The sequence below is a fragment of the Pelobates fuscus genome, chromosome 9, assembly GCF_036172605.1.
Source record: "Pelobates fuscus isolate aPelFus1 chromosome 9, aPelFus1.pri, whole genome shotgun sequence".
NCBI classification, from domain to species: Eukaryota; Metazoa; Chordata; class Amphibia; order Anura; family Pelobatidae; genus Pelobates; species Pelobates fuscus.
This window is the reverse complement of record NC_086325.1, coordinates 101547212-101619300: the sequence shown is the minus strand read 5'-3', so window position 1 is coordinate 101619300 and position 72089 is coordinate 101547212. Positions and strand designations below refer to the sequence as shown.

General features: G+C 42.2%; 2 protein-coding genes across 3 annotated transcripts; one reads left to right on the top strand and one right to left on the bottom strand.

Annotated features, from left to right (window-relative positions):
• Positions 1–26937: 26937 nt before the first annotated feature.
• Positions 26938–44805, bottom strand: TRMT12 (tRNA methyltransferase 12 homolog). The gene is made up of 8 exons (XM_063432229.1): positions 44786–44805; positions 43421–43532; positions 33228–33396; positions 31707–31905; positions 31207–31357; positions 31015–31124; positions 28295–28452; positions 26938–27347 (listed from the first exon to the last, which is right to left on the bottom strand). Exons 2-8 carry the CDS (start codon positions 43498–43500, stop codon positions 26973–26975), a joined length of 1242 nt encoding a protein of 413 aa, XP_063288299.1. The 5' UTR covers positions 43501–43532; positions 44786–44805; the 3' UTR covers positions 26938–26972.
• Positions 44806–45001: 196 nt separating this feature from the next.
• On the top strand, positions 45002–69953 carry CSTF2 (cleavage stimulation factor subunit 2). 2 transcript variants are annotated; one of them, XM_063432226.1, is made up of 14 exons: positions 45002–45151; positions 45542–45620; positions 46241–46410; positions 48675–48811; positions 49093–49212; positions 56274–56393; positions 56496–56604; positions 61169–61228; positions 64198–64339; positions 65701–65870; positions 66219–66349; positions 66509–66574; positions 67052–67176; positions 69805–69953. In XM_063432226.1, the coding sequence occupies exons 1-13, from the start codon at positions 45094–45096 to the stop codon at positions 67172–67174; spliced, it is 1485 nt and encodes a 494-aa protein (XP_063288296.1). In that variant the 5' UTR covers positions 45002–45093; the 3' UTR covers positions 67175–67176; positions 69805–69953. The 2 variants fall into 2 exon arrangements, with proteins under 2 accessions (XP_063288296.1, XP_063288297.1); XM_063432227.1 differs by lacking the exon at positions 61169–61228 and having other exon boundaries at positions 45003–45151.
• Positions 69954–72089: the final 2136 nt, after the last annotated feature.

Below are 72089 nucleotides of genomic sequence, written 5' to 3'. Positions count from 1 at the left end.
AACGATTTTAACTTGTTGATAAGGGGCACGCACTTTGGTTTACTCTCTCTACCATCAAAACACCCCCCCCCCCCCCCCGGTACGAACCGGCAGACCACTCTAGCCCCCTATATACAGGGGTAGGACGTTAGTGGACTGTACGTTTTCGGTACCGCGGTGTGGAACACTGTCCTGATATTGGACCACTGTGTGGAACACTGTTCGGATTTACACCATATAGATTAACAACCATACGGTGCCGGACACAGTTCCCACGCTTGGGTATACCGCAGTGATAAGCGGACGATAATGATTCAGTGAACAATCGTGCCACATTTGCGACTAGCGGGTGCCAGATTAAGTTACTTAAACTATTACTAACACGGCTAACTGACGACTAGTTACAGTGCTACCCTTTTTTATTAATGCCATTTTTGGCTATTAGTGGATTCTGTCCACAGTGTACTGGACCAAGGTATTTAAACTCATGATTGACACAGTCTAATTGACCATTAAGTTACTGTGTGATTCCTGGTCCATACACAGCATACAGTGCACATAGCACCCCCGCGTAAGGACGTATCCAGATACCTTTAACAGTATCAACTTCCTACAGACCTTTGTGATCATCACAAACTATACAGATCACCGTCCTGACGCTCTGCTGTGCCACTGATTAAACCAGTAACCTTATATACTCTGTATACATACCAGCTACTCTAGCTAGTATTTTAGCTTTCTATATTTCTATATTACTAGGTGTACTACACATATTTAGACCAAGAGGGTTGGATCATTACTAATACGAATAACTGACTATTAGCTACTCTATTACCTCCAGGTTTAGACTTACCGGCTTAGTACACCTTGTTTACTGGTTTAGGGACTTATCCACTTCACCGTTATTCGGTGACTGGTGCCCTAAATCGTTTGTCTTATGTACATATACCCTTTGTTTTCCTCACTCCCCGTCTGTATATATTCCTCACTTGAGTATTGTTAAGGTTTAGTCATCTGTTTCTGCCTCAGTTATCCAGCACTGGGGTAGCGATGACCACTGATTGTGTTATTTTCAGTGCGTGTGTTTAGTATTCAATTAATAAAAGACCATTTTCTTTTACTATTTCTGAGATTTTCTCCAATACTATATAGGGACAGAACTGTTCTCCTATTCCCTCCCCTAATGGGTCTTACCCGCCTCCCCTCTCCCCTAATGGTCCTTCCTGCCTATGTAGCGTGGCCGAGCGGCGCGGAACGCGGGATAGGAACTTCTGTTTCCTGTACCCGGCCGCCGGCGGACTGAAGGGAAGTGCCACACTACATTGAGAGACCGGCAGGAGGGAGCGCTCTGCGCTTCCCTCGTGCCGGTCACTCAAACCCGGCCGCCCTCCATACAGCAGTGCTGCGCCGCCTGGGGCTTGCTAAAGCGCTCAGGCGGTGCAGCATGAGGAGCCGCAGCGGGGACTCCGGGCACAGGGATCCGGCGCCCCCTGCTAAGGTGCGCCCTAGGCAGCTGCCTAGGTCGCCTTACAGGTAGCACCGGCCCTTCACACTCATCCCTAACTTCCTGGTGCCTTATTATGACATCATATATAACGGGACCCCTCCCATTAGTCTCCTTTTATAGTGTCAGCCCATGTGTTGCTTTTTGATGATGTTTACAGGCTTGTGACATCATGGTCCTCTGTGACCAATCAATACACAGTATAGGGTATATATACTTCCTGGTTGTCCTTGTTTCCTTGCCCTGTCGTGGTTCTTGTTTACTGTGTATTAGATTTCCTGTTATCTGACCTTGGCTTGTTTGACTATTCTTACACTCTGTTATACTGATCTTGGCCTGGCTATCGATTCCGTGTATTTCTGTAATCCTGACCCCTGCTTGTTTCTCGTTTATTCTCTGTCTGCTTGCAGACAATTTATATATCTGTTTCAGGCACTAACCCAGCCACTCTAAGGACCGGTACATGTACCTTTACTGTTACTTTTAGGTTTGCTTGTTAGGATAACTCTATTCCTGACATTACGATAGGGCCATGGACTCTGCAAACCTAGGGCAACAGATTGCTTCCAGCGAGGATGGATGAGAAATATGGTTCACAGGATGGATCAGTTTACACAAGCGTTGCAAACCATTCCCACTAGAACTGTCTGTCTCCAGCCTGAGAATCAGTCTGCTCAAGTGGCAACTCAGGTCCCTTCCCACCCTATTTTCCTTTCTGCTCCTTACTCCTCCTTACTCCTCCTACACGATACAATGGGGATCCAGCTCTGTGCAGGGGATTCCTTAATCAAGTAGGGGTGCATTTTGAGATGGTTCCCCAGGCATTTTCTTATGACAGAGCCAAGATTGGCTTTATCATGAATTTACTAGAAGGGAAGGCTCTGGCATGGATCCACCCCTTTTGGGAAAAGGATGATCTACTTATGTTTAATTATCCCAGCTTCTTGGAGGATAAAACAAGGCTCCAGAACAGTATCTGAGTATGCCATAGAATTCCGTATCCATGCTTCTGAAACTTATAGGGACAACAGTGCCTTGGTCTGTGCATTTGAGCAGGATTTATATGAAATCCTGCAGGATGAGGTCGCTGTTTGTGATCCTGACCCTTTTGTGCTCCTTTAATGGTGTTACTTTAGATATGCCAGTAAAACTGAAACTGGCAATCCTGAAAGACACAAAGTATTAATAGAGTAAATATAACCACTTAATCGAAACTATAGTTTTGTATACAATTGTTTCAGTTTCCCTTGAAGGGAACTATCAGTATTACTGTGCTTAGGTTATAGACTCTAAGCAAAAAGGGGGACTCAACCTGAAAATCTCTAGTACCAGATAAAAAGATCAGATCACTAAATGCGTGACTTGTAACCTAAATAGTGCTATTACCAATTGTCCTGTGAATTACTAAGCTGTGCCTTCAAGGGCACCTATTCTGTATGAGAAACTATCTGCTAGTTTAAGGTAAACACTAATTTAGGAAAAACTAAGTCATACACATGCCCTGCCTATACCTCTTCCAAAGGACATGATGTCCTAGATCTAATTACAAAAAAAAAAAAAAAAAAACATTTAAAGTAATTGTTGTAGAGGATAGTGCAGAGCAGAGCCCCGACGTCCGTTTCGCCGGTAAGCCGGCTCTTCAAGGGGGATGAGACCAATGTAACAGGTTAGGTATATATCGGGAAATTCTAACCGAAATGTGTCCATTTAATCCAATGAGGTAAATTAAATTTGATTGGCTGTTGATTCGTCCAATATGAGAGCAGTGGGAATGGAGAAACGTGATAGGATCATTTGAATATTTAATCTGCATGAACATCCAATAGGAGAGCATTATCTCTAAAAAATTGTTAACCCGTGTTTGGTATAAATTTAATATTAAATTATTTGGAAGACCAAGTCTTTATTTGTACAATGATAATTGTTCACAGGTTCAATTACCAAATTTGAACAACTGGTTGAACATCTAAATTAGAATGTTATCAACCTTAAATTGACTCATGTAGTTGAAATATTGATGATTTTCTTAGATCTTAAGATTTTACTAGAAGAAGATGGTACAATCCATACCCATCTTTTCAGGAAATCTACATCTACAAACAGCCTATTACACTGGACCAGTCATCACCCATACCAATTAGAGTCTCCAATACCCTAAGGACAATATTTACGAGCTCGAGGAAACTGTTCAGATAATAAAGGTTTCCAACAAGAATGTACAGACTTACGTTCTAGATTTAAAGCTCTAGGCTATCCCAACAGGGTGGTAAAACAAGCATACCAACAAACATGCCTTAAAGACAGGTCAGAAATTCTGAGAAATTCCAGACAAACAGAAACCTCATCCCATACCAAATGCATCACAACTTTGGATGTAGGCTGGCCTGTCATGTCAAAAATCATTACCAAAAATTGGATATTACTCACTCATAACCGTGTCTTAAAAGAATCTCTTCCAGTACATCCAAGTATGACTGCACAGAGATCTAAAATTCTGATGGACACACTGGCTCACAGCCATTTGAGTACAAAAAAACATCACCACACTTGGCTAAATGACACTAAAGGCACTTATTTTTGCGGGCTATCCTATTGGATGTTCATGCAGATTAAATATTCAAATGATCCTATCACGTTTCTCCATTCCCACTGCTCTCATATTGGACGAATCAACAGCCAATCAAATTTAATTTACCTCATTGGATTAAATGGACACATTTCGTTTAGAATTTCCCGATATATACCTAACCTGTAACATTGGTCTCATCCCCCTTGAAGAGCCAGCTTACCGGCAAAACGCGCGTCGGGGCTCTGCTCTGCACTATCCTCTACAACAATTACTTGAAATATATATATATATTTTTTTGTTCGTAATTAGATCTAGGACATCATGTCATTTGGAAGAGGTATAGGCAGGGCATGTGTATGACTTAGTTTTTCCTAAATGAGTGCTTACCTTAAACTAGCAGATAGTTTCTCATACAGAATAGGTGCCCTTGAAGGCACAGCTTAGTAATTCACAGGACGATTCGTAATAGCACTATTTAGGTTACAAGTCACGCATTTAGTGATCTGATCTTTTTATCTGGTACTAGAGATTTTCAGGTTGAGACCCCCTTTTTGCTTAGAGTCTATAACCTAAGCACAGTAATACTGATTGTTTGAAACAATTGTATACAAAACTATAGTTTCGATTAAGTGCTTATATTTACTCTATTGATACTTTGTGTCTTTCAGGATTGCCAGTGTCAGCTTTACTGGCAACTCTAAAGTAACACCATTAATTTCTTATACTTGGGCTCATCCTGCAATTCCAGAAACAACAAATAGACTATTAATTTATTCACATACACTTTTCTTCTTGTATTGGATAATTTGATATAAGTCTCTTTCCTTTAAAAATATATATATTTTTAAATTTTCTATATACATTCGTTTTTTTTGGTTTATACAATGATAGTCTTAAAATTAAGAAATATCTTCTAAGCTTATCTGTTGATTTTCAGCAGCAATATTTAAATGAATATAATAAACGTTATGTTTTAATTAAATTGACACTAGTAGGCAAGTACCTTTCTATTCAATGATAAAGGTTTTTACAAATGTAAATGCTGTATAGTCTGCAAAAGCACTGATCAGTTTGTACCGTCTAAAAATACACACTTTACATCTAATAGGACAAAAAAAAACGTACAATATCAAAGACTTTATTAGCTGTAGTACAACATTTTTTTATTTATCTGTTTGATTGCCCATGTGGCCTCCAATATGTTGGGATAACTGCAAGAAGTTTAAAAATAAGATTAAGCGAACATTGTAGAAACATTGTTAAAGGATACACCAATCACTCAGTATCAAAACACTTTACCATACATAATAATGATTCCAAATTACTAAAATGTATTGACATAAAAAAATGTAACATCTCATGGAGAGGAGGAAACATAAAAAATAGAAATGGAATGGGTGTTTAATTTACAGACACGCTCTGTCTGAGCTCCCGCTTAGGGGCCGAGAAAACGGCGCAAACTGGAGGCAGAATCCCCCCATCCACCCTCAACGACACTCACAACGATCCCCAGATCCTGGGGTACGAGGGGATACCCGTCAAGATGCCAACAGTAACCCGATGAAGGCCCGAGGCGTGAGGAGCTTGAGCCGGGACGAGACGGCCGCTCTCCCGGGTCTCCGGCCGGCGTCTGGCTTCCCCCCCCCCTCTGGACCGGGGGGGTTATCCCGGTCTGCACACACGCAGCAACTCCTGTCATGGCATGACAAGCGGGGCCAGAAACTACCACCCTGCTCATGGAAACTCCTCGGCGGTATTCCAAAAAATGGCCGCCGCACGACAGCCACATGGGCGCCTACCACAGGAGAAACCATGCGATACCACCGGATCAAAGCAGCAACCTGCCCTGGGGATCACATTGCCAACTGCCAACAACACAGGTATCGGGTGGGAGAAGGAAATAACCTAAAAACCTTCGAGCCAGTGAAGGACGCCACCACTCTCTTGGAGCCCATTTTCTCTGCCTGAAGGACGACTTCTATGGCCGCACCTGCAACCATGTCGTGTCTACGAGGCGCAATGCAACAGTTCTTTCACTGCCTGATATACATCCTTCAGAGCACACAGCCTGCCAGCACTGTGTATGGCCTGAATGAACCCAAGCAGGTCCACTAACGCGCAGACCAATCGGAATATCGGGACTTTACAAGAGCTAAATACCACAGAGATACCACCAGTGCACCTCAGGTACCAACATGCCCTTACTCCATCGGCTGATTTGCACCAACCCTGGCATGAACCGTTCGAGCCATATCTCGAAGTTTTTTAAGCATTATGCTCAAGGCTGGACTTGGACTATAACCCCCATAACTACCATCCGGGGACCAATACACATGGAACCTGCTTACTCTCCAGTTTCCCTCAGGGGCATCTCCTGCAGAAGTAATCCGTGATTATATATGTCATGTCACTATATATGTCTCTACATGTTCCTAGCCTAATAATTGCTGGCACTCTAACAGCCTCCCTTCCTAGCCTGTTTACCTAACACTAACTGACCCTGGGCCCTAGTGCAGATCTTGTGATGTCTCATGCATTGTTGTCATAGCTAAACGTGTACCTCACCTGCTCACAAGAGCTAAACAGGAGAAAATACTTCAAAAGCGACATTAATGTATATATATGTATGTATTAACCAAGCTTCACATAACCTGGAATGCCGGCAAGCAGCTAGATATAATGTGAATATTGCCTAAGTCCTAGTGAATATATGTTCAACCAATTTTCAGTTAACTTAGTTTAATTTTGTTACTAATAGTGCAACTCTCGATCACTTAACAAAATGTGTGCAATTATACTACTATGTCTAATGTGTAAACCTTCACTAGTCAGGCAATGTTTATTTGTACCTAATCACCACTGAGCATGATGGAATCATAGTGAGATTATCGACCCACTCGTGCCCAACACAATAGACGTGCAAAGCAAGCATGTATTTACTACGTTTAAAAGCTCAACACTGTTTCTAGCGTGTCTTATCTATCTACAAAAAATGTGCAGTTTCTCTTTGCCATGACCATGTATGCTGTTGAAATGCCTGTAACCGCTGTTGTGGCGCTACAGACTACTCTGTAATGTAATCTAATGCACAAGAAAAATAAAGAATTAAAAAAAAAATTTACAGACAGAGTATTTAATGTTATGATTTATTGTTAAGATTTATTGCTTAAATTGACGGATCAAATCCGACCAGTGAGAAAAGACCGCGTGCGGCCTACACAAGATGGCGAGATGTTTGGCCAACTGCCGAAGTAAGCGGTCGCATGGAGTAAGAGCTCCGTGCTTTGGATGACTTGAAAGCTCACCACTCTCATCACACACAGCCCCACCAGCGACTATCAAGCTTAGGAACTCAGTTCCCACAATGGCACCCGCCAAGCAAACTAAATTGACTGATCAAATCCGACTTGCGAGAAAAGACCGCGTGCGGCCTACACAAGATGGCGATGACGGGCAAGCCTGCTCGCAGCTCGCTGAAGGCATGCTCGAGCCAGAAGGGGACTCCTGCCCATACACTGACGCTCCAGTAACGGAGAAACGACTGTACCTTATGCTACAGGACTTTAGGGCCACTCTTCAAGCTGACCTCAAAAGGGCAACTAGTGAAATCAAAAGAGAGATCTCTGACCTGGGTGAACGCCCAAATCAGCTAGAAGCCCACACAGAAGACATCTGCACTGAGCAGCATGGCACAGTACAGCACTTAGCAGAAGAACAACAACAGCTCAAACGCAAGCTGGCTGATTTGGAGGATCAGTCCCGAAGGAACAATGTCAGATTCCGCGGGATACCTGAAAATGTTGGCACAAGATACACCTCGCGATGTGGTTGTTAGATTTCATTATTTCACCTCCAAAAATGCTCTGTTAACAGCGTCACGCAAACTTGACAAACTACCTGGACCGTACGCTAACATCAATATTTACGCTGACTTATCAGCTCTGACAATTTCCCGGAGAAGGAAGTTCATTACAGTGACGAAAGCGCTGAGGAACCACAACACTCAATACAGATGGGGATACCCGACGAAAATACTCATATGGAGAAACGGCAAGAACCACACGGTAACTGAACCGGAAGAAGGCATGCGCCTAATACAAGAATGGGGACTGACGGCGCCTGCCAACCCGAATTAGATTACATGAGCCCGCCACGATGTATAACGCTTAGAGACCAGTGAAACCGCACTGAACGCCAACACTGACAGCTACCAAACCAGGGAACGATAAACAACGTGAGGCATAACACGAAAAAGACAGGCAAACACGCAATAAGCCCCAAAGCCCACCTAATTAAGCCAACAAAGGGCATTGTTCCGATAATTCCATGGAGATATACACGCTGGTCGGCCCCATAATGATGACCATGTGAGACTAAAGCAAGCTGTGTGACACCCCCCCGGGCCCTCACAGAATAACCGATATCCCTCTACTCCCCCTGATAAAGGAATGTTTTAGGCAAACCAATAAGTTTGAATGACTATCTGTTCCTGACCAAATTAGAGATGTTTAAATTGCGTATAAGCAGAAGTAAATTCACACTGACACACGGAGTTCAGGTTAAAAGCACTTCAGGAAATTTATTGGCATCTGTTAAAAAGCGGGCTCGCAGGCCCTTTTAAAGGCAAAATTACATCATTGTAAGAAATCAAGATAGAAGCAAGAAAACATTGTCAATTGGCTAAGGTGTAAAGTGGTTAATTAAATGCCCTCCCTGCTGGGTGTTACATCTTATATCATAGTTGACGTCATGACGAGCTCCTACAGGTTTCAGCACCATCTTTGCTGGCACGAGGGAGCTCGCTCGATGGGAGGGGGCTTTGGCAGCTATCCATAATGAGTAGCTGGTCGTTTCAAGGTTAGTATCCTCAAGGCCTTTTTAGAAATTATACATTCTATTAAGACTATCTGTTACAGTGTTTCACTTAACAGGATTCTAGCATTTCCTGCTGACACGTTATTTCTATGAACAAAGGCATTCTATTAAGATTTAAACCATGAGGCCTGAGAACTGAATATAAGAGTATAGTATTAAAGGGGCCCAGTAAGGGTTATAGTTTATAAGGGGCCTAATAATTCTACAACACCCCTATTACATTTTGATTCAACCCATACGTTCTACACAATGCTTAATGTCAAAACATAATGTACAAATATGTCTACTACTATGCAAAAGATATGTGAACAGATAAGACCGCTCAATACTTTGCAGCAACCACACAAATGCATTTAAACTCAATGTTATTATGCTTTTACGTTGTAACCAGTTGATCTGTAACACCTATGCATGTTGCAATTTTATAATGTAAAAATAAAGAATGTCAAAAAAAAAAAAAAAGAATGGGGACTGTTCCCAACACAAACTACGGTAGCGGCCGCTACTGCACCACAAGAAAGACTGCAAGGAGAATGGCAGATGGTGGTATCGCCGACTAAAGCATAAAGGACTATGCTCCTGGGACTCTTTCCTTCACCCGATAAATGCTATGCCAACCAACATCACGTAACTATGAGATACGCAATCCGACACACACGACATAGGGGAAAATGCACATGGATCACTTAATACTAGGCCATGTGTTGTAACTGAATAAGTGAAGCAAGGGCGGGAGGAGGGGGGAGATCCTAGGAGTGTTATAATGTATATGTGGGCAAAGCGATGTTAACTATGCAAGGGCTGTGTAATTTCAATTAGCCTGTAAGTCATCCACACCACGCTCCTAACACCGAGCGCACCCCAAGGATGAGCGTAGACACTGGCACGGAATGCTGGTCTGCGTCTCAACCGGAGAAGGCGCCCATCGCAATGAGGGCACTATGTAAATACTTTAGTTATGTTAAGGAAAGGTTACTTATGTTATCCCTATCATTGCTCCTATGTTCCCCTGTCATACTTCCTCCTAGCCGCGATATGCCACCATCAGAACAAACATGCTTCTCACGATTTAGCACGCCACTACCCACACAGTATGGATAACACTTTAAAAATTCTTTCCATGAATGTCAAGGGTCTCAATAGTCCACATAAACGCAGGTTGACAGCCCATGAAATGGCCAAATCCAAGGCGGCAATAGTGCGTCTCCAGGAGACTCACTTTAACATACGCAATCCACCTACCTTCAGGGTCAAACAATTTGCCCAGGCCTACCAGGTTTCAATTTATTTTCACCAAACAATACATCAGCAAAGATGGCTGGCTGCTTATATTAGTGGGCTCATTAAACGGCCTCCAACTGACGGTTGCCTCCCTGTATGCCCCAAATGACACACAGAAGGATTTTCTGAATAAGGCGTCTTGCAAATTAGACCAACACAAAACAGGGCATACTATCGTATGCGGGGACTTTAATTGCACCCCTCACCCGCACATAGCCATACAGAGGGTTCAAAACCGACCCCCTTAGCAATCCTCACTGTCTCTGAGCCGACACTTAACAAACTTACTAAACTCTATTGAATATTACGATGTATGGCGTAATTTATACCCGGGCGTGAGAGACTATACATTTTACTCCCCAGTCCACATGACATACTCCAGGATTGATCTATGCCTCCTTGACAAAAGCACGTTACCACACGCCATAGGCATGCACATTGGTCCTATCACAATTAGCCCCCCACCTCCTACGACTGTTCAATGACATTAAGCAGACTGGAAAAATGCCTTGAGAAATGCTGGAAGCTTGTATTGTCACATTACCAAAACCTAACAAACCTCCTACTCATTACGCCAACCTGAGACCAATATCACTCCTCAACTCTGACACTAAACTATACGCCAAAATGTTAGCTACAAGGGTCAAAGCGCTCTTTCCCACGCTTATCTCCGCTGAACAGGCGGGGTTCGTGCCAGGTAGGCAGGCGGGGGACAACACCCGCCACTTTCTAGACCTCATTGACTGGGCAAACCACTCCTCTCAACAGGGCCTGGTGCTGGCATTGGACGCCGAAAAGGCGTTCGACCGCTTGCACTGGGTATACATGGAACAAACCCTGACTAGAATCGGTATTCAACCGGCCTTCCTAAAAAGCCCTTTACCATCGCCCATCAGCAAAGGTCTTCAGTACCGGCTTTCTGTCAGCACCCTTTACAATACACAATGGCACACGCCAGGGCTGCCCACTGTCACCACTCATCTTTATCCTATGTCTTGAACCCTTTACGCGACTCATCAACGATAACACACTGATTCAAGGATTGCCAACCCCGGGTGGCATACAGAAGTTGGTTTTATTTGCCAACGACATACTCATGTTCATAACACACCCCATTAGTTCCATCCCAGCACTTCTAGAACTTCTCAGAGAGTATGGAGGGGTTTCATACTACAAGAATAACACCACCAAGACACAAGCACTACCGATCAACTTACCACATCAAACGCAAACACAGCTAACCTCCAAACACCTTTGACTGGCGAAAATCATCCCTTACATACCTGGGGATCAAACTGACGAAAACCCACCAGACCATTCTTAAAGAGAACCATTACCCCATAGTGCACAAACTAAAAATGACCCTAGAACAATGGGAGAACCTAGAGATCTCCTGGTTGGGCCGGGTAAATACGATTAAAATGATGGCTCTGCCCCACATCCTATACCTCTTCTGCACGATACCGATAACGCTACCTAACAAACTGATCAAATTAATGCAATCTGTCCTAAATGCGCATGTCTGGAAGCGAAAGCCCCCAAGAGTGGCCCAGCGCAACCTAGGCTTTACCTTCACCAAAGGGGGCCTGGGCCTGCCTGACATCAAAGCATACTACAGGGCCTCAACTATAGCACAGGGAGTACACATACTGAGACTTAAAGACAGTTCCCAAAAGCCACTGTGGCTGACACTTGAAGATGCCTACCTGCACCCACAAAACACGTCTCACACACTGTGGGCCAGAAGGGGCGTACCTCCCACACCGCTCCCGGTTACTGCTGAGCTCATGGCGGACCTGGAGCCACCTGATTCTGGACCCGCACTTGCTCTTCAGAGAAGCACCACTAGAAACCCTGCCCATATTCTGTCAAGACCTGCCCATAGCGCGTTGGATAGCCAGGGGCATACATAAAGTAAAGGACCTACTGGAGGGAAACGAGATCAAAACGTTCCCTGACCTCCAGCAGAAATTTTCTCTACCCCAAAGGGACATGTACCTTTATCTCAGAACAAAAAATATATTACTACCTCACACACGCAGAACAAGAGAAGGGTCCAAAGACCCACCCCTGCTACTCAATCAGGTCCTCACCACTAAACTTGGGAAGCTTATGTCCATGTGCTACAATGCCCTTCTGGAGGGCCAATCGTGTGAGGAAAGATCCTATATGAAACAATGGGAGGGAGAGCTAGGTCACCAACTGACTTTGGCACAATTGTACGAGGCACTGGCAAATACAAAGAGCGCATCCAAGAGCCTCTCGCTATGGGAAGCATACTGCAAAATAGCCATGAGATGGTACCTGGTCCCACATAGACTGGCAAAAATTTACAAGGGTTCATCTGAGCTCTGCTGGCGCTGTGAGGGGGAAGCGGGTACCATGCTACACATGTTTTGGGACTGTCATTTATTAGGAGCATTCTGGACACAGGTACAGGGCCTCATTTCGAGCACTACCGGCCTCCTTATTCAGTTGCGACCAGAATATTACCTGCTACACATGATACCTGGGCTCTCACTGCACCCCCACAAGAAAGTGCTAATAAACATACTTACAGTAGCAAAGATCCTACTAGCCCAAAACTGGAAAAGCAAAACAGTACCCGCCATAGCGACAATCACAGACAGGATGGATGTCATAAGCTCCTATGAGCGGATGGCTAGCAGGGTCCAGGGTCAGGGGAATAACCACGATAAGAAATGGGCAAGTTGGAACCTTAGGCCATGAGCTCCCGCCCCTCGTAGAGTACCCCATGATTCAGACACTACCGACCACAGAGTCGACCCGTCCGACTGTAGAAATAACAAATAAGGGAAGAAAACTGACAATCACAAGAACTCTAGCCTGAACGTAAAGACACTGGGTAGCAAGGCTGGGGATTCTAAGACTCCACTCCCAAGTTATAGTTCCCCCCCCCCCCCCCCCCGTGTTCCTGTTCTCCCCACAAAATGCCAACACATTAGCTAATGCACACAGGTCACATCACAGTGTGAAGCCAACATAGCCCAGGTGTGAATAGCTAGCTTATATTGTATGTAACAAGATACAATAAATGTCTAAAAATGAAAATACTGAATACACTGAAACAAACTAATGGCAGCTGTACCCGTAATGCAATGACATGTATACCTGGCATAAACAACTAAATGTAATGTACGATTTTTCATGCTGTTGGCGAAATAAAGATTATATATGGAAAAAAAATATTTATTGCTGATATTTATGGTACATTTGATGTTTTTAGCTGATACACCACTTATATCAGCACCTCCTTGAGATTATTTTGTTGTTGGCTTAGGCCTGTTCGTCATAGTTGTTTTACTTACGGCATAATGATTGAAGAACGCCCATACCATAACCACTTCCTCTTAGTTTCTCTTACACTTTTAATTGTTTTATTTATATCAAGACCTTTAATGCTCTCTTTGTTAACTATCTAAAAACGTATCCAGCTAGTGTTATGATTTATGGTATATTTGATGTTTTTAGCTGATACACCACTCTTTTCAGCACCTCCTTGAGACTATATCAGTGCTGGCTTGGGGCTGTTCTAATCATAGTTGTTTTACTTACGGCATTGTGATTGATGAACACCCTTACCATAACCACTTCCTCTTACTTTCTCTGACACTTTTAATTGTTTAATCTATATCGAGACTTTTTAATATTCCCTCTGCTAATAACTTATCTAGCTATTTTATCTTACTCATCATTGTGTCTTCCGTAATCTCTCTTTTTTAGAATTAGTCACTATTTTTAACAATACATTAAGGATGTTTCCCCCCAAACATGGGCAATAAGTTTTCTCCCCCTGTAGATGGCATTTGCCATCATCATTTGCCTCAACCAAGATGGCCACCGTGATTAATTTATATTATGTATTCATTTTATAATCAAATTTTGTTTTAACCTTGCCAACCTTGCAAACCCTCTGATAGGACACCTTACACTGGGTGTTCCCTATTACTCTGCATTTCGAGGTGGGCAAATACTTGTTTTTAGATGATATCGAAAATACCATGTCTGAACTACATCTCCCTTCAAACCTAGCGGCCGGGAAACTCAGCCGTGCACATGACACACGTCACGTGCTTCGGCTTCAAAGAGCTGAAACTAGTTATTAAATGCTCATTTTTGATAATAAACATGCTCATATTGGTCTAAAAGTTAATATATACCCATGCAATCCACTGTTTGCTCTATTTATAATGTATACAATAATGATATTTGCTGATTGGAGGACAGCCTATGATGTACTTTTGGCGCCAATTTTAAACTATCTTTCCCCTATATAAACCTCAACTAGCCAGCAGGGCCGGACTGGGAATTAAAAGCAGCCCTGGAAAAAAAATATTTACCAGCCCCATAATGCGTTGCGCCAGCATAGTGTGCAGATACAGTGTTAGAACAGATAACTTTAAATAAAAATTACTCTAATGTAAAAAGCGCACTCATAGGCTTCAAAATAAACAAAAGTGCAGATTTATTTTAAGCAGATGTGAATCCCTGGTGGTCGCAGTGCTGAGAGTGAACTCTAGCCCGTAGCTCCAGGGCTAGAGTTCACCCTCGTGAGAGCTGGAGCGTTGCTGTGGAAGCTGCGGAAACGCTCTGTGCTCACGCGAGAAGGACCCAGGGGGCTGCTAGAGCTCCCCGGGTCCTCTCTTCCTCCCTCCCCTGCCGGCCGCCCGCAGGGAGGGAGATCGGCCGGCAGGGGAAAGTCTCGTGGGGGGGGGGGGGAGGGAATTGCCTCGTTGCCCCCCCATCCACCAGTGATATATACAGCACCTATGTGCTATGTGTGTCTCTTTTTATCTCCAGCCCCTCTGTGTGCCTTTTTGTCTCCCCCCAGTCACTCTGTATGTTTCTTTCTCCCCTCACTGCTCCACTGTGTCAATGTCTCCCCTCTCCTTCCCAGTCTCTCTCTCCCCCTTCTGCCTCTTTCTCCCCCTCCCTTGTGTGTCTCCTTCATTTCTCCCTCTTTGTCTCTCCCTCCTCCACACCTCTCTTCCTCCCCACTTTCCCAGTGTCTCTCCCTCCTCCCTTCCTCCCCACTTTCCCAGTGTCTCTCCCTCCTCCCTTCCTCCCCACTTTCCCAGTGTCTCTCCCTCCTCCCTTCCTCTCCACTTTCCCAGTGTCTCTCCCTCCTCTCTTCCTCCCCACTTTCCCAGTGTATCTCCCTCCTCCCTTCCTCCCCACTTTCCCAGTGTCTCTCCCTCCTCTCTTCCTCCCCACTTTCCCAGTGTCTCTCCCTCCTCCCTTCCTCCCCACTTTCCCAGTGTCTCTTCCTCCTCCCTTCCTCCCCACTTTCCCAGTGCCTCTCCCTCCTCTCTTCCTCCCCACTTTCCCAGTGTCTCTCCCTCCTCCCTTCCTCTCCACTTTCCCAGTGTCTCTCCCTCCTCTCTTCCTCCCCACTTTCCCAGTGTATCTCCCTCCTCCCTTCCTCCCCACTTTCCCAGTGTCTCTCCCTCCTCCCTTCCTCCCCACTTTCCCAGTGTCTCTCCCTCCTCCCTTCCTCCCCACTTTCCCAGTGTCTCTTCCTCCTCCCTTCCTCCCCACTTTCCCAGTGCCTCTCCCTCCTCTCTTCCTCCCCACTTTCCCAGTGTCTCTCCCTCCTCCCTTCCTCCCCACTTTCCCAGTGTCTCTCCCTCCTCTCTTCCTCCCCACTTTCCCAGTGTCTCTCCCTCCTCCCTTCCTCCCCACTTTCCCAGTGTCTCTCCCTCCTCCCCACTTTCCCAGTGTCTCTCCCTCCCCACTTTCCCAGTGTCTCTCCCTCCTCTCTTCCTCCCCACTTTCCCAGTGTCTCTCCCTCCTCTCTTCCTCCCCACTTTCCCAGTCTCTTCCTCCTCCCTTCCTCCCCACTTTCCCAGTGTCTCTCCCTCCTCCCCACTTTACCAGTGTCTCTCCCTCCTCCCTTCCTCCCCACTTTCCCAGTGCCTCTCCCTCCACCATCTCTCTATTCCCCATCCCCATTTACCTAGAGAAGTCAGAGGGGGCCGGCCGCGTTTCAGGCTGGAGCCGCCGGGCCGGGTGGCAGCCTTGCCGGTCCGGCGGCACTTCTGTCATTGATGATGCTGAGGGGGGAGGAGCATGTCTACCATGCTCCCTCGCGGTACCCACAATTCCCAGCACATTATGCTGTATCAGTATGATGCTGTGCTGGGGATTGTGGGTACCGCGAGGGAGCATGGTAGACATGCTCCTCCCCCCTCAGCATCATCAATGACAGAAGTGCCGCCGGACCGGCGAGGCTGCCACCCGTCGGCTCCAGCCTGAAACGCGGCCAGCCCCCTATGAGTGTGCCACCGGACCGGCCACCCGGTGGCACATATATGCGCAGCCCCCAGGTGCCACGGCCCACCGGGAAATTTCCCGGTATCCCGGTGGGCCAATCCGGCCCTGCTAGCCAGGTTGTTTGTTTTTATTCCATTTGAGAAAGCCTACATGGTGAAACGCGTTATGGACATTGCTTTTTATTTGATTGAATAAAGGAATTTGGGTTTACAATAATTTATTGTACCATCATCTTTTTATTTCAACAACTTATTTATACTTCCTGCCATTTTATCTCTCTTTTATTCTTTTTTATCATCTTTATCATCCCTACTCTCAAGAATATCCCAGGTGGGGATCATACCACCAACGCTTTCATCATAGAGCAGTGAGTACAATTCTGATTAATTTTATACAACTTTTATTGTCTTACTGAGAATGTAACCGCAAAGTTTGGTGGAGGAGGGATAATGTTTTTTCAGGGGTTAGGCTTGGCCCCTTAGTTCAAGTTAAAAGAAGATGACTTGATGCTTTGGCATACCAATACATTTTGGGCAATGCTATGCTTCCAATTATGGAACAGTTTGGGGAAGGCCCATTTCTGTTCCAGCATGACTGTGACACAGTGCACAAAGCAAGGTCTATAACGACATGGTTAGATGAGTTTGGTTTGGAAGAACTTGACTAGCCCACATAGAGCTCTGACCTCAACCTCATCGAACACCTTTGGGATAAACTGGAACTGAGATACAAGCCAGGCCTTCTTGTCTGCCTGACTTCACAAATACTCTACTGGATAAACGGGCAAAAACTCACAAAGAAACACTCCAAAATCTTGTGGGTAAAGCCTCCCAGAACAGTGAAAGCTGTTATAGTCGCAAAGGGGGGAACGACTACATATTAATGTCTATGTATTTAGAATGCGATGTCATAAAAGTCTCTGTTGGTGTAATGGTCAGGTGTCCCAAATTAAAGAAGTTAGTGAACTTACAGGAAAGAGAATAAGAATCAAACATCAGCTTTGTCAATTCGCACATATAAAGTAGCTTTTTAGGTATGCAGAACCTTTTAATGCCATTATCTTAATCCACAAAAATGGTAGATATATCGGGGCGTGGCCTGGCACCGCTACAGCCAAGACGCCATTACAGACAGCTCCGCTAAGAATTGCCTAAAAACGGCGAAATTAACTTCAAGCCGCCGACTACAAACACTTACAGTGGGAAGGGGAACCCCTGCTGCATCGACCCATGCCATTCCGGTTCGGATCCGCCTCAGCTCCACCCCGCAAGACCCGGCAGAAGCTCCGGTCTGAAAGCCTGAAGGCCGCAACTTACCACGCCGAGCTCCTCGCGGACTGGAGTGAGTATTTACACCCCTACCAAAACGACCCTGACACTCCAATTCATGGGTCGAAAAACACAGAAACAGACAGGGGCACCCATTCCAGAGGCGAGAGATATAGGGACGCTCCTCAAATGCTCCAGGCCCAAAACAACAGAACTCTCACCACCCCCAGCCGTCCCAGACACCATAGAGCCTCAGGAGCCTGAAGGGGGGAACGGGAAAGACAGCAAGAACCCAGACACAGCGACAGCCGTCGTAATAGAGTCCCCAAGCCCAGCACACGCTACTAAAAAGGACATTGCAGACCTTTATGATAGAATCAAGCTACTATTTGACACAGACATCGCCCTAGTCAAAACTGAAGTACAAGCGGTCACTGACCGTGTACAAGCCACGGAGGAAGACGTGATCGATCTCAAGCAGAGCCTGGCAGCCCTAGGGGACACTGTGCAACAAATGAGAACTCTGCACTCCTCTCTGACGCACAGAGTGGACACCCTGGATGACAGGAGTAGGCGCAAACACATACAAATCCGCGGAGTCTCCGATGCGGTGTCCGCGGAGGAACTGCCGCACTTCCTTAGGCGGCTGATGGCCTCATCCCTACCCGCCAAACAAGCTAAACAAATCCCGCTGGACGGAGCTTACAGGGTCAATAGACCACAACGCGCCCCAACGAGCCTGCCCAGGGATATTATTCTCAAATGCCAAACCGTTACAGACAAACAAAAGCTCATGAAGGCGTTCCAAGAACGGGCCCCCATGGACTTTGAATCACACCAGCTGACATTTTACCAGGATGTCACCAGGGCAACACTTCACTGGAGAAAAACCATGCAACCTATTACAACTAAGTTGCGAGAGGCTGGCGTGGCCTACCGCTGGTCGGCGTCCCGAACCCTTACGGTCATCAAAGACGGAAAGGTGCACACAGCGTCTTCTCCAACGGATGCCCCCACCTTTTTCACAGCCCTGGACCTGATGAGAGGCGCTGGAACTCCACCGAGACCGGCAACACATCACCAATGGGACATACCCAATGTGACACCCTTTGTTCCAGCTCGGAATCGCAACCCATCTCAGGATCAAGACTCAGTGACTTAATCGCAGCTTGAACGGCACTACTTCAGTGCACCTCCCCAATGTTGGCGGCAAAGAAAGAATTATCTACCACCGAGCCACAATATAGTGGCACCCTGCAAAGCGGACTGTAGCAATTGAATATTCCATGTTCTTCTCTCTTTTCTAATGTACCTAGTTTTGGTTTAATTTCATGTTTTAACTTTGTGTTTTATGTTTCATGGCGCATACCGCCAGATATTCCACTAATGCTGACACACGAACAGACGAACCCCCCGCCGTCTCCCCATAGGTTAGGGGAACACAAGAACGACAGGGGCCTCTGCCACTGCCCCTCACCAACTACCTACCTAAGAGGCACACGCCTACAAACACACTGCACCACTGACTTACCCACCCTTCAACCCCTCATGGGTGGCCAGACGATACGACCCACGAAGGCAGCCGACCCCTGATAAGGCACCACCAGGAACCCACTCATCATACCTTGACTGCCACGGAAGCCCTTTACACATACACCACATAACAAGACCTCTGCTTAAAACCACTAGCCTAATTGGGTTACTTCTTGTTAAATATTAACGTCGACGCTCCAACACTAAATTGTCACTCAACAGTTTAATACACTACTTTCTGACATCATGCTTTACGTTGATTTATACTGTTTGAATAACGTTCCTGTTCATATTGAATGCCATATAAAAAGAAAAATGAGGCACTTACTACCTGGAAATGTAATTAATGATAATATCTCTGTACTAATCCATAAATGTGGAACACCCCTGCATTTCCCTTTTCTTCATTTTGTACCCTTTATATATGCCTTAACAAAATAAAGAATTAAAAAAAAAAAAAATGGTAGATATTATGACATTTACATAACAACGCTTTCCAAAAGTTTGTTCTGTTTAATTGTATCTGTTAAAAAGAGGTCTTCACAAACAATTTAAAATGCACACTTAAAAAGATTTCTCATAGTAATGGCTAAAGTAGCGTTGACAATTAGATTTTTTTTTTTTTTTAGCTTTTTAATACAGCAGACTAAGGTTTATACATCTGAAGAACCTTGCATGTTCCCAACTTCTATGCTGTGCAAAATGTTTCCATGGCAACCTACAACAGGAGGGCCACTGTTCGCCATGGTAACTGTAATAGCACCTACGGATGTAAAAAGGAGAGAAATGCACAACAGTAATAATAACGGCATATTCTTATAATATAAATCAGGGTTATTCAACCAGTAAGTCTACCCAAATCTGGCCCACAAGAGCTTTTTTTTTTTGCATTTATAATATTAATAGCAAAATAAAGCATTCTTAATGAACACTTCAGAGTGAATAAATAAATATATATAATCGCCATTTAGCACATATAACCACGATGAATACATGCATGCATTCATTTATTTAGTATGGAGGAGGAATGGGGAGAAGTTATATCTGCCACTTCAATTAACCCAGTGGAACTAAGAGGAGGAGGAAGGAAATGGAGGCATTTCTAATTTTAGTGATAAGATTGCCAAGAAAACTGCAATGTAATAGCTACAAAGGTTTGAAGTGATCATGGTGGTAGGAGTGATTATGTGCAGTGTTTCACATTGCACATACTGAGATATTTTTTTATTGTGTGCTGGGGGCTAGTTGGACCCACAGCACATGTGACATTGTCAATTCTGTGAAAATGTTCTGTTGTCAGCACACACTGCACGCTGACAGATGTAGAAATCATCTCATTGCAGGCAATACTACAATAGTTGAATACAAATAGAAAAGTCCTGCACTCACTCCCATCACTCCTGGGCGGCAGCCATGACCACAGTACACATCAGCTCCAATACATATAGTAAAAACCAAAGAAAAGAAAAAAAGTTACCTGCGCTCTCTCCGTAATCCCTATGTATATTTAAATAAATTGAGGTCATTTAGTTACTCCAATGGCCACTGGAGGGAATGCCCGCCTGCCAACGTCAAGGCAGACCTCCCCTAGACAGGTCCTACTCTGACCCTTCACCTTGCTTCCTTGAACTTCTGGCAAAAAAATCTCTCTAATGAGACAGAATTGTTTTTTTTTTTATATACACCCCTATATACTTATTAACCCTTTAATAGGGGACAGAAAGGGGTATTTTTTAATATACACCCCTATATACTTATATTTGTTTAAAGAGAGAGCGCAAATACTACAATAGGTGCCTAATAACTTATCTCACTAGTTGAACCCAGCAAATATTACAGCATTTATTCCTCAACGGCTTACAACTGATCAAGCTGGTCTCCTGATTGATCTTTGATATCTCAATATTTCTGTTAATTATTTTTATATTTAGTTTTTTTATTCCTTTTTATTCTCTTTCTGGCTCGTCATTGTACCTCCTTGCTTGTAGCCACTCACCTCATTTTTAATAAGTATTGATACATCAGATGTCGTATGTAGTGTCTCGAGGTGTATTGTACACTTTTTTTTGCCTTACACTTAACTATGTCATTATGCTCTCTCACAGTATATTATAATAATCTGTTTGAGGTGCTCTTTAGAGTTCTGCGATTTTATTATTATATGTACACCAGTATGTCTTTCTTACGATGATTTTTGCATAATGTTTGCTGCAATCATTCTATATTTATATATTTTATGTGAATACAACATTTCAAAATAAATGTAAAAATGTTTCCAAAAGAAATTGAATACCTGTGATGAAAATGTTCATGCTTATGCAAACAAGTGCTTTTGAATTTCTTATGGAGTGGGCTCAATCCTGCTAAGGGTATGACAAAGTAAGTGTTAGGAAAATAAATATTTTTACTTTCTTAACAATCCAATGTATTTCAATTCTGCTGAAAGTTGTAGATTAATTGGAAACATTTGTAATCTTGTGCAGGTTACCTTTTAGGTAAATGTGAAATATCACTATGTGAAACCTATTTCTTGTGCCTTTGCTCCATCTAGTGGTTATCGGAAGTTGAAGCAATCACATTGGACAGCTTAAAGGGACACTCCAGGCACCCAGACCACTTTTGCCCATTAGAGTGGTCTGGGTGCCAACTCCCACCACCCTTAACCCTGCAAGTGTAATTATTGCAGTTTTTGTAAACTGCAATAATTACCTTGCAGGGTTAAGTCCTCCTCTAGTGACTGTCTGTTCTTAGAACACAAAAAGTGCTTTAAACAACGCTGGACGTCATCACGCTATGCATGAAGACCTCCAGCGTCACCAAAATCACCTATAGGAAAGTATTGAATATGGGAACGTCAAATGAGCGCGTGCGGCAAGCACATTAGGTCTCCCCCACCGGCTGATGTAGATGGGGGAGGAGCGTGGGTGGAGCCTTACCCAGCACCGAAGGACATCGGCACTGGATGCAGGTAAGTCACTGAAGGGGTTTCAACTCCTTCAGCAACATGGGATGGGGGTGGGAGGGAGAGGGGCACTGCAAGAGAGTGCCTTTAATATTAGCTAATCTGTCAGTTTTATGTTTTACGGTGAAACAAATTAAATTCCCCTCAATACAAATAAAAATACTACTGTGCACATTTTTGCTTTGCCCTAAAAAAGTTGCTTGGACATTACGCGTTGGCCCTGGGGAAGGCCCTTTTTTTTTTTTTCTTTCTTTTTTTTTAGAACATCAGCTCTTCAAACTACTTATGTGAATGCCCACTGACTGACCAGTGAAACCACTCACCAACTAAAAACTGCACCAGTACTTCATATCTCCATCTACTGAATGCTAGATTAACAGCGATTACTCTTGGCCCAATTGTGCATTTCACTGGAATTGTCTCTTACTGCTTCCTCTTGTAATTTTCGCTCTGGTGCACTCTTTGCTCTGTTTTGTTTTTTGTCCTTTGGAATAATAGCCAGTGGTTTGGTTTTCAAAACAATACTGCGTTTAACACAGTGTCCGTTGTGAAGGGTACCTGCAGAAATGCAGTATAAAGTCTGAAACACAATGCCTGGCTGTGCTCATTTGCATGTCAAACTGGGAACTCTAGGATATCTGTGGAAAAATTATTTCTCGAGTTTCTGTGCCAAGGAGGACGTCTCATGGTCTAGCTTGAGATATGTAAGTAATGCATAACAGTGTTTTTCAGTTTTATAGGTAGAAAGACCATAATAAGGCAAAAGAATGTTTATATAGAAAGGATATGCACATGGTAATACAAAACAAACATAAGGCGAGCGGGGCCGTGCCTCCAGGCCGACTGGATGCTACCCGCATGGGCTCCAGCAGAAATCCTCCTTAGACAGCACCAAACACAACCCAAACCCCCTCAACAAAGCGAAACCTGCCGCATCTGAAAGGGGGACAGCTCCGACACTCACCCGATACCCGCACGCAGCTGACCGCGGGGCGGGCAGAGAGGACTGGGTCTGGCCTACACATGGCCTCTGAGCACCGGCCGCCATTGCATGCAGCATGGCGCCGTAAACTGGCACAACGCAGAGCCAACCCGCCGCGAGGCAAGCATCCCTGGCGTGGGGAGACCCTTGGCCCGGGGCACGGCCCGTCTCCCCCCCTTGGCCGGCGGGGGATATCCCGGCCACATGGTGGCGACAGGTACCACAGCGGGAGCCCCCGCATGGACACCATGCCGACTACCTAAACTGGCAATGGCAAAGAGACGGCCAGCCAGCTGTAATGGACATCTGCACTGAGGAGGAATATACTAACACTAATACTAAACTGAGAAAACATCTAAGCAGGGACCGAGGACCGGCTAAAATGCACCCTTAAACGACCGAAGATGGAGTAAAAAAGAGAAATACTCACCATGAGGAGCGGATCAGGACAGCTTGTGCGGACTTCGGCACTGCTGAGCGCCAGGTGGATCCTCCGCGCTGATTACCTGCCAGCTGGAGAAGTGAGTGCCCCGGCTTCTGGGTTGGGGGTCCCTGGAAAGCCCTGTCCCTGATGCTGAGAGCCCTGTGGGGCGGGTCTGCGCAGTCCCTCCGGCGGACCGGTGGCCGGGAGGGGTGTGCGCCGGCCTCAAGTATGTGGCCGGCACCGGGAGAGACATTGGGACACGCGTTTCACTGAGTCTTGAGTGGTGATGGGGAGGTGCAGGGAGTGGACGGCCTACGGACTCTAGGTGTGGGGGTCAAGTGGACAGTTTCTACTCCTGAGTGCCCACAGCGCCACGGCGACCTCGGACAGTGGGCGGGAGTCGGTATGGGGAAGACGGCTGGAGGCTTGGCTGCCTAAGAGACGTATTGCAGCTGTGCCGGGAGAGGCCCTCATCAGACATCTTCTCCTACGTCCAGCGCTACTCCCTTACTGATATCATTTTTATATTGTATATTATTTGTGCCTATCGTTATTGCATTCATATTTTATAATTTACTAGACGCTGAAACAATGCTACAAGCTACGACCGTTCACTGCCTAGCACTGCCGGACCAAAATATAATTTCTGCTATGAGTGCTTCAAACAACAATACGTAGCTATGGAAATGCGTTATAGAACAGCACCACTATTTGCCTTACGTTAGTTTGCTATGTTACACAGGTTTAGGCCTAACTAGACGCAGTTGAATTACACCCATGTGGGGAGTACTAATGGCAAAATATTTAAGGATTGAGCCCGTGAAAAATTGTAGTACGGAACTAACCTGCCTAGACCTATACTTAAGGACCAAGGGCCTTAGCCTGCACGAAAAAAATAAATAAATAAATAAATAAATAAAAAAAAAATATAGCAGTTCTGTCAGAAACGCACCGCTCCATTATTATTTAGTCAGATAATGTATGCTTAATTCAAAAAATTACCATGTTATTTACATCTCAGAGCCCTCTAAGGCAACCGTTAAATGCCATTTATTATTGTTGACTTGATAGCCAGACGAATGTAATATATAACGTATGTTAACATGCTTACACTTTACCTTAGAAAGACGCACATTATACATGTAGATACTAGTCATTATTACTGTAGTCACCACTGCTAACCTAAGGATTTTCATAAACGCCCAGATTATACGACGCCACAGCAAGCCGCGCACACTAGGAATGAGCCCAACCATACTATAGGCCTATATGGCTTCCATACTAGACACAGCCTTAAGATACGCATCCTGGTATAGAAAATAAATGCCTAGCTACCAGCAGCAATTGCACAAATTGTTTTGCTTAGACATGCTACAATGCTTCGACAGGGGCTAAAGTTTACTGTTAATTGCCTACACAATACGCTTGTTACGTCATTGCTTAATGTTAATAGATAGGACTTTTCATCGCACCGAGATGCCTGCCCCTTATAATCCCAATACCATATATGAGCACTGTACCATATATACTAAAATGAATATACTAAAATGCTTGTTTATCCTGACCTATATGCCTCTGCGCAGGCAACCATATACTACATTCATTACCCTGTACTATGCCTGCTCATGCTTTTTTGCGACACTAATAAAAATATTAAAAACAAAACAAACATAAGAAAACAGTAAAAGCAATATTTTCGATATAACAAAGCAAAATTAAAAAACTCAGACAATATCAATAAAGGCACAAATACAAACATACAGGAAAAGGGCAAAGAATATTAAGGTTAGGGGCAGATGGATAACTACCCATCACATTTAATTCATTGCTTACTGGTAACTATTTTGCATCAACAGCAGGCCAAAGTGGCGCATATCGAGAGCGGTTATTGCCTTTTGAAATTGGCTAACGCCCTGGCAGAAGTTTCTCGTGATGTATTAATCCACTTCCCATCACTTAAGGATAAGAAGACGGCGATGGAAGCACTGAAACTGCAAATACCCCATTCACTTGGAGTCTTCACATTTTTGCAGGACCTATGGAATTCAACTTTGGACTGGCAACAATCTTTTCAGTCTGGCACAAAGAAGCTCTGGGAGGCTAACAGTTGTTGCTGGGGGTCAACTCTCTCTCTCTCTCAGCCACTAAAGATGGCAGCCTGGATAAACTCACCACCACAACCAAATTCAGCTTTATTCCTGCAGTCACTAAATCTGACTCCCAACGCTCGGCACTACTTTGGAGATCACAAGAACATGGTACGTTTCAATAATGGCTTAGTTTATCACCTGCCCCATCACAGATATGGTATGAGATTTGCCATTATTTCTATTTTCTCTTTTGTGTTCTAAATATTTATAGATATTTTAGCTGAAATTAAATGATGTTGCCACCAGAAAGGCCACCTAATATATTCTAGCACCCCCAACTCCCCAAAATCCGGGTCATGGAGAATTATCAACAGTCATTTCTAGTAGGTTAAGCTTGTTAGATGGTTCATATCCTAAGAATGACTTATTAACAATAAATGTAACTGCTTCTCTTTTACTTATGTTCATATTTTCTAACTCAAAAAGGATACTATCTGTCGTATATGATACTCTTATATTTCTGTCATATTGTTAGCATATATATTGTTACTTGTGGACCACTCTTTTGTCCATAAAAGAATGCAAAAATAAAGTAGTATTGTGTTTGTTTATTTTTTTTTTTTTTACATATATTAATATTTTTATATTCAGTGTCTCCTAAGCAAACATTTTCTATATAAAATGATGGTATGATTATTCATAGTTGGAAATGTTATGGACTAATAATGCCATAAACATACTCATTATATAAAGAAAGCAATGTAGGGTTCTAAAAGAAAAGCCATCAAGAATGTAATTTTGTTATTCTACATGAAGATTGCCCTACGTTTAATTTTACTCCACAAACAATCTATCTAAGAAAACCTGCAATAATATACAATATATTTTCTTTTGGCTTAGCTGCACAACTCCTAGATACTGAAGAAGTCACAAAAATGTCCATCAAAATAGAGAGAGAGAGAGATAAAACGTAGAAGCAGTGGAAAAGTAAACACAAAGTTTTACATCTAATAGTAAAAGGAACATTGTCACTGCAGCCAAATTATATTTTTTTATTCTGTGCTTGAAGGAATTGTAAACCTAACTGCTGATCCACTCAGCAAATAAAAAAACATCCAAATTAGAATGAAATTGGTATTGCTAATGTAGAGAAGGAACTGCTTAAACACCATTGGGTTGTTTTCTCAAATTTATTTAAATATAGTTACCGTTCACATTTCATGCAATGGTCGACAATCAAGATCTAAAACAACATGGTCTATATATGGCGCATAGGACTTCACTTTCTCCAAATGTAAAATTTGTGTGTGCCATGGGCTCCCGCTGACTTTCATTAGAATAGCACGAATCTGAGATTCAGTTGCCTCTGCCCATTCCTTCCAAGCCATATTCTTCCATTTAATAACATCCTCTTTCGTACCATTCATATTAAGTCCTGCATGTCTAATAAAGCTGTTCACATTGTGGTGGATGTGCAGTATTCCTCCAGTATCCTTCTTCAAAACTCTACAGGCCACTTCATAACCAGGTTCCGATGAGGGGATAAGGCCCAAATTTACTCTGTCAGCCACATCTTGTAGTTTCAACTATAGAGATATAAAATAATAGTTATAAATAGTTTAGGCTTGAACTTTAAAATCATGTTTTCACTAAATAAAGATGTGGGTATCAAAGTGAACAATCATGCCATTAATTAAATTTACTAATAATGTATAACCTCCCACATAAATACTCAGAATTGTCTACTAAAGACCAAACATACAGCCTTCAATTTCCAGAGCAAGATTGGTGGCCAACCATGTTGAAACTGTACAGTCCCATGGTTGGTTTCTGGTCACTGGTGTCTTTGAATCACAATCCATTTTTTTTTTTTTTTTTATCTAAAATGGTATCTATTGTTAAAGGTACCTGCAGAAATGCAGGATGAAGTCTGAAACACAATGCCTGTCTGTGCTCATTTGCATGTCAAGCTGGGATCTGTGGAACATGATTTCTCAAGTTTCTGGGCCGAAGAAGAACTTGAGATATGGAGGTGATGCACAACAGTATTGACTCGCTATATATACAAACAAATACAAAACAAACACACACACAATATATAGATTAAACTAGAAATGGCGAAGGAATTCCAGTAAGCGCCCAAGTGCTACAATAGACTACCAAGACACAAAGATAACCATCCACAAATATAATTTGAGCTTAATTTGCAAACAAAGCAGAACATTCACATTTCTGACCCAACAAAGGAAAATAATCAAAACAATGCAAACATGATATAAGTATTGGAGTAGCTGTGCTAGTCAAGTTATTCAGATGACAAAATAAAAAGAAATTACAAATAAATTAGGACAACATAATTTATTTACATCAAATTACAACAAATTTCCAGCCGTGACATATATAACCCAAACCCATGCCATTACTACCCCTGAGATATGCAGATCATGAATTGAGAAACAGATGTTTGTGTAATAGCCAATTCCTTGGAACCAGAACACTGTATAGCAAGCTTAGGCAGATTTTTAATTCTTACCTGCCTGTTATCACCCTCATGAATCAGGCATTTCTCAGAAACTCTGTTGAGTTCCAGGTTTTGTTTTAATGCTTTCACAGCGTGGGGATTCCACTCACAAGCGTGGACAAAAGCAGCACCAGCGTGGACCAGGTACGGCAATGTGAAGTATCCAATGCCTGAGGCAAAGCATAATAAAATATTATACCTGAATGTTTTTATTTCCTACCACAGGTATACACAAAATTATAACAAACTAAAAACAATATCCAAGTTATTTTACTGTGTCACTCAAAAACATGTTTTCGTCTAAGGCAAAGGAAAGGTTTTTTTAATGTAAGAACAAGAAGGATTTGGAATTCTCTGCCTGAAGAAGTGGTTTTATCAGAATCCGTACAGATGTTTAAACGGCAATTAGATGCTTACTTGCAAAAACAAGTAGGGTAGGGTAACTGTAGGGTAATAGCTTCTTGATCCAGGGATAAATCTTGACTGCCATTCTGGGGTCAAGAGGGAATTTGTTTCCTAGTTTGTTGCAAAATTAGAAGTGCTTCAAACTGGGTTTATTGCCTTCTTTTGGATAAACAGCAATAAACAAACGTGAGGAAGGCTGAAATTGATGGACACGTGTCTCTTTTCAGCCTATATTACTATTAAAGTTTCCTTTCCATAATTCTTGTTTGTTGATATCACTTTCCAATGTCTGTGACTGTGATCTGCAAAAGGATTCTCTATTCAATCTCTTTACTGTAAAATGTGTATTATGACCCATCATATTTCCAAATAACTAGTCTTGGATATTCTATGACATAAAGAAACAATCCAAGCATCATAAGCACTACAGTTTGTTATTATGGTTATGGTGCCAGGAGTACCCTAGCATCCTCTGCAAGTAAGTTATCAAACTGTTTTAGAACAATTTGATAATTTACCTGGGCCCAGCTGGCGCCTGTAAATCACAGCCCGGCATCAGGATTCTTCTTATGGAAAAATCCAGTTAACTCCCCTGAGCTAAGCAGGGACATGCATGGGCCGCACTTATTTTCCAATATCTTCTCACACAATGGGGGCCATTCTATATCGAGCCTGCTTAGCCATGGGGACACAGGTACATTGTCAAACCATTCTACCATGCTTTGACAAATTACTCTGGGAGGGTCCCAGGGCGACCACAGCCGGCCTGACCTTTTACCTGGTGTCCATTGGGTGACTCTCCCGCCTACACTACCCCAGCCAGATAGCTTCTGGTGTTTTGCTTGATGTAGAGGAAGAGGAAATTGGCATAACCCCAGGTTTAAATTATTATTATTTTAAAATGGTTTGACTCATCAGATTGGGGGTAGGGGTTTTCAAGGGGAGCCCTCCTGGCACCATAACTAGTACAATGTCATGTAGTGAATATAGTGCTTGGATTGTTGCTATAAAATATGCAACTCCTGCAACTACAAAGAAAATCTGGGGACAAGAAAATCAATAATTAAAGTACCACTCCACAGTTAAAATAAAACACCGAAAAAAAAAACAACCGCACACTTTAGTAGATACAGCCCCAATGAATGTATGCATGCATATTTTCATGTATGTATTCATTGGGAGTTGTGGCAAACCTAGCAACTTAAGACTGTCATTGTATGAATATATTGCTATTGCTATCCTGGTAAGACTGTCTGCATATACCTTTATTCCTAGTCTATAGTATCATCAGACTGATAGCATTCGTATGCTTGCGGCACGAAAGCCACAAGCATTCATATGGTAGTTTCACGAACAGTGAATTTAAACGCTGTTTGTGAAACTAATAAACTACTGAATGGGAGACCACACAAAGGGGGGAGCACTAAGGTACAGGGGAAGGAAGGGAAAAGGAACACTGGGGTAGGGAGCAACCACTAAAAAAGAAGGGAGAGGAATGTGGGGCACTAAAGGGCATGGGGGGGCACTAAGAGATAAGTAAGGGGAGGGAGAAGAGGAAAACTAACGAACATGGAGGGGGTGAGAGAGGAACACTAAGGGACATGGAGGAGAGAGTGGCACACAGGGGGGCCTGAGTGGAGAGAAAGACACATGGAAGGACATGATGGGGGGAATAGACACATAGATGGGCCTGGGGGTGACAATGTACACAGAGGGGCTGGGGATGAAAGCGACACACAGAAGGGCATGGGTGTGGAAATACAAAGGGGCTGGGGTGAAAGAGACACAGAGGGATTGGAGGAGAGGAAAAAAAAGACACAGAGGGGCTGGGGGGAGATAGATGGGCTGGTGGTGAAGGAGAAACACACAAAGGGGCTGGGTGGAGTTAGAAACAAATGGGGGTTGTAAGAGATACACAAGGCAGGTGTAAGACACACAATGGGGAAAAATAGGGGATAAGATACACTAAAGGGGGTAAGATGTTTTAAAGAGGGGATAAGAAACAAAAGGTGGGTTAAGGGGCCACAGGTGAAGATGCATTTGGGTTGGTGGGTGGGGGTGCCAAAATCGTCTTCACCTGTGTACCCAAAAATCCTTGCACCGGCCCTGACCACAGGGAAGCTGAAGGAAGTAAGAAGAAATCCTCCCTGGTTGTTTGGAACACCCCCTGGCTGTCAATCATAGTTCACTTATCAAAGTGCTGATTACTCACATAAATCAGCACTTTTATAAACTGGGGTTAAACTAAGGTGCTTTTGAGATGTAGAGTGGTCCTTTAATACATAAATACACAAAGATACACTATAAGGGAACAGAAAACACCTCACCTGCATAAAGATCCGCCACTATCTCCCCAGAACAACAGAGGGATGCCACTCTCTGCTTCTCTGATATGTTCCCTGCTGAGAACATGCATTTGGTGACATCAAAAGTGTATCTATAGATGGAGATAAAACTAATTAATGGGAATACAATACAGACATAATTCACTTCTTCATGCAATTCATTACAGGTCTGACCTGATGCCATTGTCAATGTGCTCCACCCATCCACTATCCCCAAGCAGCAGAGTGACGGTAGGGGATCTCACACCATCATCCTGAATGCAGCCTTCCTTCGCTAAGCGTCTAACTCCAAGCGAAGATGCCACATTTATCCAAAGCTCAGGACCTTTAAACAATTATAGATAAAAAATAAATAAATAAAATGGCAAGTTTGATCATTTTTTGTTTTTCTAACCATAAGCATTAATTACTACACTGAGCTTAAGCTCAGGTACAGACTGTCCACCGGACGCTTCACATTTAGCTACCTCCTCTTTCTTCCAGGGTATGATGGGACATTTAAGTAGCAGGAGATGTATGCAGAAACCTAGTCCAGATAAATTACTGCTTCCAAGTGTCCTAATGTACTCTGCAGCTCGTGGTTTTAAATGGAAGAGGTAGATTACTGTGCTTTCCATCTTGACCCAGTCTAGCCGTGCTTATAAACATGTATCACTGTAATAGTAAGCACAAACCTTGTTGTTTCCACAAAGTATCATTGAAGCAGTTCTCACTGAATACAATTAAATCCCCATGCTTCTGCCATGAATGAGGTAAGTCACGTTCAAGGTCACGTGGCCAAGCCACACCGTGGCTTTCTAAAAGCTCACAAAGATCTATACGCAACTTCTGGGCTGGAGACTGAATCCGGGCACGCTTGGACAGCACAGGATTCTGAAAAGCCAATACCAAGACCAATTACTTAATATACCAAAATTACAAGGCTAACTTAATTGTAAATAAGATACACAATTTCATCATATACAGAAAAACAATAATTTGCCATAATACTTTTCGATTATTGAGTCAGTTCAAACAATTGCAAAGTCAGTTGACCCACCCATCAGCCAATGAGAGTGTATCTGCACAGCCCTCACTAGCTTAGTGCAGCAAACTGGATTATCTTGCAAGGAGAATATGGAAAGCTGGTCTGTGGCCACAGTCTCTCCGCAGGACCCAGGTAAGTTGTCGAAACGTTTTTTTTATAAATATTTGTCTAGAAATGCCCTGGCACTGTTCCCCAGTTTAATATCAATCTTTGTAGGAGTAAACTAAAGCTGTTTCCACTGTCTGGAAAAAAACTCCCTCCTCAACTGCATTTATAATGCACTTCTACATTATGAATGTTAGAGGATCACATTAGTGTCAGGAAAACAAAGCGGTTTTCCTGACACTATAGTGCCCTGAGGGTGCCCCCACTCTAAGGGTCCCCCTCCCATGGCGCTGAAGGTTAAAACCCCTTCAGTTACTTACCTTATTCCAGCGCTCGGCTCCCTCGGCGCTGGTGACCTCTCCTCCCCCGCCGACGGTAACGGAGCCGAATGCGCATGCGTGGCAAGTGCTGCGCGCGCATTCAAGCTGTCAATAGGAAAGCATTTGTCAATGCGTTCCTATGGACGCTCTACGCGATGGAGGCATGATATGCCTCCAGCGTCGCAGATGCGCCTCTAGTGGATGTCCAGAAAACAGCCACTAGAGGCTGGCTTAACCCCAAATGTAAACATAGCAGTTTCTCTGAAACTGCTATGTTTGCATCTAAAGGGTTAAAACCTGAGGGACATTGCACCCAGACCACTTCTTTGAGCTGAAGTGGTCTGGGTGACCATGGTGTCCCTTTAATTTAATCAAACTGGAGAGCATGAATAGCCTGGCACTGCAGGGATACACAATACTTGAACTTTAAGAGAATTAATGCTTTCCAAGTTGGATACATTTGACAACTTTAATGTGGAAGTGTATATTTCATATTATCAATGTGGTGTAGGAGGCAGATTCTGAGCACCAGGACTAACTAACTGGTCACACCAATAGGGAACTCTAGAGTCTAGACAATATAAATCATTGCACCTTCTTTACAGGATACATTTTTAGCTTTCAGCTACTAGTTTAGACAGCCAAGTACTCACTAAAAACAATGTTAAAGCAGGTTTTTCTTCCATTAAACAGGTAATAATTGCAGAGTAGCTTTCGAAGTATAATTACAACCTCATTCTCACCATTATCAAAGTTTCCCTGCAGGAACTTCCAGGTGCAACAACTGTTGTTAGTTCTTCCAAGATACATGAACTGAGCTTTTCTTTGAGTACTGGTATGGCTACAGTGCAATCTGAGAGCTTCTGTACCCGGTAACGTCCATCGAAGATGCCCATCTTCTCAAGATGCTCTCTTCAAAATGGAAAAAGAGTAAAAAAAAATCTATAATCTAAAAATAAAAAAATATCTATCTAGCTTCGTGTATAACTAACCAGTTAAAGAAGAATTTGCTCTTTTGACCTATTGGAATATTATAATTGTGTTTACAAATTTTTAAGAGAGCCCTCATTGTTTAACCTCTTTCTTTTCTGAGATTTTGTGCGTTTGCGACCAAGGTTTTTTTGGCACTTTTGCTATTTGTTCTTTCTACCATAATATAAAGGGACACTCTAAGCAAATTTTATATGGCTGAAACATAGCAAATTCTGAAACTGAATTGTGCTCGTAATTTGTGAAATGCAACTGCTAAAAAATAGATTGAAGTTATAGATAAATGATGCACTAGTAAAAAGGAAAATGTATTCCTACTTACTGTAATTTTCTTTTCCTGGTCATAGGCTATGGTAGCACAAGAATGGGTAGATCCTCCCTATCCCTAATTAGACAGGAACCTAATTAAAATAGAAGGTATAAGTAATGCCTCCTACCCCTCCCATCCTTAGTCTTGTTTCCAGCAATATCCCAGGGCGGGATCTTTGTGCTGCCATTGCCTATGACCAGGAAAAGAAAATTATGGTAAGTAGGAATAAATTTTCCTTTTTACTGGCCATATCAATGGCAGCACAACAATGGGTAATACCGCAGTAATAACCATGGAAGGGAAAGAAATACACAAGACTTCCAAATTATGAATGCAAAGTGCAAACACACACACCTCATAAGGACATTGGAACTTAAAAACGGATTGCCCACTATTGACACATTACCAAATTGACCTACTCAAATGTACCAGAGAAAATGTCTGAAAAAAGTATTGGTTGATGACCAAGCAGGCATTTAACCTATAAGTTCCAGGGGAAAATTGGCCACTGTCGCTCAAGAGGGAGGAATGGCTCTAGTGGAGAGCTAACAGACCTTCAGGTACTGTAACCCCTAGGGCCTAGTAGCCTGAACATAACCAAGACTAGCCCCTCTGCTCAGGGCCGAAACGGGAAAAAAATTTGGCCCGGGCATTTTATCATCACAGCGGGCCACTAAGAAGGAGGCGAGACAGAGAGGGTGTGTTTTGTCATCACCAATGACAAGCACACCCCCTCTCAAAGTGAGCATGTTAGTTCAATGCTCTTACAGGGCAGACCATGCGCAGAGCTCTGCTGAAGAGCTCCAGCATGAGAAAAAGGGCCTGTATTTGTTCTGCACAGTGCAAGCAAATTTAATAACATGCTGTGCTGTGTTTCCTTACAACTTGTCTCTGGTGTCTCTATATAAATGGGATACCAGGAGACAAAAGGGCCAGGAAAAAGTATTGTGCATGTGTTTGGAGTCTGGTTGTGCGATTGTGTGTTTGTAATGGGCTGATTGTGGTGTGGTATTTTGTAATAAGGTCAGTTTTAGTCGTGTTGTGTTTGTGGTGTAATGTAATGCATGTGTGGCTAGGGGCTGTAGAGAGGGTGTGTATAGGGGACGCAGTATGTGTGTATATATGTATATATATACATATATATATTTGGAAGTAATTTGTGTGCGGCGCAGTGTGTTGGGGGGTTCTGTGTCTATGTGTGAGGGAGCTGTGTGTGTGCGCGTGTGTGTAATGTGTGTGTGTGAGGGTAATGTGTGAGAGGGTGATGTGTGTGAGGCATGGTGGTGCTAGTGGTGAGTGAACTCTAGCCTGTGGGGCTAGAGTTCACTCTTGCGAGATGGGGGGTGTTGCCATGGCAACACTCCAAATCTCGCAAGAGGAACCAGACGGAGCTGCAAGATAGAACGGAAGAAAGGGATCAGCGGATCTATCTATACAGGGATCTATCTATACAAGATACAACAGAAACAATAAATAAGTAAAAAGTGGCAGCACACCTAAAAAGTAGGGCTCCCTCACAGGCCTTACAACAGAAATGGTACAGAAAAAAGAAAGGAAGGCAGCGCCACTAAAGACTGAAATGCAATATATATAATAGATAATAAGCAAATAGAAGTCCAGAATAAATAGTCTGACTGGTAGATGAATCAAACAACGAGGTATATCTTTGTAGAGGTGAATACAGTCTTTAGTAGTGGGGGAGCTGCAAGATAGAGCTCTGCCAGGGCCTCCTCTTCCTCCCCAGCCGCATGTTTGTGCAAGTGGGCTGGTGAGAGAGCTCAGCTGGGTCCTCTCCTGTCTCCCTCTCTAGCCAGCGGCCACATTATACTTACTGTGGGCCGGTGAAGGAGATCTTTTATCTCCCCACTGGCCCGTCATGGAATACCGCAGGGCCGGTGCTCGGATAGTGTTGGCCCTGTATGGACCGGTAGGGGAGATCCTGTGACCTCTCCTGCCAGTCTGGGTACATGGCCATCGCGGCCCACTGGGCATTTGCCCAAGGTGCCCGATGGCCAGTCCGGGCATGCCTCTGCTGATGGCTTATATAGAGGCATGAAGACCTCTCCTGGTGAATTAGTAAAGATAAATAGTCTATCAGAAGAAAGCTAGATAGTGAATCTATAGAAATAGATCTTAAGACATCTATCTAGGACTAGAGAAAGTTTCATTATGGCGTCTTCATTCCGATCCATAGGCTTTTAGAGCTGGAAGAATAATTTCTGCATTAATATGGAGAGAAGAAGCCACTTAATGACAAAATTCAGGAACATATTGAGGATTATTCTATATTGGGAAAGACAGTAAAGGGTTTTAATGCCAAATAGTGCCTGAAGATCTGGCATCCTTCTGCCCAGTGCTAATGTCACTAATAGAGCTAACTTAACATTAAGTAGTTGTGGAGAGATAGTCTCATGATTAAAAGGGGTGAGAAGTCCACAGGATCAATGGTCAGGGCTGCCACCAGAAATGTTGGGGCCCCTAACTCAGCTCAGGGTCTGGGCCTCCTGGGGCCCACCTCCAAATACCGCTCACAGGGTCCGCCTCCAAATACCGCCCACAGGAATACACACACACACACACAGACACAAAAGGACACAGATACATACTAACAGACACACATACTGAAACAGACATACACGCATACAGGCATTCATACTGACACACACATACTGAGACATACACACATATACAGACACACAGGCATACATAGTGACAGACAGACACACATACATTCATGAGGACATACAGACACCGACATACATACACACATACATTCATAATGGCATACAGACATTCATACATTCAGACTGACATACATGCATATATGCATACAGACATCCATACACACAGACATACGTTCATAATGATATACATCCATACATATATACATACAGACATACATACATAATGACATACAGACATACATATATACATACATAATGACATACAGACATACATATATACATACAGACATACATATATACATACAGACATACATATATATATACATAATGACATACATACATACATAATGACATACAGACATACCATATATACTCGAGTATAAGCCGAGTTTTTCAGCACATTTTTTGTGCTGAAAAAACCCAACTCGGCTTATACTCGAGTCAATAGTCTGTATTATGGCAATTTGCATTGCCATAATACAGACTGGGGCTGCAGAGATGTTACTTACCTCTCCTGCAGCTCCTGTCAGCTCCCTCCTCCTCCACGCCGTCCGTTCAGCACCTCGGTCAGCTCCCAGTGTAAATCTTGCGAGAGCCGCGGCTCTCGCGAGACTTACAGTGTGAGCTGACAGAAGAGCTGAACGGACGGCGCGGAGGAGGAGGGAGCTGACAGGAGCTGCAGGAGAGGTAAGTAACATCTCTGCCAGCCCCCCTCTCCCCTCCCACTGAACTACCAATGCCACTGGACCACCAGGGAAGGAGAGCCCCCCTCCCTGCCATGTATCAAGCAGGGAGGGGGGACGAAAAAAAAAATAATAATAATAAAAAAAAAAAATAATAATTAAATTTAATAATAAGAAATAATAATAAAAAAAAATATTAAAATAATTAAAAATAAAAATAAAATTGCCCATCCCCCACCAAGGCTCTGCAACAAACACTGCACTCATACACACACTGCATTCATACAGACACTGCACTCATATACACACACTGCACTCATACACACGCTGCACTCATACACACACACACTGCATTCATACACACACACTGCATTCATACACACACACACTAAAATACATATTCAATTAATATATATTTTTTTAGGATCTAATTTTATTTAGAAATTTACCAGTAGCTGCTGCATTTCCCACCCTAGTCTTATACTCGAGTCAATAAGTTTTCCCAGTTTTTTGGGGTAAAATGAGGGGCCTCGGCTTATATTCCGGTCGGCTTATACTCGAGTATATACGGGTACATATATACATACATAATGATATACATACATAATGACATACAGACATACATGCATACAGACATAATGACATACATTGATACTGACAGACAGACAGACATACATGCATACAGACATACATGCATACAGACATACATGCATACAGACATACATGCATACAGACATACATGCATACAGACATACATGCATACAGACATACATGCATACAGACAGACATACAGGGCCGCCGGGCCCGTGACAACCGTTATGGTTGTCACCCCTGATAACGGCCCTGTCAATGGTTAACTGAGGGATCATATAAATACAGCCGACAGATATTTAGATACCTCCATATCAAAGCCCCTTCACAAAAAGAGAGCTCAGAGAGTGCTGAGAAATGTATCTCTGAGGTATAGAGGCTAAGTCCGAGATGAGTCCAGGATTGAAGAACTTATGACCTCCTTGGTAGAAAGAATTTAAATAATCACCTTATTAGAAATAGACCAGGAAAAAAGGCATCTCAACTCTGTAAAGGTAGCTGAGGATATACATTTTACCTCAAGGATATACGTTTTCAGAAGGGTATTAATGCTGCACCTGAAAAACCTTTATATTTAAGCCCTTCTTTTCAATATCGAAACCTTCAGAAAGAGGAGAGGAGAACTGGACCTGATGGAAGAGAAACGTTTTGGGAGATCCCATTGAGGTACTGAAGAAGATACACAGAAGTGAAAACCATATTGATATTGGCTCTTGCAATCCATGCAGAAGAGAGGTGTTTGATGTTAGGATGTTCCTTTCATGAACATATCGATTTTGAAGAAATGTTCCTCAATCCCAGTGGATGGTATTGATCATTTTCACTGTCCAAGGAATTTTTATAGTAAAGTTAACGTCCTCCCTTGTGCCATCTTATTAGACCTATCGTAGAGGACATGGATGAGGTAATATGACAGTCAACATCCTTTACTTGATAAGTCGTACTGCACTTTCTGAAGAGAGCTGTACTGTGCCTTAGACTGTGTTGAAACATGTTCCCAGATATACCCTGAACTGGGAGGGATCAAGGTGATTTCATCAGACATTTATCTTTCACCATGAAGATGTAAAAATTAAAGTGTCCTTCCACTGCAATCTGAGAAACCTCCGGTTATGTGGGGCAATGGGTACATGGGAATAAGCATCCTGCAAATCTGTAGAAATCATCCAACGTACTAGGAGTACTGCCTTTATGATGAAGAATGTTCAAGAATCCTGTAAACTTACGTAGATCTAGAATGGATCTCCATCCACCTGTTAGAAACAGAATCTTTGTTCTTGATGCTTTTGAAATTTCTCACAATAGCTCCTTCTAATTAAGGGGAAGCCACAAAATTTACCAGGCGTCTCTTTTTACCTTTTCTCTTCCTCTGGTAGAAGAACTACCACGTCTCAATGTTGAGATCTTCAATACGGTCTTCCAGGTGTGAAATACCTTGATCCTGGAAGGAAGGGAATGAGAGTCCTTGGATCAAAATGGTCTCCTGAAACTTAGGTCTTGCAGTAGACAAGCTTTCCTGCCCTCTGCCGTTCTCTTGATCCATTCATCTCGGAGGAGGCATACACTGACCAGATACTGAGCCAAAGAGCCCGACTAGTAGACAAAGAGAAAGTCATATTTCTGGTTTCTATGGAAGATTCTTAGCTGAAGACTATTTCCGGCTTAATGAGTTGTAATGTCAACAGACAAAAGGAAGATTATCTCTGATATGCCACTCCAAATTATCCATATCAATCTTAGATCCTTAGAGATTGAGGTAAGAGTTGAACTTTTAGTCAAGTACGTCATCGTCCACTTAGGAGCAGAGTCCCAGGTACAGACATTTGATATCTCAATGGATGAAGACGCAAGATACTCCCTTGTGTTGAAAACCTCTCTCAGTGTAGAACCATTCCTCCATAATAAGGATCCTAATAGTACCGGGAACTGAAAAAGATCCTATGTTCCTTCTGACATCCGAAAAGAAAGGCTAGAGGTAGAAGGCTCAATCTTACAAGATTCTTTCAGATATAAAGATATATGGACTCTGGAAATCAAATGGTCCACTTGAGCTGATTCTGGAGGTATGAAATAGGCGGAATATCCTTATCTGAAGATGATACTATATCTCTGAATGGAGATCACCACCAACAGTGGAACAAACTTGGTAAAAGAGGAACTGTTACAAGTTTACAGAATCCTCGGAACAAAAATCTATTTGCGCAAAAGACAGATGTTTACCCAAATCAGAGATATGAATGAAATTGTATGCAAAAGCCTGTAGATTCTCAGTGTATCGATATGCCTAGCAATTTGAGCAAAAATTGTTTTTGCGCAAACAGACTATATATACGGAGCACACTGAAAACTTTTGAACAGTTCCTCCCGTATCTTATGTTTTACTGTTATGGTGGCGATCCACATACCTAACTCAAACATTATACTCAAGGCTAATTTCCAATTGTATCTGTTGGGGTTCACTGTCGACCGTAATTGATCCCCAACATATTTGTACGTGTAAGGCTTTTACCTGGCACCATCTAATGCCAAATAATACGAACTCTGTTAGCATATCGATACACTGTTTACTAAGGGGCTAGTTACAGCTGTGGGCGGATTAGCGATCTCCATGTAGGAGGTCTCAGCCTTTATCACTACCCTGTTACTTTGGTTACGCTGTATCTCTGCACCTTTCATTATAATATACATTAGGAATTGTTTGTGCAGCCTATACCGAATAGCCGTTATGACACATTTATATGATTTATTGTTTGTATTAACCGTAGAGGCATGAGCATACTATTTAACAGATAGTTAACCACCGGGCAAATCCTACCTCTGCACTAACGAGATCTCAGTTTTGAGGATACTGGATACATTCTGTACAGTTCCCCATTTACTAATGATCGTCACCTCTATCACCTCTACGGGGGCTATCCCCACATCATTCTAATACCATACTAGGATCGTACTTAGTACCACTGTATTATAAATGATTAATTGTATTGCTGCCGAGAATCTACAGGCTTTTGCATACAATTTCATTCATATCTCTGATTTGGGTAAACATCTGTCTTTTGCGCAAATAGATTTTTGTTCCGAGGATTCTGTAAACTTGTAACAGTTCCTCTTTTACCAAGTTGTTCCACTGTTGGTGGTGATCTCCACTTTTAAGGGCTCTATTAAAAGTTATATTTTAACTAACTACACTTGGGCACTCATCCTCCTCCTCTCTGTGTATACTACTTTTGTAGTTACTCTAGGGTTAACCCCTTGCCTGTGAGTGCCCTTTCCAGGCTTCCAGGTCTTTTCTGTTTTCTCCTTTATATCTCTGAATGTATCAATCGCCAAGGATTCCTCTAAGTATTTTTTCTAGGAATTGTCCAGAGGATCTGTGCTTTAACAGCTTCTATGTTGTCTTGAGATACCTCCTGCTTGATATTGCATAATATACGCAGAGCAGAGGGATCTGAATCAATAACTGCATAAGATTCCTATTTACCCTTGGCAAAGCAAATCTCTGCTAAAAAAGCAGAGATTGAAAGACACATAAAAAGATGTAATATAACTTTCATATGGGAAAAAACTATAAGAAATTTTTTAACTTTTGGTGCTTAAAAGGGGAAGTCAATACAACACTGCAACCGTACTAACATTACAGAATACACATGCGCAAATCGGATTTTCACGCATGCACATAAACGGCATGGTGCAATTGTTCGATTCCCGCCTGTACATTCGCGGGGATTTTAACACCATGTAAGAGACCCTAAAGCAGAAAACAAAGCAGCAAAGAGCCGTTAAAAACGAAAGGCTGGGATAGAAGAACAGAGGGGCGAATTGCCGAGAATGCCCATTACCTAGTACAGAGGCATAGAAATAAGTTAATAAAGCGGCAAACAGCCGTTAATGTCTAAAACCAAATATATGCTCTGAATGTGCATGCCCAGCCTGCTACCCCTTGGTCACTGCAGGAAATCCATAGACAAGTACAAAATACAGTTGTACGTTAACCCTTTCAGTGATGGAATGCATGTCCATCTCACATTAACTCTTTCAGCGATGGAATGTTAGTCAATGACATTAATCTTTGCAATCCATATGCTCTCTATGTGCATGACCATCCTGCTACTACTTGGGTCACTGCAGGATATAGAATGCTGGCAAATTTCTTGATACCCACCCCTAGGGTCACAGCAAGTAAATCCATATGCTCTCTATGTGCATGCCCAGCCTGCTACCCCTTGGGTCACTGCAGGAATTATGGTGATGGCCTGATTTTGCTACCCCATCGGGTCACAGCAAGTTAGAACCCCCGGTCACTTAAGGAGTTTCTCCAGGGGGTCACCTTTGCGGAGGGCCATGCACTGAAGACTTCCCAAGGGCACAATTTTGCTACCCCATCGGGTCACAGAATGTAAATTTATTTTAAAGCCAACGACAGAGCCTGAATTTTACAGCTGTATTTGTCCTTTAACCCCTTAAGGACACATGACATGTGTGACATGTCATGATTCCCTTTTATTCCAGAAGTTTGGTCCTTAAGGGGTTAAAAGCAATATATGTTATGTGTGGGCACACTAACTGAGAAATAAAGAAAGTGTGTTTATATGAATATATAGCAAAAATGTCAAAGCTGTTCTGTACATCTAAGCCCAGATAATTCAAAACAGGCTATATTCAGAGAAACTGCTGTTTACATTAGGGTTAATCCAGCCTCTAGTGGCTGTTTCCACAATCCTCAATGCGAAAATCACATTGAACTCGCACTGGACATCCACAGTAAAGCATTGATTAATGCTTTCCTATGGGAGGTTTGGCTACGCATGCGCATTCGGAGCTGACGTCGGCAGGGGGAGGAGAGGTCACCAGAGCCGAGGGAGCCCGGCGCTGGATTAAGTAGCTTAAGGGGTTTTAGCCCCTTCAGCCCAGCAGGAGGGGGCTCCGAGGGAGAGACTTAATAACCCTAAAGTGCCAGGAAAATGAGTTTGTTTCCTGGCACTATAGTGTTCCTTTAAATAAATCATGACACAGTGTAATATATTATGTGATCATCTGAGGTTGTATTTATCTAATTTTAAGATAAGGAACAGATTATTGTTATTATGCCATGATATGAAAGGAGGGTGTACTTTCTTTTTCCCATGACTGGACATGAATATATCCACTTTAAATGGGCAAGCATCATTAGTGCAAATAGGGCTCAAAATTTCCAGGTGCTAGTTGCTGGTAGGCCCTGACAAATGCTAATTTACCCCATGCAAGTAGTAATTGTCCCCTGGTAAGCAATGGATGCTTCAGGTTGCAGTGATGAATAACGCTTGGCTAGACATTTTTAGAGGATACTTTCCTACATGATGCTGTGGATTATAAAATCTATCACTCTTTGCCTGCCTGAAAATGATGAGTTACAGGCCAAATTATCTTAAAGATCGGTATCCCCTACCTCTACACTCATTCCCACCTCTCCACTCTAAATGCACAGTGTAAACTGTGAATTTTGAATTCTGAACTATACATAATATAAACGCCTCCCAGGCAGATGTATATGAAATATGACAAGCTGTGCCAGGCTTTCAGCTCACTGCAGCAGTCCTGAGGATTAACAGCAAGTGTAGCAACATTAAATACTACTTCAATAATTATTTATTCATAACATATATTTACAAAATATATAACTATGAAGTTAAACAGCATACCTGTATCTCTGTGAAGATGTGGAATCTGTGAGCAGAGCTGGAATACCAGGTCCTCTGTTTTCTCCAGCCTCTATATTCATGATGTAACAAAACACACGGTTGCCCAGCTGCAGTTATAAGACACAAATATAACATTATTTCATCAAATATGTATTTTTACAACTAGACTGTTAACCTAAGGAATGACTTGTTTAGTTTAAGAATAAGAAAATAAAAAAAAATAAAAAACTATATCAAATGCTCAAATATATTGGTCCCTGCTCTTTGGTTCTTTAAGTTTGTCAAACACCATGTTAAAGCAGAAAGATAAGTCCTGCGCTCACTCCCATCACTGGGCGGCTGCAAATGACTACAGTACACATCAGCCCCAATATATAGTAAAAACCAAAGTTACAAGTTACCTGCGCTCTCTCCTTAATCCCTATGTATTTTTAAACAAATGGAATTTTTTTTTAGTTACCTCCAATGGCCATGAGAGGATGAGCCCACCTGCCAACGTCAAGGCAGACCCCCCTACGTGGGTCCTAACTCTAACCATTCACCTTGCTTCCTTGAGCCTCTGGCAAAAATCTCTACTGAGACAGAAAGGGGTCACTCTAGGCACCATAACAACTTTGCATCAACGCAAACAGTGGCATAGTATGCATAACTAAGACAGACATCTCTCTCTCTCAAGACCAGAGCTTGCCCAATTTGGTTTAAATCTTGCAACCAGCTAAAAAAAGGTTAGGAGCCAGCTTTATTTTCAATGACATATATACAATTCTTAAAGGGACACTACAGCTTAATATAGTTGTTCTGGTGTCTAGAACCAGTCCCTGCAGGATTTTAATGTAAACACTGCCTTTTAAGGTCTGAAAATATAGCAGAGTTGGAAAAACAGGTCAGACCCTGTTTTATTTTGACACAAAGTCAATTGAATTCACTGTATAATCTGGTTTAGATAATTTAGCCTAACTAAACATGAAAATTATATATATATATATATATATATATATATATATTTCCGGGTCATTTACTAAAGAAAGAATAGTCGGGAATTTTACATGAATTCAAACATGAATTTGAAATGTTGGGGTAAAGTAGCTAAAGTGGGAGCACAGGTGACTTTGAGAATGTTTCCAGTTATGTATTTGAGATTCACTCTGCGTTCCCAACAATTCTCACTTTAGTGAATATCCTTGTTTGAATTCCTGGCAGCTCCCCTGTTAGTGGATGACATGTTTAGTCTCCAGGTCACTATAGTCTATTAGAGGCTCCCTGTAGTGACAGCCAACACACATACTGCTGTCACTGTGAGCACCCGGCTTCCTGGCCGGCCATGCTCTGTGCTATCCCTGGGCGGCCAGCACTGAGCAAACTAACCGTGATGTGCACGGTCACACTGTCCTCCCAGCCCGAGTCCCAGCCCGAGTCCCAGCCCGGCTCCCAGCCCGGCTCCCAGCCCGGCTCCCAGCCCGGCTCCCAGCCCGGCTCCCAGCCCGGCTCCCAGCAGCTGCGGCGCCCTGACAGCCCTAATAACGTGTAACCACTCCCACAGAGCCCGGGCCGAGCCACAGTCAGCGGGACACAGAGACACCGGAAGTAGCGCGCGGAACGTAATATGGACGGACCGGAAGTAGTTTAGGGAAGGCACGATTTTTCCAGCCTGTCCCGTTTGGTTGTGTGTTACAATGGCGGGCCTCGGAGTGCGGGACCCTGCGGTGGACAGATCGCTGCGCTCGGTGTTCGGTGGGTGTTTGATGGGTAGATTGGAGGATAGCAGGCAGTCCGGGCTGTTTACACAATAAATATCACCAATCACAGGGGATTATTCGGGCATTATTCGGGGTCTGTGCTGTGCCCAGTGGGCAGTGTAGCGTCTGGGTACAGTCTGATGCAGGAGTAGCCAACATTCTGCACTCCAGTAATTTTGGACTACATCTCCCTTGGTGCTTTGCAGCATTATGGCTGTAAGGGCATTATGGGAGATGTAGTCCACAACATCTGGAGTGCCAAAGGTTGCCCACCCCTTTTGAAGGATAGATGCATTTTGAGTCAATTCTATTCTGAGTTTATGTTAACTTGGAATGTTTCCCGTTTTAAATATATGTGATGTCTTTTTCACTCTTGTGTCTGCAGTGGGCAACATACCATATGAGGCCACAGAGGAACAACTAAAGGATATTTTCTCAGAAGTGGGACCCGTGGTCAGTTTTAGGTAAGAACCTTATTCACCTTATAACAGTTAAATGGACTGTTATAATAATGTCATCTAAATAATAAAGTTATGGTGCCAGGAGGCCCCTGGGTACACGTTTACCTAAAGGAATTAAACTATGAACCACTTCCCCACCCCCAAGCTGTTGTTTGGGTGCCACACATATACATAAAGTACCAGCAAAATGCCATGATCTATTTGACTGCAGTAGGGCTAACAAGAAAAAAAAATGCTCTGTTCTGTGCCCAGTTCTTTATGCGATAAATTCAGACATTGGTGTATAACCCGGTATGTAATAATTATCATAAAGATTCCTTTTTATCCTATAAAGTTTGGGTAGATCAATAAGACCAGAAAGTGTGCAGCACATTTGTCAGGGAACAAAACCTATTTCACAGTACTATATATTATGTAAAAATAACGCTTTTATTTTCATGCCGTAAAAGTGTCCCTGCATTCACTCCACAATAATGACACTAGCAAATTTAGACTGTCTGTGTCTGCAGTGAGCGTAGTAGCAGTATTTAGATTTCAGCTTGAATGTCTCGCTTTGGACATAAAACCCATTGCACATAAAGCACAAGTTGGCATGCAGTTGAATCATGTATATCTTTTGTTAGGCTGGTGTATGACAGAGAAACTGGGAAACCCAAAGGTTATGGCTTCTGTGAATATCAGGACCAGGAGACTGCTCTTAGTGCCATGCGCAATCTGAATGGCCGGGAATTTAGTGGAAGAGCTCTACGTGTGGACAATGCTGCCAGTGAGAAAAACAAAGAAGAACTCAAAAGTAAGTAAAGTATCTGACTTTTAGTCAGTTCTATCACAATTTCACATTGCAGTTAAATTGGTGTCTTGAAGTTGTCTTTTCAGAATCGTGCTATACTTCCCTCTAGCCCACAACTCCTCCTCCCCCTGCACTGTAAGGGTTAAAAAAAAATTACTGTACTTACCCAATTCCAGCACCGATTTCCCTCGGATTTGAGTCAGCGCTCTGCCTCCTTTGATGTCACTCTGATGCAGTTTTAACCCTGCAATATAATTATTGCCGTTTCTCAGGAAACGGCAATAATTAACACTGCAGAGTTAAGTGGACAGGGTCACTGCCTCCAGGCCACTTCAATGAGCTGTAGTGGTCTGTGTGTCTATAGTGTCCCTTTAGTTTCAATTCATCCTTCCATTATTCAGAGAGAGAGTACTATTGAATTAGGTTGTGACACAAGACATACTTTAAAACTATCAAAAGCTGGGGGCGGAGCTTGACTGCTAAAGCATTTGGTCACATGATCCTGGTGCTCCCGCAACTACCAGCTAAAATCGGGCTATTTTGCCATCCCAACTGCACTCATAGTACTTTGGGGGACCCCTCTCTGTACCCAAAACATCATGGGACGCAAAACTAAACAGCCAAGACCGGACAAGCCCAGCACAGGGCTAATGATCGGAGATCTGTGGCGGCAAACACATGGTGCAGCTGGGCCCAAGATGGCCAATCTCTCCAGAGGCTGCGCCAACTTTTCAGATGATCTATTGCTTGGGGCCACAGAGGAGAACCTACCTGCACCCGTGAAAGCCCAGCGGAGGGTCCAGACAAATCTCCAGTGACAAAGTCGGTTCTCCACGAGATGCTGGCTGAACTCCAGAGAAATATCTCGACTGACATAGCGACAATCTGCAGGGACTTGCAGAGCCTTACAGGCCACCTCGGGATACTTGAAGGCACTTCAGCTGAGAGTGCTCAGCATATAGTGTCGCTTTCTTCAATGCCAAAATCAAGCATGAACGTCGGTCTGTTGCCCAGGAGGATACCCGGTGCCTGAACAATCTAAAGGTGCAGGGGATATCGGAGGACGTCCCAGAGGCTGATCTGCCACGGTTTGTGAGACACTTACTGGGGCCTTACTACAACCTCGACAGACCAAAGCAGTGATAATAGAAGGGCAACTTCCTATGCACATACCCCTCAAAGCTCTGAGCACAGTACCAAGGGACTTGGTGGTCCGCTTCAGAAATGGGTCCGACAAAACAGCAGTCCTAACCGCCCTGAAAGGGAACTCGCCTTACTACTTTGAGAATATGCCTCTCACCTTTTTATGCTGACCTCTCTTGGGGCACGTAGCTTGGCGAAGCTCTCTGACCATTCACCGCACTCCTGCAGCAGATAAATATTCGTTATCAATGGTGGCTCTCCCTCTCACTCATTGTCTTTCAAGGGGACCCTCCGCATTCTGTACACGGCTTCCAGGAGGCTAACAAGCTGTTGCAAACTCTGGGACTAACAATAAGTCCAGAATGTGGACTTATTCTGGACTTATTGTTATTTCACATGCTGATAAAGAGGAATTATTTGAATGTTTAGCAGCTGATAAATGAATAAATCTGATACTGTTTTAAATATTACTTTATAATAAGCGCTGGTTCCATTATAACTTAAACTCTGGGACTGCCTCCAGATGCACTCACACAGAATAGACAGGCTGATGCCCTCGCCCTTGTGACCCTGCATGGATCTCGTCTTTTGTCCCACAACCGCATACCCCTGATCAGTACACAGCAGTCACCACTTGAACCCCAGCTGGGGATCAAGAGCAGTTTGTTACTGGGGATTCCCTGAACACCAGTATATTATAACTTCTTGAGTTCTCATTACTTTTATGTTCTACCATACCCTCATTGTTGACAATATGTTTAAATTCCTAATTCAACATATTCGTACACCGATAAATCTTATATCCCCTGCCTCCAGTTCTTTCACATATAGTCACACGTAGAACCACAAGTTAGGCAATTGAGGCCAAATTTCTACTTACACGTCTAGTTAATCTGAGGCACTCTATCACAGCGGTTGAGTTTCTGAAATCATATACATAATCCCTAACTCATTGCTTAGTAAGAAGGAAGGCCCCAATGCATATCCGACATAACTTGAGCTTTAATACAATATATCCGTAGCCTCTAATTTAGGGTAGACCTGTCCAGCTGTGATGTTGCCTCAATAAAATAAAGATTGACAAAAAAAAGTATACAATGTTTACCCATTCTATTGCATTGTAGGTCTTGGAACTGGCGCACCCGTTATAGAGTCCCCTTATGGTGATCCGGTGTCTCCAGAGGATGCTCCTGAATCTATCAGCAGAGCTGTAGCCAGTCTACCTCCAGAACAGATGTTTGAACTTATGAAACAGATGAAGGTGAGTTGTAGCAATCCCACTATTTTGACAATCTTTCTAGTTTTTTTGTTTGGTTTAAGGCACATATGTTAGAGCCATCTGTTTATACCAGTTCCGTGTTTTAAGAGGATTCTGATCGTCTTTTGTTTTACTTACCCGTTGTACAGCACTGCAGAATGTGTTAATTCCTTTAAACCAAATTTTTTTCCCTCCATGTATCTGAATTCTTGTTTGTGCTTTTTTTTTTTTTTTAGTCTTAATTTTCTTCTTGTAACAACATTGTATTTTTTTTGCATACCTAGCTTTGTGTACAGAACAGTCCGCAGGAGGCTCGTAATATGTTATTGCAGAATCCACAGTTGGCCTATGCCCTGCTCCAAGCTCAAGTCGTCATGAGGATTGTGGATCCTGAAATTGCTGTGGTAAGGAATTATATTTTTCAACAAGTTTAGCTTGGAGTTGTCTGGTTATTTCAAGAGTGAGTGTCACACATCCCATTCATTTTAACCCCTTAAGGACACATGACATGTGTGACATGTCATGATTCCCTTTTATTCCAGAAGTTTGGTCCTTAAGGGGTTAAAATGTTAATTTGTACCACCTAATCCAGTCATGACATTTTGCATTTTATTTTTTTGAAAATAAAAAGTATCTTGGATACACCGTGGAAACTATATTAAGTAAACAATTAGCCCTTGTGTGTTGGAGGGAGAGCTGGTATTACTGGTGATGTTCAATGGAATCAGTTCTTAGTAAAGATTTATATTGTGCTCCTATTGGAATAGAAAGAGATTCTATCCTATGTTTGTTTGCTCTTTCTTGTTTGGATTGAAGTGATGCTGGGTGATATAACCATTTTATCCTTTAATTTGTGCCAGATATAGGGAAATCCCCTTTAAATAAACAAACTAGATGCAGAAAAATCACAACTTTTTTCCAGGACGTCTTTTTCTTTCTATATTAGTTAAAGGGACACTGTAGGCACTAGAACAATTGTGCCTGCTGTCCATTTACACTGCCTTTCCAATCACTGTAATTAAGGATGAACGGAAATGAAAATTCTGTGCCGAAACCGAAAATTCAGGATGCCCCTGGCCGAAAATGACTTTTTTTTTTTTTTTTTTTTTTTTCTTTTCACAAATGATTTTAAAATGTTTTTTTAATATTAGACTTTTTATTGAATCTAATATGAAAAACTACAAGCCAATAAAATAAAACACAAAACAGAACCCTTCAGGGATTTGTTTCATTCCAATAATTTAATACAATTCCTTATTATCCTGATACAACATAATCATGATTACAAAGAAGAGGACTGTCATTCAGACAGCTGATCAGGTAAATGCAAATCACTTGCTCTGACAGACTGAGTGGAAGCAGGGTCACTCCTGCAGCTTAACTGCTTAATGTCAAAGACAGAAATCATAAACTTAGCACAAATGGGGCTGAGTACAGAGATTGGGACATGATCATATAAACAAAAGCTCATGGCAAATCCAAACATTTTGGGACTGGACTAAACAGCTGGACTTTTTGCTTTGATTAAAGTAGTCAGTAACTGGTGCTCAAACAGGTGCAGCTTCTTATACAAACTGACGGGCAGCAACTGACCGTGTTGCCTTGTGGAATGTATAGTCAAGTCATAGAATGAAGAGTGCAGCATATGAATTCGTCATACTCCAGGGCATCACTTTTCATTGTAAGTAGAACAGCAGCAGCCTCAATACCTCACCCAGAATTTGTTCTAGAGAATACACATTTAGCAACCCCATCTTTTCTATGTAAAAAGATAAATACTTATTTTTTCAGGTGGATTTCTGTGAGTAAGGTATGATTTTGCAGGGGCATAGGACTAAACTAAAGGTGGGCACAGAATAAGACCAACCTTACTGGCCTCAGACTGGAGATGCCCACAAGGTCTCAGTGTCTCCTCAGTCTGTCTCTATCCTGAAATCCCCGGTGATGCAAATGACCCATTTACAAGATTCACTCTTATTACATACTCAGCTCAGCCAATAGGAGTTCAATGTAAGCTGAGTTGCTGATATGGCTGTTTCCTACAGCCAGTTTCTCAGAAATGCAGTTTTCAACTGCGAGATTGTATGGGCAGCATCTTTGCCCTGAAATCACTTCATTAAAGTGACGTTATGGTGATGCATAGCCTGTCCCTTTAAACTTTAAAATCTGCTTCTGTTAAAGCGGCACTGTCATGCCGAATTCCGTTTTTTTTTTTTAACCCCCCTCCCGCCTCAACTACATCCAATCGACCCCCTAGTCATCCCCAAATGCCCCTATGCCCCCCACATTACCTATTTTTTATTCTTTATCTTCTGCCCCGATCTATATTCAGGGCGCCGCCATCTTTGTGTGGGTAGGTGAAGTCCCTGTGGGACACGTCATCTACCCACACTACACAGACTGTGAGATTCCCGCACATGCCCAGTGAAACATCTGGACATGCGAACGGGAATTTCACCTATTCATTCATTCATCAGACAGACGAATGAATGAATAGAAAAAATCAGACAAACAAACTAACACTGTGAATCAGTGTTCGTTTGTTTGTTCGGTTTATTACAAGGAGGGAGCTACCGGCGTGCAGCTCCCTCCTTGCATTATGTAAAGACAGAAGCGGCAGGGAGCAGTGCTCCCCACCACTTCATTAGCCCCCCAGGTCCTCCCCTCACTCTATGGGGGTCAATATGACCCCCATAATAGCATAAGGGAGATTCAAATCTCCCCAATGCCCCTACTCGCTATACCGCGAGTAGGGGCATGTCCACTAAACAGTGAGCAGCCTGTGGCTGCTCACTGTAAAAAAAAAAAAGGGTAATAAGGGGGGGACGGGGGACCTACTGTCCTCCCCCGCCGGCCCCCACCCCTGGACGGCGGGTGGGGGCCATAATAGTAATAAGGGGGGGGGGGGACCTACTGTCCTCCACCCCCCGGCCCCCACCCCTGGGCGGCGGGTGGGGGCCATAATAGTAATAGGGGGGGGGGGAAACTACTGTCCTCCCCCCCCAGGCCCCCACCCCTGGGCGGCGGGTGGGGGCCATAATAGTAGTGGGGGGGGGGGACCTACTGTCCTCCCCCGCCGGCCCCCACCCCTGGACGGCGGGTGGGGGCCATAATAGTAATAAGGGGGGGGGGACGGACACCTACTGTCCTCCACCCCCCGGCCCCCACCCCTGGGCGGCGGGTGGGGGCCATAATAGTAATAAGGGGGGGGGACGGGACCTACTGTCCTCCCCACCCCCGGCCCCCACCCCTGGGCGGCGGGTGGGGGCCATAACAGTAACAAGGGGGGGGGACCTACTGTCCTCCCCCCCGGCCCCCACCCCTGGGCGGCGGGTGGGGGCCATAACAGTAACAAGGGGGGGGGACCTACTGTCCTCCCCCCCCGGCCCCCACCCCTGGCCGGCGGGTGGGGGCCATAATAGTAATAAGGGGGGGGATCTACTGTCCTCCCCCCCCCCCGGCCCCCACCCCTGGGCGGCGGGTGGGGGCCATAACGATAATGGGGGGGGACCTACTGTCCTCCCCCCGCCCCCACCCCTGGGCGGCGGGTGGGGGCACTAAGTAAATTCCCCCCCCCCCCCATCAAGGTGACTAGGGGTGCCCAAGCCCCTAGTCACCCACCCCCCACCCAAATAAAAAATGCCCCTACCTACCCCCCTCACCCTAAAAAATAGTGAGGGGGGAATAAAATTGCTAACCTGTAAAGTAAAATTAAACTTACCATTCGACGTCTTCTTTTTTCTAAAATCTTCATTTTTCAGCCCCAAAAAAGGCCAAATAAAAAACCATCATAGCCGTCGAACTAAAAATAAAATAAAAAAACCAGACGAAAAAGAAAAAACCCGAGCGCACAAAAAAATAATCCATCTTCACCCATGGAGGGCTCCGCGCAGACTGAGCTCCGCAGGGCGGGGCAAGGCTTATAAAGCCTTGCCCCGCCCTGCAATTAGCCTAAGAACACTCTGATTGGTGGGTTTAAGCCAATCAGAGTGCTCTTTGTCATTTTACAAGCGTGGGAAAGTTCCAAAGAATTTTCCCACGCTTGTAAAATGACACAGAGCACTGTGATTGGATGGCTTGAAATCCATCCAATCACAGTGCTCTGTGTCATTTTACAAGCGTGGGAAAATTCTTTGGAACTTTCCCATGCTTGTAAAATGACACAGAGCACTGTGATTGGATGGATTTCAAGCCATCCAATCACAGTGCTCTGTGTCATTTTACAAGCGTGGGAAAATTCTTTGGAACTTTCCCACGCTTGTAAAATGACACAGAGCACTGTGATTGGATGGATTTCAAGCCATCCAATCACAGTGCTCTGTGTCATTTTACAAGCGTGGGAAAGTTCTTACTTTCCCACGCTTGTAAAATGACACAGAGCACTGTGATTGGATGGATTTCAAGCCATCCAATCACAGTGCTCTGTGTCATTTTACAAGCGTGGGAAAGTTCTTTGGAATTTTCCCACGCTTGTAAAATGACACAGAGCACTGTGATTGGATGGATTTCAAGCCATCCAATCACAGTGCTCTGTGTCATTTTACAAGCGTGGGAAAATTCCAAAGAACTTTCCCACGCTTGTAAAATGACACAGAGCACTGTGATTGGATGGATTTCAAGCCATCCAATCACAGTGCTCTGTGTCATTTTACAAGCGTGGGAAAATTCCAAAGAACTTTCCCACGCTTGTAAAATGACACAGAGCACTGTGATTGGATGGATTTGAAGCCATCCAATCACAGTGCTCTGTGTCATTTTACAAGCGTGGGAAAATTCCAAAGAACTTTCCCACGCTTGTAAAATGACAAAGAGCACTCTGATTGGCTTAAACCCACCAATCAGAGTGTTCTTAGGCTAATTGCAGGGCGGGGCAAGGCTTTATAAGCCTTGCCCCGCCCTGCGGAGCTCAGTCTGCGTGGAGCCCTCCATGGGTGAAGATGGATTATTTTTTTGTGCGCTCGGGTTTTTTCTTTTTCGTCGGGTTTTTTTTTTTTGCGCTCGGGTTTTTTATTTTATTTTTAGTTCGACGGCTATGATGGTTTTTTATTTGGCCTTTTTTGGGGCTGAAAAATGAAGATTTTAGAAAAAAGAAGACGTCGAATGGTAAGTTTAATTTTACTTTACAGGTTAGCAATTTTATTCCCCCCTCACTATTTTTTAGGGTGAGGGGGGTAGGTAGGGGCATTTTTTATTTGGGTGGGGGGTGGGTGACTAGGGGCTTGGGCACCCCTAGTCACCTTGATGGGGGGGGGGGGGGATTTACTTAGTGCCCCCACCCGCCGCCCAGGGGTGGGGGCCGGGGGGGGGGCAGTAGGCCCCCCCCCTTATTACTATGATGGCCCCCACCCGACAGTAGGTCCCCCCCCCCCCTTTATTAACATTATGGCCCCCACCCGCCGCCCAGGGGTGGGGGCCGGGGGGGAGGACAGTAGGTGTCCCCCCCTCATTATCTTTATGGCCCCCACCCACCGCTCAGGGGTGGGGGCCGGGGGGGGGGGGACAATAGGTCTCCCTCCCTTATTTTACTTAACGGCCCCCACCCGTCATTTAGGGGTGGGGGGCAATATTTTTTATTTTTTTTTCTACAGTGAGCAGCCACAGGCTGCTCACTGCTTACTAGACATGCCCCTACTCGCGGTATAGCGAGTAGGGGCATATTATTTACTAATACTAAGTAATCTTTACTTAGTATTAGTACATTTGGCTTCAAGACCAATTCAGGTCTTTCAGCCTTTTAGTAGATAGCTCCCTGATACTGTGGGAATTAGGGAGTTATCTACTAAGCGGCTGCAAGATGCAGCCACAGCAATTAATAGGATCGGAGTTTCATTCATTTGAATGAAATTCCGATCCGAACAAAGTACCGAATTGCATCCTAACACCAATGGAGAAACTCTTCTCATTCTGTTAGGATGCAATTCGGCAGTTTTGCCGGCGTTCTGTCTAAGTGACAGGACGTTCGGCAGTACTGACAGGAAGCATTGTGGGAACTGGGAGGAAAGCTAGGGATCATGGGAAAATTGCTCTGACCAGCGGAAATGAAGCACACTTTGCTCCTCCGCTGGTCAGAGCTGGTCAAGCGGAGGAATCCTCCATAAGACAGAGTCCCTACTTTGTCTTATGATTTTAAAGAAAACTAAAGAAGAATGGAAGAAATGAATAACAGATCCCGAGAGAGGGGGAGAAGAGGAAGAGATTGAGGAAAGGTAAGTTCGGCATGACAGTGCCGCTTTAAAAACAGACTGTTATGCATGATTAGTTATTTACTCTTATTTTCTGCAACACTCTACATAGCTCAAGATGGCTGGGTTTTAGCCATCTGCCTAAATATCACGAACAAAGAGCTATTTTACAATATTAACTTTAGCTGGACAAATATAGATATAGTGGTTCAACACAGTGTAAAAAAACTAAACGGTGTCACTCTACCAATGCTTTCCCTTCCTCACAGACACAGTGTCAGGTTTGCTGCAGAGGGGCAGTGATGTGAGCCTAGTGTGAGGTTTCTTGCAACCAGTTACAGCCACTGATCCCCCTGTCCCCCATACACTGCACACATACCTTGGCAGCCATGAAACTCACACACACTTCCCATAGAACGTTGCCCTGGAACGTCACAGCGCTGTGTTCGGATCAGGCGCACGCAGGCTTTTGATTGGCTGCCACAAGGCTGGCCTGTCACGTTACCGCCACGTCTTTCTGCCCTGTAGAGGAGACGGTAGAAGGCTGCTCTCCGCTGGAGGTAAGACCTGGGCTGCACTCGGCCATGCTACAAGAAGTAACCGTCTGGAGGGGAGCGCAGTGTGCTTCCCTCCTGACGGTCAGCCTGACATTGTGCCGGCCCTGGAAGGGGGGGGGGGGGGGTAATATTCGGCAGATTTGATAAATTTTCGGCCGAAATTTTGCTTTATCCCTAACTTTTTAATACTAAACTAGTGTCCCTGGTTAACCACAGCCCAGCCCCTACCAGAGGTATGGCTAAGACAGAGATTACACACTTCCTCCTAGCTTTATACCAGCAGTTGGCACTGAGATTGACTAAATGTGGTCAGCTGACACTCTCAGTCAAAGCATTGCTTTATTGTTTTCCCAATAAATAAGCCTTGGCTACAGACATTTCATAAAACATATATAACTGAATAAGCATTTCCAAGTTAAAGGGGTATTCTAAACAACGTAGCTACTGTATTGAACTGTTTGTTTGTTGCCTAGAATCCTTGGCTATAGCCCCCTTTTTTAATCATCAGAGTGCAGTATTTTCTGGTCACTTGCATCTGACAATTATTTTGATGTAATGTATTTCTACATTGTATATGGATCAGTGGTGATTACCAACCCTTTTACACGTTTAATCAATTAAACAAAGATATATATATATATATCTATCAATATATATATAATGTGAACATGGAATATAACTGTAGGTTGAGCTCTGAACATTCATTACTTTGCTTTTTGTTCTTAGAAAATTTTACACCGACCGACCATTGTCCCTTCTCTGATGCCCGGTGGCCAGCAGCCAGTTCAAGGTCCTAATGTGCCCCTGAACCAGCAGAATCCTCCTGGGGGCCAGATGCAGCCTGTGGTAAGACATTCACTCTGGAATATTCATTCAAATTTTTATTTTTAAAATTGCAATATTATAACTACAGTTTTTATAGTTATTTTTGCTTTCATGTCTTATTAGGGTTCGATTCATGTAAATGGAGCACCACCAATGATGCAGAATCTCCCAATGCAGGGCGGTGTTCCTGCACCCATGGTGAACCCTGGGCAAGGGCCTGTACTACAAGGAGGTAAGTGAATTACAGCATTGTTTATTATAATAGGGTGAAGATAATCCTTTTGGCAAAATGCAGGTGGCCATATCTCGTTCATCCATCTCAAGTGGTCCAATAATTCTGAAGTTTGGTGCTTAACTATTTTACATTTTGTTACATTTTTAGGGATTTCTATGTACTATGGTATTGCATAGTACCATTTTTTATTTTACTTGGTTTAACCACTGCGAACATATGTGTTATGGTACACAAAAATTTGTTATACAGATGTTAACAGAAACCTCAGTATCTCCGCTCAGCGGATGGTCCTATCTCACTGGGCCAAAAGCTGATCTCTAGAGCACATTTTTACTTGTACATGAATAGATATTTTGTACAGCTCTGTTCAGCTCCCTTGTCTAAATTTACCGATATTGCTGAAAACTCAGAATATCGGCCAATAATATCCACTCGATCGATCCCTAGGAAGGGGTGTGTGTGTACTGTTTTTTGGACATTATAATGATTTAGAGATGTTGACATGTTCAAGAGGGTATGTTATTCTATTTTAATGATATGGCAAGCATATAGTTTAATCTTATAAACTATAAATTATTGTAATGGATTTTATGTCTATATTTATATTTTTATATAATAAATATCTAAAAAAGACAAAACTTTATTGCTTCCAAGACAATCCTTATTTTATATTGTATTCTCAATTATTTATATATTTTAAATAGAGGATCTCTTACTGACTATAAAAAATTATGGCTAAGATATCTGTATGGCTAGTCCTGCTTAGTTCTATGCTTTAAGATGTTATAGTGGTGATAAGGGAACCAGCTGCAGTTACAGCATATATTTAGCTCCAATACCGAATCAGTCACTTGCCCACATATCCTCGAACAGCCTTGGTCTGCATAGGTTATTATAATATATCTATAGGCCTTATGCATTTTTCTTTAAATCACTGTTTGTGGCAACCTTGTAGTTCAGGCAAAAAAAAAGCAAAGCTACAAAAAATACTTGGAATACATGGCTGTAGCAAGATGCTGTAAATATTTGATATGTGTTGACTTGATATGTTTTTTGTGATTTCTATTCCCCAAAAATATTGACCAACTTATACAGTTACTACAAAGATCCATTCTAGATCAATAGATTTGTGCCATTTTAGGCCAAATTCTCTTTCTACCATCTGTATGTTTAAGTCGAGATTTGGCAGGCTAGGTGATTGTAAACAATCTTAAATTATTTAGTTTTCGATCTTACAGCCATGTTTTCTGGCCTACTTCAACTCAGTATGAAGACAAAAAGGGAACTGGGTGCACATCCGGAACATGCATTTTGCAGTAATGGTGCTGTCATACATAATACAGATTAAGGACCAGCGCACACCTATAAATACAGTTTAAATTTCATAAGACTACTTAAAATCACACATCTCAGCAAACATCAAAGCACTATCACTTTGTCTAGTTTTGACACTGCATTTTTTTGAATTGTGCTTTTATCACATTTATTTTGCATTGTGTGTGTATATATATATATATATATATATGTATATATATATATATATTGACAATGCTCTTACAACAGATTATTAAAATGCACTTTAGCTTATTTAGCACAATTTAATTTATCTGCCACATTTGAATTGGTATAGAACCCACCAATATTGGGCTGCTGTGAAGTAGAGGTGGGCTTAACACAATATGGCCATATGGTGGAACTGACTCCCCATATTTGTTTACTGAGGTAGATTTTAAGTAGCCTTTTAAAATTTAAACTGTATTTTTATGTGTGCACTGTTCCTTAATCTGTATTATGAGTAATCCAGCGAAGTGAGCTGGTAATGGAATCCCTAAGCGGCCTATGTCACAGTTTTGCCCAAAGAAGGCAAAGACCCCGAGGCATGTTACAGTTACACACCTAAGTTGCTTTGTTCCTAGTAGAGAGATCAAGGACAATACGACTCATCATTTTAATATCATGCACCTAACCCGAGAGTCGGGTCGTCCACAGGTTCTACTCTCTACAAACACGGAGAAGACATTTGATAGGGTTGACTGGATGCTTTTGCATTTAACTCTGCAAAATTGGCCCTAGAGAGAACCGCTGCAAATGGGTACAGTCTAAATTTGACACTGAAGGCAAAGGTAAGAATTAATGGGGGTCTTTAAGACCCTGCCAAAATCTCCAATAGTGCCCGTCAGGGATGCCGTCTCTCACCTGCTGTTTGTACTCACTCTAGAACCCCTTTTAAATTTGTGGGAATAGGGACATCTGGGGGTTCAGACATACTGAAGTTGAATATAAAATAGCTGCATATCCTGATGACTTACTCTTCTATATATAACAACCATACCGAATATCTTAAAGGAGTTTAGCATTTATGGTGAACTAAGCAATTTCAAACTTGATATAGATATCTGGGGCACTAAACCTCTGTACCTATACAGGCTTAATTTTCTCTTAATGTTAACCAGATTCGAGGAGGAGATGAAGGCCTTGTCAATCCCACATTTCATATGGTTTAAATAAACTCTATCAAGATAAATTTGTTACCCAGAATACTCCATCTATTCCAGACCATTTCAATATCCATAACCCAGGCATTCTTCTCATTCCTCAAATCTGATGTGTGGAAGGGGAGGAGACCAAGGTTCATCGTACCAGCGTCCTAACATCATCCCAATAATATTAGCAGGCTGCTCACCTCTCCCTTATTGTGATGTGGCGTCATATCAAAACTTAGCATATCTTGCCGACACTGGAGCCATAGGTAGCGGGAGACTGATCTCTGCAACTGTTTGGTTAGCAGATGGAAAGGCCACTATAAAATCCTGCTAGCAGCATAATTTTTGTCTACCACTCTCATCCAATTTCGGATCCATTGCATATGGATAAAAGAGCTTTTAAATCTTGTGGAAAGACCCGGATATATACAATCCATTCAGATGGTAATCTGTAACCCCTGCCTGAGCCAACTTAAGAGACCGTACATACCTCTGGAGATCTACAGACAAAATCAGCTTAAATATATTTATGCAACGGACAGCTTTGTATAGGCCACTACTTCTGTTTTAAGAAGTCTGCTATTATGCTCAAACACTATATCGCAGCAATTCTTCCCTGTATCAAATGGTCCTAGCTGGAAACCAATACATTCCTCCTTTTTGGATCAGGAGTGGATGAAGATGCTGATACTTACACATCACAATTCTCAATGCTTGAAGTATCAAGAAATTGATACAGTCACCAGATGGCAACTGCTCCACTTACAGTGTGGTGGGCCTGGAGTGCAGAGAAAGGTAGTTTATACTTACCTAAACCTGTGCCTCATGGCCACTGCCATTTCTTTCTGCAAGGTATTCTTCAACTCCAGGGGCTATATCTGTCAAAGGCCATTGTCCGTTCTGCATACACTGATGAATATGGAGAATCCAGCAAGACTACTGGATCATCCATAGCTTTTTTTTTTTTTTTCCCCACTTAGCTGTCTCTAGTGGCAGCCTGTATGAGATTTTCAATGCTGAACCTGTGGCACATTGTGTGCAGTGTTGCAGTTCACTAATGTGTAAAGTCTAAAACTGGCAGGTTTCTTAATTGAACCTGGAACTTCATATAAATCTGCTTAACCTATGTTGCCATACGCCAATAAATATATAAATATATACACTGTGGAAAACAAATTAACAGTAAACTTTGGCAATGGTTGGTGATAAAATTGCCGTACGAAAAGTGCAATGCCCATCGCCGAATAGTGTCTAGTTTTAATTTTCTGTGGAGATTTGAGTCCTTGAGCACCTCTAACCCTTGTACGAAAATATTGAAATAGCAATGCACCTTGTGTTTTGTGACCTGTAGTTACACCAAAAAAAAAAACCTTGGACGTTAATGTTTGTAAGTAGTTGTAATTGTATAGAAATTATCACTGTGAGAATGAATTTTTTTTTCTCTCTTCTCCTTTTTATGCTTTATTCGTACTAAATGAGGAAATCTGACTGCAGAATTCAGTTTTTTATTGCTTACGTGAAGCAATGGAGCAAAAATGCTTGAATCTCACATGCGCGGCAGGGATATATCTTAAAAGAAGTGCATCGTAACCATAACAAACGCAAGAAACACGTGTTTTACTTTTATGTCCAGCTGACCGTCCAGTTTCATTCATTTTGGGATGTAATCGTCTGTTACAGTAATTCTTCAAGTGTTAATTCAGAGAGCTTTTACTTACCATGCAAAAAAATGGCTACTATTTTAACATTTGCTCCAGACTAAGTATCGTGACACTTATCAGTGAGGCTTGTAAGAATGTTGCTTTTATACAGGTTAAACTGAACTACAGAAGATGTGGAGCAGGTCGTATTGCTCTTCAGCTCGTTTAGAGTAGAACTAACGATACCGGTACATACTGTAATGATTGCTTTCCTTTTTTTTTTTTTCTTTAACTTTTTTAAGTTAAGTGTAACTTTTTAAAATCTCATAAAATGAGTACTGTGAAACTTGTTTTAACGTTTATGAGGTTATAAATGTGTGGTTTGCTGCTGAATTAATCCTTCATTCACATTTTTTCTTTTCATGCTGCCTATTCAAGGGAGTCTACAACACTCTCCTGTGCCCCCTCCAGTGCCTGCTCCTATAGAGAGAGTACCAGGTACCCCCCAATGCATGGAGATTTCACACTTTGAAGGCCCATGTCATGTGTATACAAATATATGCAATGTGTGTATGCATGAAGATCACTATACTATGGAAATGTTATAGTGCTTAACATGGGGCCTTTTTTATCAAGGTCTAATGTAGTCTATTTCCATATCTGATGTTTTTATTACTAGAGTCTTCCATCTTGGTTTGTATATATCAAACCGGGTAAATATTAAAGGGAGACTCTAAACACCACAATGCACTACATATCATATGGTGCAAGGTGTCTGGCTTAGTTCCCTCTTACCCTCATCTTTTCCATTGGATAGTTCATATTAACAGAGTAAGACTGGACAATAGCCACATAAGAGTTGTCTTAATTTAATGCATTAATTAGTGTCTTAAGAATTCCATATATAAATACAATCTTTTTGTATTTTATTAGATTGGTCCCATCTAATATTTCACACCTTAAATAAAGTGACCTTTAAATACCACGTGATATGAACAGCAATTTGTACTCCATGAATGTGGACGAATATCTGGTGTGCCCTTGAGTATCATAAACACTACAGCTTGTTGGTATGGTTTTGGTGCAGAGTCTTTAGACCAAATCTCCCTTTTTAGTGTCAAACAGATTTCAAATGATTTTACAAAAACTAGGACTCTAGGAATACACTTCTGCACTAGCCGTCAATCTTCTGATGGCAATTTTAGACTCTGAGCACAGGGGTTTCAGTGAAAGTAGTGGCTATGGTACTTGGTGTCCCTTAAAGGAACTCTATAGTCACCTAAATTACTTTAGCTAAATAAAGCAGTTTTAGTGTATAGATCATTCCCCTGCAATTTCACTGCTCAATTCACTGTCATTTAGGAGTTAAATCACTTTGTTTCTGTTTATGCAGCCCTAGCCACACCTCCCCTGGCTATGATTGACAGAGCCTGCATGAAAAAAACAAAAACTGGTTTCACTTTCAAACGATGTAATTTACCTTAAATAATCGTATCTCAATCTCTAAATTGAACTTTAATCACATACAGGAGGCTCTTGCAGGGTCTAGCAAGCTATTAACATAGCAGGGCATAAGAAAATCTTAATTAAACAGAACTTGCGATAAAGAAAGCCTAAATAGGGCTCTCTTTACAGGAAGTGTTTATGGAAGGCTGTGCAAGTCACATGCAGGGAGGTGTGACTAGGGTTCATAAACAAATGGATTTAACTCCTAAATGGCAGAGGATTGAGCAGTGAGGCTGCAGGGGCATGTTCTATACACCAAAACTGCTTCATTAAGCTAAAGTTGTTCAGTTGACTATAGTGTCCCTTTAAGTCAAATTTCTGGTTGGCCTGGGCACATCGGATACTTAGAACCTATGTTTTCCATAATTTTCAAAATACTTATGGGCTGATTCATCATTACTGAATATGTAGTGTCCATACATCTGTGGTGCCAGGGTTTACATTGTTTTGCAAGCAACATGGAAAATGCAAAGTGAGAGTTACATGATCAAATGGTGCAAGCAATGTATAAACCGAACGCCATGAGTTCCATGAACTATTCCTTGTTCAAATACTTGCAGTAGTCAGAAATACCATAGATGGATTAAAATTTACAAATGGCCCACTATGTAATGTTATTGGGTTACCATTGGTAGAACAAGAACATCCTATGCATCAGGCAACAACCAATTGACCACGATTTTCTGGCATTTCTCTACCCTCTCCAGTAAAGACCCCCATTGTTATTGGGAAGGGTCTAAGATGTTTTGTTAACTTTACTTTACCTGTTTTTTTATCTTAGATTGGTAAATCAATTTTACAGTTTATGGCATTTTAACCGGGTCTCTGACAAAAAAATATTACAAGCCAACTAAGAATCTATTACGTAAATCCGTAGACACAATCTGCTGTGTATTTCTGTAATATTAGCTCACTATGACAACAATAAAATGTGAACCCGGTTATTACTTGTCTATAATTATATTGGCTTGTGTCCAGTTAACATGCATAATTCATGGAAAGTTTGCAAAATATAAAGACTTGGTGCCATTCACTGCTGGATTCTGCAGCAAACCCTAGCCATGCCATCATTTTGAATGTCCCATGATGCTCTGCTCACCTATCTACCTATTCATCAGTAAATGTGAATGGGACTGCTACTAAAGCTGATGAGCGCTCTAAAGGAGCCCCTAAACGACATGTGAAGCTATAAAGCATGGTTAATACTATACTCATGTGATATAACAGAATGCGAGAGTGGGCTTATAGCAAATAACACAAACTGGGGGCTTGCTTGCACCATACTCTATAATTGTCTGTGGAGCTTGGAGTATCTTTAAAATATCTTTTACTTGGGTAATCAAAAAAATGCACAGCTGCCACCATTTAAAATGGAGTATTTTTTCATCGTAAATCTTCGTGTTCACTCTAAGCTTTTGCTTTCATGTTCTACACATGATTGCACCACTTGCTTTATATCATAAAGTGGCTATTCACCGCTTTAAAAGGGTAGCATCAAACAATAACTGAGGATTTTTTGTACAGGAGAGGATTGTCGTTTTCTAGTATTAGACCCTGTAGTCAATCCACATTATTTTATTTAAACATTTTGACTACTGTTTGCTCTAGTATGTGGCAGGTCATTGCATTTCTGCCCAGCCGTTTTCTGATTCCCCTGATGAGGTACCACTCTTTATTTACTCTTTAGGATTACAGGAGTTGGTCCCTAAGCAGTGATCCCTGTATAGACATGTGAAGCTTATTTTAAACTATAAAAGCAAAACAAAAAATAGCATTTTTCTATCTGAAATCCAAACGAGTTTGAAATGCTAACATATTTATAAGAATGCACAGTATTTAAGGTTTTATTTGTATTTGTTCTGCAAACTGGCATCTCCCAGGACACATTTTTTCTAAGACGTGTACATTTAGATTTTGAAGAAATCTTCATCCAAATCTTACTAATTCCTCATCCATTTCAGTTCCGATTCCTGATCCAAGAGCACCAGTGCAGCGTGGGCCCCCAGCACCTAACATTCCACCCAGAGGGCTTCTGGGAGATGGCCCCAATGACCCACGTGGGGGGACCTTACTCACAGTGACCAGTGATGAGCAGCCACCTGGGTAAGAGTAACCTTCTATTGGACTGAAGTTATCTGCCCATTCATTGCTAAGTTAATGTAATGATTCCTTAACAAAGTCCTGTTTGGGATATTTCCTCTTACCATCACCTCCATAAATTGGATCTTTTACTGAGGTTAAGGTTGCGGTAGAGAAAAGTATAAAGCAATACATGGTATCACCATCAATTTAATGAACACTAAACTTAGTGGCGGAGACCATGCGACCACAATAGAATAGATAAAAGCAGACACGAACACTAGCGTATGTGGGTTAGGGGGAGTGGTGACCCCCAGGCAGTAAACAAAAGTTCACTAAGCAGTCACGAAAATCGACGCACCACTGAGACAGTAGCCCAGATCCGAGAATACCACCTTTCTAGCTTGACGAGGTTCCCTGTGCTAGCTTGTAATACACACACTTGGCATTAAAGATACGCACTAAGACATACCTGGTAACCCGGGTCTCCAGACGACGAAACAAGACAAATTACACAGACAGACTTAGAACATCAACCCATCTCGACCCAGGAGGAACTTATAGAACAGGGAATATCACTACCCAAGGTCTAGAACATTATTAAAACGGATTGTGATAGGTGGGAGACACAACCTAGGCAACATATGCTTTCACAATGACTCCCTGAGGTTCGCGGGATTCACGAGACTAACCAGAACTAGAGCCTACATCCTACTAAGCTTGCATACATTTTGAAACATTCCCAATGTAGAAACTGTATAAGTTTGTTTATTGAATTCATTATGGTTAAAGAAACTTGCGAGACTTATTGTTCAGTTTTTAAATATAAAGTAAACGTAAAAATCACACTCAGAAAAAGGCGATACCACAAGGGACCTGTATGTCCGTTAAAATGGTGGGCCTGCGAGCCCAGATAACTGTATTTGTCACCTGATACCAGTTCTCGGATACACCACACAATTGTTTGTGAACTTCCTATTTCTTCAGAGATCTGCGAATCTCGGGGTTGTGTATAAATAAGCATGAAAAAAAAAAAAATCAGATTTACAAGAAAAGTATAAAGCAGAAAAAAAAATTTAAACCCTTCGGTTTAGCATATGGGAATAATATAGCACAACTGATGGCTATATAGTTCTTAGTTTTTATTCATTTATATTTATTTTTTAATTTATTTAATTTCTTTTTGGGTGGGGGATGAAAATCAACTTGGATGATCCACAGGGTAAGAATTTTTTTCAATAGTGTTGTTTCTCCGTATTTATTTGAATCCTATTTTATACATTAAAGATCTTAAAATATCTTGCCTGAATGAGATTGACACACAGTGTTCGGTTATGAGTAATGCCTGACCAAATGTTTTCATATTCTGTAATTAACTCTTTCAGCCGTGGATACTTGGCACCTCCTATGCAGGCTGGACCACCTCTCCACCATGAACGTGGACAAGCTCCCCTTGACATTAGAGGGCCAATGGGTGAACCCTCACGTATCATTCTAGGAGATAACAGAGGTGGACCTATAATAGACCCAAGAGGACCTCCACTGGATTCAAGAGGTTAGAAATCCTTAATTGAATGCTTGATGTGCAAAATTGTGAGAAGGTGAGGCTTGTATGGTACAGAGTACAACTGAATCCGTCTAATGCTGACACACTGTCTGTGATTCTTCAGTTTATGTGTGTGTCCATTATACAATGGAAATGTTGATATTTAGGTCTTAAAACATTGTATCTCTTGAAATGAAAAAAAAATAACAGATGGATTTCTTTTTCACTTTCTTTATGGAATCAAAATGGCACCCCAGCTAATAGATTTGAAGATTGTCAAGTGCAAAATGTTTGTTTTCACTCTCTCTTAATGTACCTATTCCATCTCTCACTCTTTTTGTACCTGTTCCCTTTTAGGTGCTAGAGATCCCAGAGCAATGGAACCCCGACCCATGGAAACTAGAGTACCTGTGCCTGGTCCAGCTTCCCGACCTCAGATGCCTGTAATGCAAGGACCTGGGCCTGTAGGACCACAACCACCCAGACAGGTTTGTATTTGTCATTTGATGTAGAGAAAGTTAACGTGGATCTGTAATTTCTCAGGCTTTCAAGATATAATCTTTATTATCTTTTACTGATTAAAACTGCATTGGAATTTCACTGAAAGCTCACTTTTTTCTAAACATGTCATTTCTGTTCTAATCAAGGCTGGAACTGGACAAGGGGGATTTAGTCCTGGACAGAACCAGGTAACACCCCAGGACCATGAGAAGGTAAGTTTGTGTGTGATTGTCAGGTGGTTCTTTATTGGAACAATGTGATGTAGTCGAAGATTTACATTGCACTTGTGCAACTGACCTTTTCACTCATTCTAAATATCAACATAATTACAAATATGCAAATATGTTACCCCTCAATATAATCAGAATCTTGGCGTGTAATGTGTACATGGAAACGCGGAATTCTCAGAATAGAATAGCTACTTGGGTGTCTGAATCTGATAGATCAAGCAAGATACCACCCATCTTGCAGAATTATCTGCAGCATGGATATATCTAGGGCGCTGGAAATGTAAGTAACTTTTGTTTCTTGGGTATTGGGTATTCACGAATCACGTGGTAGGATGATTATGATGAGCTGCTAAGTTTTTGCATAAATGTAGTTCTGTTAAAATTTAAACTGTATGAAAATACCAGTAGCACAAGCGAACCAATAACTTAACAGCAGTACTTTGCTTCTCTTTTTCCCAGGCTGCCCTCATAATGCAAGTGTTGCAGTTAACGCCAGATCAGATCGCCATGCTACCACCAGAACAAAGACAGAGCATCCTTATTTTAAAAGAACAGATTCAGAAATCTACTGGGCCTCCTTAGTGGTGAGTGAGAGGATTTTGGAAGTGTTTTGGGGCATTGGAATCTGCTAGTGAAAATATACACCATCTTCACCCATAACTTCTTGTTCAAAAATAATGTGTGAATGTATATATAATCTTGTTAATTAATGTCACAAATTGTATGGGGTTTTTAATGATCCTCTGTCCAGGACATAGCTTATAGACTGATCATTGGGTAATTGCTATGGACTGCTCCAGGAACCTCTTTTCTCTGACTGCCTCTGCCGTTCTTACTAGTTGTTCAGTCTGATAGCAAGATCTACATTTCATTTGTTTGTATTAGTTTTCCTTTGCATTCATGTGTTTTTTGTTTTTTTATAGCCAGTCTACATGGAGTCTATCTGGTTTAATAACTTTTTATGTGAGCCACTTTAGACACTGCTGTTTCTAAGACATTTGATTATATTGTTGAAATATTGCTTATATGATCTATAAAGCTGCTATTTTGGGGTCAAGAAGGAATTTTTTCCTAGTTTGTGGCAAAATTGGAAGCGCTTCAGACTAGTTTTTTTGCCTTCTTTTGGATCAACAACATATGTAAGGAAGGCTGAACTTGATGGACGCAAGTCTCTTTTCAGCTATGTAACTATGTAGTATAATTGTCTCTGTCAAGCAAGGAATGTATATTTGGCGTATTATGCTTTTTCTTTTTGCATACTATTGTGCATACTGTATTTTCTGCAGTTTCACCAATGAAACAATGATTGAAATGAATACAGGTCACAAATGTATTTACATGGAATACTTTTACAGTGCGTTTTCAGTTCTTGGCAAGTGGGGCCTTGGAAAAAGTGGAGACATATGAATTTATCATGTGCTTTGATAGCAGAGACATTATGTCATAGAAAACAAAGACAATTCTAAATTTCTTTGGAATACTAAGCCACAAGACATGCATCAACTAATTTAAAAAAAAGAAAGGAAAGAAAAACTGTCTAAAACACATAAAGAACTTGCAGGTTCTCCACCGACGCATTATAAGATGTCTATTTCCCCATAGCTGTCTCAGGCTCCAGGTTTAATCCATCGTACGTATCCCAGTGTATATATAGCGCGACTACTCTATCAATTGATTGATTTTGTAAAGCCATGAGTTTTTTTCATTTTATTTTCATTCGTAATTACGTTGGCCAACTTTGTGTAGTGACGTTTTAACCCTGCAATGTAAATCATTGCCATTCTGCAGAAACACCAATGTTAACATTGCAGGGCGAAAGTGCAACTACTGGCTGTAATACTGGAAGGCGCTTCTTCCAAAATAGACTCCTAGAGACCATCTGATTTGCAAAGCGAGGCCTTTTGCCATGCATGCTCACTAGCTTCCTATGGGAAAGCATTGGATTGGTTGAGATCAATAATCTTATCCTCGGAGGCAGGACAGCAGCATGAAGACTAGCGCCGCGAGGTAAGTAAAATAGCATTTTCATGGTGAACGGAGTGTTCTACAGGCCACTATAGCGTTAGGAATACACATTTGTATTCCTAACATAGTGTTCATTTAGTGCTCAAGATCACTGAAAGTTCCACTGTTCAAGTCACTATATATTGTGAAGGCTTGAGTCTCGGTTCTAACTTCTTTTTTTTTTCTTTCTTTTTTTTCTTTCTTTTTTTGGGGGAGGAGGTTATGGGACTGAGAGGGTTGTTTTTGTTTTTTTTAACTTTTCCACTCACTTTTGGGTTAAATATCACTGCTGGAGGAACAGATGGGAACCTACAATTTTTACAGATAGAAGTGCTCTAAAATGTTGAGACTCTACTGGTAACAGAGGTAGGGCTAGTAGAAATCTGGGGAAAGCGTACTTCATTCATGTGTTTTGAGAAATTAACATTTTAAAAATATGCATAACAAATCATAAAAACAGTATCTTACATTAATTATATTATGAAATTGTATTCTTTTCCAGTGCTCCAAACATTTGAAACTTAGGGAATAAGTCAAAAATTTGATACCTGGCCCTGTAGTTATTAATTTCCTTCCATACTATATCACAACCAATTAAAATTAAGAATGAAAAGGGTCTACTGCTGGTCTATTACATCCAGTGTGGTATGAAACATTTTTAGCACACTCCACGCTATGGTAAAAATAACACACATGGGGGAAACAGATTTTACCTTCTGTGCTATGTTTGCTGTAAACTAAGTGTCTGCATTGACATCTACAGAAATCAGTATTGTCCCATCATCACATGTCCCCCTACTCCTACCGGAAGCTCACAGCAGAGCTCCTTGCCGGTGCTTAGAACAGCAGGGGAGGTGACACGGGACCCCCAATGAGACCCACATGGTTTTACTGCTTACTCTGGGGTAACACCAGGACTATGTTTATGGTGCATGGAGCGCTCTTTTAAATAATATTACATCTATTTGTACTTATGTATGTTCTCCCTTCCCCTCCCAACTGCTTTCTAATAGTGGAATCAGGTACAGCAGATATATAGATGGAATAGTGTCACAGATTTTTTTTTTTTGGTAATCTAATTTCATTTTGCCTTATGTCGCTCATTTTCAATATTGGCAGCTGGTTTTTTTCCCTCTTCTGTAAGATGTATCCTATTTATTCATGTAATTATATATATATTTTTTTCTTTCTTTCTGTTTTTACTATAGGTTTGTGCCCGACAGGAGCGGGGTATTTCTGCACTGCAAGTCAAGCCACCATCTTATGTTGTCTACACCTTACAAAATGCTTGCTGTGCCAAATAACCAAGCTTCACTTACGTGTTATGTGTGTCATTTGGCTGTAGTTTAAAAACAAAAATAAAAAAAATAAAAAATTAAACATTCTCATTGTCCTATTGTCAATTTATATTTGATTGTCTCTTTTACTGCCACATGTTCCCCATGTAAAATGATGACTAGTCTTCTTCTCAACGGTGTAATGTAATAATATATATAATTGTATATCCTATAAATGAAACCAATGCATGTTCAGGTGAGTGCAGCCCTCTTGGTTTCATTTATAGATTTGGGAGTCTAGGCCAACTCTTTGGTTTTGCACCCCTTGCTGTCACAAGTGCCTCATTCCAAGACCCTATTTAGCCTTGACTTGCAGAGAGTCATAGTAAGGAAGTATTTCCCAAGTAAGTGGATTAATCTCATAAGAGCAAGCATAGGCTGCTAGAGTAGGACATGCCAAGAATGGGGTACATTGACGTTGTGACAGGCTTATTTTTTTGCCTAGGTTTTTTTGCCTAGGTGAGGTGTTTTTAAATAAAGCTATTACAATCTATAAGATTTAAAAATTGCTGTTTAGTGAATAAGTGAGTGCCCTGGATGGTGTATTTTGTATGTTTTTTATTTATATATATATATATATATATATATATATATATATCTCATACAAAATCCAGCACAATCGTCATTCACTAAACAGGGATTTCAAGTCTCACAGATTGTAATAGTTTTATTTAAAAGCACCTCACCTATCCAAAAATATAATAGGGGTTTAGTTACATTATATGATCATACATTGCATAAGCCTGCCACAAAAGGAATCTGTATATATTTATATATGTATTCTTGTTTTTTTTTTATTTTTATATATATAATATAATATATATATATACACACACACAGTATAAGCAGAGTTTTTCATTACTTTTTTTTTGTGCTGAAAACCCCCCACTCGACTTATACTCGAGTCAAAGTCTGTATTATGGCAACTTACATTGCCATAATACAGACCAGGACCGCCGGGCTCATTGCAAGCCTTTGTAGCAGCTCCGGTCAGCTCCCTTCACCTCCGTGCAGCTCCCCTGTCAGCATGCCACCTAGTTTTTACATGAAATCAGAGTATAAAGATAATTTTTGGGGGGTTATGTGTTGTAGATGTGTAGGTTTCTGATTCAGATTATGTTGGGGTTGCATTTTCATAAAGTAGCAGCAAGACATATTACAAATTATTGCATATTCAATCTCTCCATCTATATTTAGATTTATTTATTTATTTTTTGATTGGTGAAAAGATTGGCTAGCACAATGTAGGCTTTCAATATTATGTCATGTACTGTAATCCAAATGTTTGGGTATCATGCAAGGGTATGTTTTAATTTTTATTTTACATTCAACATTTTGAATTTATTCGAGTGCAACGTATTATGTTAAATTCTCACTTTGTTTTTTTTTTTTCACTTTCAGACTTTTTAATAATAAACATTATAAGCACGCATTGCTTTACAGTAGAGTGTCCGTGAAAAACAAAACAAAAAAAACAGATCCCCTCTAAACGTTAAAAATACTACCTTAAGGAAATCAAATAATCCTCCCGCCCCTCTCTAGTGATTGGGGGAGATTTATCAAAGTGTCTGTGTAGTAATAAAAGTGGGGAGATCACCATGGAATTGAGTGGAACCATCATGTGCCTTGCATTGGTAAATCCTCTCCCTTTTAGAACAGAGCACTTTGATAAATCTCCCCTTTGGTTGGTTTTTTTGTTGTTGTTTTTTTCAAAATACATAAGTTGCTAACAAATTTTTTGCAGAGTTGCCCTGAGACACCTAAGAAATGCTTTCATGGAGTTCTCTTGACAACCACAAAACCTTTAATACAATAATACAAGTTTCAGCATTTGACTGTTTTATATGGCACGATTTGTTAAGGATAGGGTTCCTCTACTATTAGTGTTGCGGCATCACATGCATGTCTCAGTCCACCTGCGTTTATTGTGAATACACTCCTACGTACCTGTTGCCGCTATTAAATTAGACGAGCCGGGGATCAGAATTATTTTGTTCTGTCTCACAAGTATCTCTTATGCAATATCATTATCGGGAGACTACTGAATTAACTAACAGTTGTGCCACCAATGTTTATAAATTGTGATAATCCTGGCATACTGGGATAATTGCATTACATATATATTTTAAGCATAAGGCAAGTAAATATCTTATTAG

Bases quoted from the DNA above. Each gene is read 5' to 3' on its own strand.
- CSTF2 (XM_063432226.1), top strand. From the start codon at position 45,094: ATGGCGGGCCTCGGAGTGCGGGACCCTGCGGTGGACAGATCGCTGCGC. The intron at 56,394-56,495 runs GTAAGACATTCA...ATGTCTTATTAG, and splicing joins GGGGCCAGATGCAGCCTGTG to GGTTCGATTCATGTAAATGG. The intron at 56,605-61,168 runs GTAAGTGAATTA...TGCCTATTCAAG, and splicing joins AGGGCCTGTACTACAAGGAG to GGAGTCTACAACACTCTCCT.
- TRMT12 (XM_063432229.1), bottom strand. From the start codon at position 43,500: ATGAATATAGAGGCTGGAGAAAACAGAGGACCTGGTATTCCAGCTCTG. The intron at 31,358-31,706 runs GTTTGTGCTTAC...AATTGTTTAAAG, and splicing joins TACTTTGTGGAAACAACAAG to GTCCTGAGCTTTGGATAAAT. The intron at 31,125-31,206 runs GTCAGACCTGTA...CTCCATCTATAG, and splicing joins CACATTGACAATGGCATCAG to ATACACTTTTGATGTCACCA.